Here is a 72,089-nt window from a genome sequence, read left to right on the forward strand (position 1 = left end):
ACCAGTATCAAATAAAATAGAATCCAAATGATGGTTCACCAAAAACATACCGTTCACGACATCGTTTGCCACTTGATCTTGATTAGCGTTCATCATGAAAGCTCGCCCTTGATTGCCATGGTTGACTTGAGGTACTTGTGGTGGAGGTGGAGGTGGTGCTTGTATGGCTTAGATGGGTTTGATGAGTGGTGCATTGAGTTGGGGAAGTTTGGGGTTGGTAAGTTTGAACTTGGTAGGCTTGGGTTTGGTAGTAAGGTATGGTTATGGTTTGGGCTTGGTTAGCAGAGTTAATCGGGGACAATTGTTGCGGAAATGGTTGGGATCACCGCAATTGAAGCATGTTCGGGGTTATTGGGGTTGGTTTGGTGGGTAGGGTGCATATCGGTTTTGGGAGTTTTGGGGAAAGGTTCTTGGTTGGTTTGGTTGGTTAGGTTGGGTTCGTTGGGCGGATCGACAAGTGGTGTTGAGATGGCCAAGTTGGTTACAAATGGTACAATGGCGACAAGGCGTGTTTGATGGGTGGTGAAGTTGACAAGTGTTGCATAGCGGGGCGGTACCGGTATAGGGTTTTCGGTTTTGGGGTGGAGCTTGGGTTTGTTGTTGAGGTTGGGGTTGGGTAACGACATAGTTTCGGTAGTCGGTTTTGGGTTTCTTGTTGTTGTTGTGATTGTGACGGGAAGAGTTGGAGTAGTTAATAGCTTGTGGTGCGGGCTCGGGATTGGCTTTCTCGTTTGGCTTCTTGAGGGTTAAGGTACCCGCTTTCACATGATTCTCCGATAGCGCACCGGCTAGAGTGATGGCATCCTCAAGATTCACGGGTTTGCTACTCATGACTGAGTCCCGGATTTGCATCGGTAGACCCCCAATGTATTTGTCAAGCTCACGCTTAGCCGGGGTAACCAAATGTGGGACAAGAATGCTCAACCCATGGAAACAGAGTGAGTAGGCGGCGTTATCACCACTATCTTGCTTGAGGTTCCAGAATTCCTCCTCAAGTATTTGAAGTTCATGCTTGGGGCAGAACTTCTTCATCATAAGAGCTTTTAGGTCGGACCATGGAAAAACCATAGCCGCTTCCGACCTTAGAGGTGCATAACCCTACCCCACCATGTTAGAGCGGTTTTTTTAAACATGCTTGAAGTGAAGTTTGTTTTTTTTGCTTCGGGGCACTCGCTGTATCGAAACACGTTCTCCATAGACTTGAACCATTGCAACAAGGTAGTCGCACAGTTCGTACCCAAAAATTCGGTTGGGTTGGCACTAGTAAATTGCTTGTATGGGTAGATGCGGGTTTAGGTTCAACGGGTGCAACAACGGGTGGAGGTTGGGTAGCTTGGATTTGGGTCACAAGTTCGGGAATCACATCAGCCATTTTCTTGACGATAAAAGCAGCCATACGTCGGTTGGTGTTCTTGAGCGGTCTTAGTGGAGGCCTGCTAAAAAGATTATAAAGAAATGAAATAAGTTTTGGGTAAAAAGAAATAAATATGAAGGTGTATAAAAATAAAATAAGATGAAGTTTAATTTTTCTTGATTGTGAATCCTAGAGTCAGTAAGGAGAAGATGTTAGTGTTAGATAAATTTTAAATCTTTGTATATAATCAACAAAACCGAAAACAATCGTAAATGGTTTTTTTGAGAGGTTAAAGCTTGAAAATTTGAGATTTTGAGATTTATAGAGTCGGAAAATCGTACATGAACCACCATGATTTGATAATCCAACACTAAAAAAGTTTTATAAAACACCATATTGGAGTCTAAACATGTGTACGAACCACCGCAACTTTTTCATGTTTTCGACTCAAATAACGATAATAACACAATAAATCGATATACAACGTCATGTCAGAACACTAGTCCACGAACCACCGTAGTTCTATTGTTTTGACACCGAAAATTAGGATGGCGACCGGAACGCTCGCATTCGACTACTTAAAGTATTGACATGTATAACACGATTTGTGGCCTAGTAAACGAGCACTATAATCCAACCATCCCAGGTAAGTAAATCACCTTCGATTCTTGGAATCTTTTTGTCAAATGATCGTTTTATAATGTCTCGTTTACTATGATGGCTACAAACCCGATATAAACGCAACCTTTAAGGGATTTGAAACAACGGGATCCAAGTTAATCTTGTAATCCATAAAACACAATGAAAATCTACTTTTTGCGTTTTAAGGTAAGGATACCTTGGAAATACTATGAAAGTGTGTGTATGTGAACATTTAGGATATTGGTGAATTTTAAACAAGTTTGTAAATAACATGCGATATGAACAATCAAAATAGAGTATAACCACCTATAAGCACACGTATAGAACCCTAAGCATAACAATACTAGGTCATTACGTCTAACCACCTATCCTATTGTCATGGCTCTGATACCAATCTGTCACACCAGACCAAAGGCGGCAGAACATGCCGAGGTGTAACGATTGCCTATAAGCACATGACACTAATTAAAGCGACAATATTTAACAAACTCATTTCATTTCACAACATCGAAAATATCACATAACAAACTTGTTCATAAGATAAACATAACATAATATAGCAAATAAATATTGTTCATTTTTGCTAATATCCTAAAGGTCTTGATGACGTTTTTTCCAACTCCATAATCAACCTAAATGCAAACCTGTAACATTTCATAAAATAAAATTTATCAACACAAAGGTTGGTGAGAAATTCATAAGTTTGAGCACATTATATATAGTAAGGAAAAGCCACAAAACTCGTATACGAAACAATAAATAAAAGCAATAATTTGGATAAAATCGTTAATAGAATTACGTTAGGGACACCTAACTATAAGGGGATGCCAAATAGTCTAGGATTTTATAGTTATCGTTAATTGCATTTCGTTAACGACAACTTGCTATAAGGAATGCCAAATAGACTAGGATTTTATAGTTCCACCAACCAAAAGCGATAAACACATAGGCATATAATCATAGAACACCAAATCGAGGAATTATATAAGTAAAACATACAATAACGTTTGTGGTTTAAGATTCAAGTATAAAGCATTTAGTTAAATAAGTATGAAATGTCACCCCAAAATAAAAGATGGAAAACGGGGTATGAAAACCCTCACGTTCAAGAAATAAACTTGAAATATGATAATTTGGAGATTTGCCGGAACGACGGGTTTAACGAACAAAGCCTAAAAGGAAAGAAGTTTCGGATTAAGAAAGGTTGTCTTGAAAGTCTTTAAATAAAATAAATGTTGAGAAATGTAAACAATTAAAGTTTCAAGGTTTAAAATGTAAATATTTGCAATTTATAATAACCCTTTAAAAATGTAAGTTTGCTCGAAACCGGGTTAAAGTATCTAACCTTAATATTTACTCAACCTATGTTAAGTAATAAGGTGGGTAAAATGCAAGAATGCAAGTCCCTTGGGATAAAGATACTAAAACGGGTTTTAACGAGTGTTCGGGTTGTTGGTTCGGGTCTTGACAATTGGTCAACCCCAAAGTCAACTTTCCAAAATATTAAATGTTATGAGATAACTCATAAAAATCCATTAACACTTAAACAAGTATGTAGATCTATTGTTTTAGAACTAACAACGTACGTTAAGCGAGTGTTTGGTTTTGTCGGTCCAAACTTTGTTATGAGATCAAGTCGGATCCAACATTTCCATGTACTTAAGAAAATAATTAAAATCATTTTGTAAACAATTTTTAAAGAAATATACAAGTCTTGATAGCTAAAAACACACTTGTGTGTCTTAAGCGAGTAAAGTCGGTTTAGTTCGGTTTGGTTCGGTTTCCATCTCACAATAAGTTCATATATGGTTCCTACATACCCAAATATCCAAGAACTTGTATAATAATGTAAAAATGGAAATACTTAAGTTTTACAACCAAAAAGTTAACAATAAAGTCTTTAAACAAAGTTCGGTTTTCGGTTCGGATCTAGTTTCGGGTTAAGACCGAGGTTAGAATCCACAAACCCATAACCATGGAACTTATAAAAATGATTTTATAAATTGAGATCTAACATTAAACATGTTTAAACAAGTATTTAACAAAGTCTAGTAAGCAAAGTTCGGTTTACGGTTTAGAGCTATTTACGGTTAAACCGAAGCATAGACCCTTAAACCCATAACCATGGAACTTGTAAATAAACTAAAATGAGCAGAAGTTAAGCATGGTTAGTATGTATAAACAAGTTATATAAGTATATATATATCAAGAACACGAAGTTCTCCATGAAGCCTTGCCTTACAAGGTCCGAAACCTCACCGATCGAAATTGGAGAAGCAACTACCAAAGGTAACAAGGGGCATTATATTACATATATGTTGTGCCACCATAAACAAGTATTATTAAGACTAATAAGTTAATTAGAATGAAAGATTAAACTCAGTTTGACTTTTGGAAGTCAAACCTCCAGGGGAAAATGAAGTGAAATGGTGGTGTGTATATAGGGTAATGTTGGTGGTCATAAATGGGTGTGAGACACAAGAGTTTTCATGCAAAATGGATCAAAACAAAACACAAAACAACAAAAAATCCAAGCTGCTGGTCTGCAGCAGATCGCGATACACGATGCTTGACACCCTCCCCTATCGCGTAGCGCGATGGGGTGCTAGCTGGTGATTTTCCAAGTTTCAAAAATGGCAGATTTGGTCCCCGTAGTTCGTTTTAGGTGATTTTAACGCGTTTTAAAGACCGAAAAGGATGTTTTCAAGACCTAACAAATGTAAAACAATATTGTAACATAAAATCCATCCTTTTGATTATTCCCAAGGTTTTGGTTTACAAAACGGGTCGGTTTAAAAGATAAACAAATACAAAATGGATACAAATCGAGACCCGAATTTGACGAATGTCACATTGACAAATCGAGAAAGGTGATTATGAAGTCGGTTAGATCCAGAAATCGGTTGTACAAGGTTAGACTTCGGGTTGAAACACCGATTTGGGTTGTATCCGGGTTGAAACACCGATGTGTTTGCTATCAATTACTTCAGTTAAAAAGTTTGATGACCGAAGTACCCCTATGTTTAATCTTGGCATCGAACCCGGAAAAAAGGCACACTGGAAGTACAAACCCGTTCAGAACCAAAATACATGTTTCCTAAGATGTAATTCGCTTAAGAGAAGCCCGGGTAAGGCTGCACAGAATGTTACAACTCAAGCTGATGGACATGTTCTTTCTTTGTCTTATATGCAAACTGATCCGGGTCCATCCATCCTGAGCGGAACCACCACTTTTCCAAAGAAAATAAATGATTTTATGCTGGATAGAAAGATTTGTTTCGGGCAAGGAGGATAAAACGATTTTGAAGAACCGGAATTACTTTTAACTCAATATGGTGAACCGACGAGTTATGTCAAGACATCTGGAGTAGAAGAGTGGGAGAATCGAGATAAAAGAGATATACTCGGAGTTGAAGATCCACCTATTTTCGAGTTGAAAATTAAGGGGGTGATGGTTGGACTTAATTCCCGTCCTCGAGTCAATGAGGCGGGTTCGACCGACCCATCGAGCCTATGATGGATTGGTGTCTTGTTAATCAAGTTGAGCACGTGACTTGGTTTACATGGAATAAATTACTTGGTGAACAGGTCGAGTCAATGACTTGGACAACAAGGAATTTATTTATTAATTATTGTTTAAATATGTTTTTACTAAATAGTATTTGAGTATGATAAGGAGTTTGTATTCTAGTCTAATTAGGTTTTCATGTTTAAACTAGTATATATACCCGAGCTTGTGGGTTATATCATTGTGAGTTTAAGTATTTTAATTTTGAGCTAATGAAAATTATATAGATCGAGCTTATGATCTAAATTTGTTTTTTTGTGTTTATTGATCCTGGTCACCAAATCCATTACATCGACTACATATTTTATTTGCATATCGTTGATCATTACTTTCTACCTCTTCCCTTACAATCGTCACCCCTCTTTTTCATCTCTTGTTTGTTCTTCGATCTGTTTATGGAGCCTTCAACAAGACGACAACATGTTTCTTCGTTCGTTTGTGTTGTCGCCGCTAGTGTGTACGAACGGACGGACAACAAGCTTCATACATTCTTTGCTTCAATGGTTTTGTTATCTTGATTAAAGCTTCACATACCTGATTTGGTGAATGTATTAACATATTTTGACATTAATTCTGATTTGTTCTTGATTTGCTGAATATATGAACATAATTTGAATATTTTGGAGTTGACTTTTATTTGGTGTTAGATTTGGTGTTGAATATGTGAACCCATTTGGTGTAAAAAGATTTTATTTTGAATTAATTTTTGCTTTTTTAGAGTTTCGGATATCCGATTAATTATTCGAACGGATATCCGAAATTTCGAATTTGGATTTAGATAGTGAAATCCACTATCCGAAAGGTTTGGATATCCGAAATTCCAGATATCCGACTTTGAGCACCCCTAATATTAATACAATCCTTTTAATTAATTAATATAAATCATATAATTGCACTTTGTAGAATATACATGACAAATAATAAAAATAGGGTTGTTAACACACTAACTGTTTTTGAGATATTTGAAATTATCTACTAAAAATTTGAATTAAGTGAAACTTAAATGAACTCAAGCCTAGATTAAAGCCTCCTTAAATTTACGAGCTCCAACGCAAGTTTCATTTCATATAACGAACTTTATTAGTCTCATGAGTCAAAACCACACTTTAGATATAATAAACTAATTCTCTCTCACCGGACACTAATAGACCGCAAGTTCATGGATTAATTTTACATTTACTAAAAAGATTAGATTGTAGGGTAATTTATGTTTAATGGTGCAACCTAGCTTTCATGGGAGGGTGAATAATAATGACTTCGCTAAGACCCACTGCCGGTCATTATGAAATCCAACCTTTTCATTTGGCATCCTGTCCCTTTCACTCTCTATACTTTCTCTTTTCCCTTTTCTTGTGTGCCCATTTTTATTATTATTTTCTCTCTTTTACTTTTTCTCACTTTTTGTTTGCTTTCCTTGATTTAACTTTTATCAAAGGGAATATCTCATAGAATAGTAACAACTTTCAAAATTGTTTCAATTAGGTTACTCATGCATATTTTTCTTAAATCGGTTCACTAAATCTTCAAATTGAGTCTCATCGATTTTTTTGTATGTTAAGAAAGAAATGAAGGATAAGATGTGGGGGTCGGAATTTGCAATATATGTATTTATATTTTTAAAAAATTAAAAAACGTTAATTATATTAAAATTCAAAAATTAGAAATAAAATCAACGTCGCCACTCAACGTCAACATAAAAAAAAGATAAAAAGATTTCCTATGTGAAACAAAAAATAAAAACGTTAAAAAAACATGTTAAAACCGTTAATTTAATAAAATATGAAAGTTGAGTGACCTAATTAGAACACTTTTTAAAGTTGAGTGACCTAATTAGAACACTTTTGAAACTTGGTTACTATTTTATGAAATTGTCCCTTTATTAAAATATAAGTATGAGAAGAGAAAGATACCACTTATATCAGCAATGAGTTTTTAAACATATATTAATTGGTGAAGGATAGTTAGGGGCGGGCTCCGACCACCTCCGATTTTTTTACGCAATAGTGTAAATTTACTCGTTTTCGTCTGAAAATTTGAACCCACCCCTTATGAAACTTTTTATGTGTATTTTCATATGACACCCTCAATGTTTTCGTTCAAGCTTCGCCACTACAATATAAGGTTGCACAATACGAACTTGGAAGAGAGACCGGTTCGAGCCGGACCGCTAGGAACACCATCCCGACATGCCCCCCTGAACAACTAGGAATTTGTTCCAGCTCAGTGACTCCTCCCTGAGACTCTCAAGATTCTCTTTATGCATTATGTCGCTGCCACTTGTAAATTGTGAATCGGTTGTAATACTTTATAATTCATTCAATTTCAATTCTGGATTTAATATATTGTTTTTCATATTTAAAACTAGGTTACATAATATGTGTAACACGTGTTAGAATAAATAAATTTAATCAAATGATGACATTATATGAAATACAAAAAATGTGTTAAATTATTTATATAAATATGTATCATACGATATATTAAATTACATATTAAAGAATATGAAAAAATATATATACGTGTCGGAAATTCCTAAATCTTTAACTATTTTTTTATATACAATAGATTGATCGGGAATCTGATTCAAATCCAACATAGCACCCATAGGTACATAAGAAATGTATTGAATCGATTCTTTTTAATGAATAGATCCGATCGCAACTTCGAATATGAAATTCAAAGGGATCAAATAAGAAAGGATACTCTGAATCATAGAACTCTAATGAAATATACGATCAACCAACATTTATCGAATTTGAAAAAGAGTCAGAAGAGATGGTTCGATCCTCTTATTTTTTTCTCGAACCGAGAGATCCATGAATCGGGATCCTAGGAGCAATAATTTCCGGGAACATTTGGAACATTTCGTTTCTGAGCAGAAGAGCCGTTTTCAAGTAGTGTTCGATCGATTACGTATCAATCCATATTCGATTGATTGGTCTGAGGTTATCGACAAAAAAGATTTATTTAAGCCACTTCGTTTCTTTTTGTCCAAGTTGCTTCTTTTTTTATCTACCTCACTTCCTTTTTTGTTTGTCAGTTTCGGGAATATCCCCATTCATAGGTCCGAGAACTACATCTATGAATTGAGTTATTTTTGCAATACCTTAAATTACCACACTTATAGTTTTATTTATAACTTTACCGTACCTATCAATACATATATTTTATGTTTATTTTTTGTTCTTTACAACGGATGTAGTGTATCGAACTGTAAAAAATGCATACAAATACTCATTTGGCTTTGCTTTGATTTCTCGCTAGAATAATGTGGTATAGTTTTCTTTTAAATCTGAACGTGCCAAGTGACACAAAGATAGTCAATTTAGGTGTCAAGTGCCAGAACAATTTTTATATGTTATATAAAACATAACGTCAAAATAGTCATTTGGTAATTTAAAAGTATATATGCAGTAAAAGATAGAATTATATAAACATGCAATCAATATAGTCAATTGTTAACTCAAAATGATTCATTCTATATTGTGGTAATTTTGACCCGTTGACTTTTGATGGCTTGATTTGAGTTACGATTAATCAAGATATTAGAAAAATAAATTATATCTGATACTTATAATTTTGAAATGAAATTTTAGACAATTTTTTTTATGGAAAGTATATTAAAATTTTAATTTTGGAGAACAACCCGACCCTAAAATATGTTAAAAGTTTTACAATCGGCAAAGTGACTTAATCAATTAGAAAAGATTATTTAAGATTGTTTTATATACTCACCTTTATTATGCTATATCTATATACTATATATAATATAGGAGTGAGTGACCTCTTAAATTTTAAGAGGTACCACTCTTGTTGCATGAAATACAAGTAAAAACGCATAAAATTTTTAGAATGTAGGGGTAAAATGATCTTTGTTTATTCCAAAATAATATACAATAATGGTCATTCAACTTCAATCAAGTTTTGTTAATATATTAAATAGTTACACATTCCCCCATAATTATAAACCACCTACCCCACGACTTTTTAACTGTTGTAACTTTTTCACACGTTAATATACTTTGTAAAAAATTACACCATAAAAACAAGCATTCTGTTCTCTTTAATTCGAGTATAGTATTACTATAGTTTATTAATTTTTAAAAAACTAACATGTTACGTGATCAGTTATTACCGGCAGCGAGTCGAGCAGGTTCGGCTAATGGTGTTGGAACAAGTTAGGGTTGGAACAGGTTAATACAAAAAGGGTTAATTTAGTTCATGTCGAGATGGTTTAGATCGAGAGGGTTCATGTCAAAATGTTTTCGGGTCGGAACAGGTCCGTTAAAACTGAATGGGTTTTGAAATTAATGTACATTTAATCTTTGCTTCTTACTTGTCGCCATCAGTTACACGCGTTCAAGCATCAGTTACCTGGATGACATTGTTTATACATACTAGATTTCTCGCGTATAGGCATTATGTAGTGTGCTTACTGGCACTGGTTACACGTCCGAAGCCACGTTAAATGCATATCACCTTCGGGTTACGCACATACCGTTGCGATGTTACAAACATACTAACACCGGTTGCGTTTGCGCATACACCGCTGAATCGCGCGAGCAACTGACTAGTCTAGATTAAAGCACACCAATATTAGTAGGTTCTGAAATGGACGGGTCGGGTTGACTTGCAATCATTTTTTTTCTAGTTATTTCATTTATAAATAAATAGCGCACTATTTTGATTTTTGTTACAAATAAAATTCAACTTATTTGACATTTGACCCATGTTAGATAAAAACAATGTTTTAGAAACTGGACAATATTGGCCATCCAACCGAGAAATAAATATAAAAAAAACGGCCGGTTGTTTGCAAACCGGCTTTGAAACGGCAAAAAGAAACAGAAAAAACCAGTCGGGATAATATTAAATATTTTTAAAACTGAGTATATGTACAAATTGTCCATGCACCGCCTAATGATAAGTTTGACGCACTACCTTGTCGTTTATATATGTTTACTTACGTTTTCATTTCTTATTGAAACAATATGGGATGCGATATAGTTTTTCTTTTTTTTTAATTTTGAAGTGACAAGTGGCACTAAGATGATCCAATTAGCCAATTAGATGCCAAATAACACAATCATGTTTTTATTTATTATATTAGGGATTACGTTTGCATGCAGTATTTTTTTTTTTAAATTAAATTAAGAGTTAAGTTAAGTTAAATTAAAATTTAAAATTAGAAAAGAAGGAAAAAGATATTCATATTTCTCTAGAAAGTGAAGTTACACCCAGAACTCTAATTTAATTTAAGATATTCAATTTTCTTTTATCCAAATAATGTTGTTAAGTTCATTTCTTCTGGCATTGAAGGTTTTCTTGTTTTCCATATACACCGAAGAGTAGTAAAAAATCGCACGTATCACCATCTTTTACGTTGTTGCGCCCGAAACTGTCTTTGTTGCCTAACAAGATCCCTAATTGAGTTAAAAGACACATTTGAAATTTTACACCATGAAATCACACAGTCTCACACATGAAACAAGACCCTTTATGACAACAACAAATGATAAGCGGTTTCTTTCCTTTCCCCTCTTAATGTGCACAACGAATTAACATTTAATCCCTTCTTTCAAGTGCCATATTTGTCGACATTTTAACTATAGATAGTGGCGGACACAAGATTTAGTCTAATGGGGTCCTAACTTTTTGGTGTTCAAATTTTTCACAACTAAACATTAGAACTTTCGAATTGGTCTATGTTCGGGTCGGGTCAGAAATATAATAAAATAAAATATTATAATAAAAAAAAATGAACATTGCCTATTAAAAAAAATGTAATAAAAATACGAGGACCTCTACTCACCCAAAGGTCTGCGAACATCTCATTTTGGAAAAATATAACTTTGTGTTTAACTTGAACCTCTTAAGTTCTGGAATTGTTCTTCGTTCATTAACATTGAACCTAAAAACCTACCTGAAGAAACACTAATCGACCCCGGGCAAATTATGGATAATCTGGGGGTTAAATAGATGTTTCCCACGAGGGTTAGGTCCGGTAGAGAAGGATGTTCTTCAGATGACCTGCAAAACAAACACCGTGAGCTCGTCACTGAGAAGGGGGGGGGGGGTTCCTCCTTGTGACCACCCTCCGGCGTGAGAATCAGACTAGATTGCTCTGAATATAAGTGTATATTGAGAGAAATAGCTAGTGAAGGTAAAATACCAGATGATCCTACCGTTCCAAGGTGTTGGAGTATTTATAGCCGAAGGTAGGTTTCCAAGCAGGTACAGCCAGCTGTATAATATTCCTGTTCTACCAACTATGGGCTACGCACGTGCCATGCTGGTTGGTGGGTAGGCAGCGGCTGATAGTGACAAGGCCGGCTGTATACTGTTCCCTTTCCACCAACTGTAGGCTATGTGCGTGCCACGACAAGGGTTGGTGAGTAGGCAGCGGCTAATAGTGACAAACATTACTAGAGCATGCTCCTCCTCGTACTGTTGTCGGTGAACTGTCACCCTGTGATTGGTTCATGGGCTGCTTTGGTCAGATCTTGTCTATTTTGTCCATACCTTGGCAGGTATAGTACAAAAGATCTTCCAGAAACATACGGACTGGCTCATTTGGGCGGGAGTATTCCTGCGTTGCTCATTCCTTCAGGTGACACTGAATTATTGAGTGCCTTGTGCGTGTAGCCTTGCTATTAGTGCGGGTAGCCTTCCCTGATGGCTTGTATCCGCAGCTGCGGGGACAGGCGGGATACTTCACCATTGGGAGGCTTTCCCTGCGGGAACAGCTGGCGTACTGCGCGTAAGGTCTTTATCTCTGAGCATGGTGGGTCCTGCGGAACCAGTTGGTCCTTGCGCAAACGTCCCTCTTCAAGGTGAGTCCTGCGGGTCCAACTGTGCTCTGCTGAGACCTACCTCTTCACTACCTCAATTTTGTATAGAGTAAAAAATCTTTGTTTTTGTTTCATAATCTATGATCGCGAACCTTGAAACTTGCCTTCAAAAAAATCAATTGGAACAAAATGCCAGCTTTGAAATCATATGGAAAAACTTTGAAGTAAACGCTTGGAGTAAAAATTGAATAAACAGATTCGAAAGGGTAATCATTTCGGTAATTTCTTTCAACCAAAGAAAATCACAAAAGCAAATGGATACTACTAATCTAGCTAGTAAAAGAATGAAAACGGAGATGAAGCGTAGAAGCACATGGTATGAATGAATTTTAAGGAGAGTTTTGGAATTTTACATTTGTATATTTTAATTCCTTTGTCAATTATTTCAAAAATGGGATTGGAAAAAACATTGGCGTCTCAGGATCTCGACCCACATAATGTGGGTCCGCCCCTGACTATAGACACTCTCCGCCTACGGAAGTTTACCTTTAGGGGTACTTGGTTATTCCATTTCTTTCATGTAAACATTTTACCCTCTATAAACAATCTAAAGGCATGAACCGAGAAGAAGCCTGGTCCGCCCCTAACCATGACCATTGGTCACTCCTTGGCTTGGATCGTCTAGCTTAACCACATCAGTGGAATAATTCATCAAGCACCGGCATTATACCTCCACCACCATTTCAATAGCAAAGCAATGTAGTCGCTCGAACGCTCACAATTCCAAGTCCGCAAGGTCTTTTGAAGCCACTTTTTAGAAAGTTTTTAATGTTTTGGCCTTAAATGAAAACACATGTGAACTTGCGGAAGATCCTACTAGTCGAGGAGTGAGAGTGTGACCCATGAGTCCGTGACTTGTTGAGTCATGATCATAATTGTTCACTTGGACCCCATAATTTGGGCTTTTTGTAATTCTGTTTAATTTTTAGTTAAATTATTTGACACCAGTACATCACATTTAACAATACAATTATAGTAACTTCAAATTTAAGCATATTTCTTGTCAACCATCTATAAGTTTTGATTTTCTATTATTTATAATAACATAATTGTTCACTTGGACCCCATAGTTTTTGATTTTTTTTATCTATAGTATATTTTATAAAACACAAATTGATTAATTATTGTATTGTTAACGAAACCAAATTCCATTTTTAAAGTTTGGTTAAACGTCGGCCAATAGAACAAAGTATAGATCATTAAAATCCAATATCCATTATATTGTTAACAAGGCGGATGATAGTACATAAAAAGGTTATGTATACCAATTGAATGCTTTATATTCGGTTTGTGTTAACAAAATCTAGAGTTAATTACACAGAGTCACGGATGGTTTATATTATAAGTCGAAACTAATGTTCATTTCTTTTGTGAAATTATACATATGATCACAATTGTTTACTGAATCATAACATATGTGATCAATTTACTAATCTAAGAATTTTTTTTTGTTATTATGAAAAAAGGACAAGATATATTAGAGGCTTGCTACTAGAAAAAAAAGTTATTCTAAAACCTCAAAAATATGTATCCGTTTAGAATTCTTTAATATTTTTTCACAGTAAATATACCTTTGTCTTTGAAAAATACATTTGACATTTTTTCTCTTTTGAAAACTTGAACGTGAACCCTGACTATTTCAAGAAGAAAACCCTTTGAAATAATCTTCTTAACCACCCCACTAGATTGGTGATGGCGGTTTAGAATTGTCTATAGTATATTCGAAATCAATCATTAGTGTTCTCTTATTAAAAATATAAAATGTTTAATTATTTATGTACATAATAGTTAATATGATAAACAACAAATTCATGGTATATAGATATTAAAAAGTTGGATAACCAAACACATCATATATAAAAATAAAGTTAAATGCTAAATGCCAAAATGGTCCCTTAACCACTAGAAGAGAGTAGGAATGGCAATGGGTCAGGTCTGGGACGGGTCTAGGTATTTCCAGACCCGAACCCGATTATAAAAACCCGTCGGGTTTTTATCGGGTAATTACCCATCGGGTATCGGGTAAACCCGCGGGTTTCGGGCATACCCGTCGGGCACACCCAAATTAAACCCGTCGGGTTTCTATCGGGTTTTGACAATATATATATATATATATATATATATATATATATGTATATGTATGTATATATATTAAACTTTTCAAATGTTACGATGACCAGTTATCGGAACTAACAAAAGTAAACACACACACATATATATATATATATATTAATTTTTAATATTATTATATACTAAACATATATATAAATTATGCCGGGTATATTGGGTATATAATCAGGTAAATGGGTCAATTTTATCGGGTAATCGGGTCGGGTAACTGGGTATTTTATAAATCCCAAACTCGTCCTAGACCCGCGAAAAATTTCAAAACTAATCCCAAACCCGTACCAAACCCTAATGGGACGGGTAATCCCCGTCCAAATTATGTCGGGTTTCGGGTATTCCCATCGGGTTCGGGTTTAACTGCTATTCCTAGAAGAGAGTTGGTATAAATTATATCGAGTGCAGGGTTATAACAGGCAGACTCTTGCTTTTTTAATGTATAATAATTCTATGTTGATGAAATTAGGATCTAATCATTCATAAGATAGGATAGGATAGGGTATGGTGGGGGTGGGATATGGTAGTGTAGGGTGCTTATGTGTTTAAGGGAACACTTACAGGACATTTAGCCCTTATGAGGTGTTTTTTTGTCAAATGATAGGTAATGGGGGGTACAAAATAAAAGTTAAAAATAAGACCTAAATTTGGGGCCCATTGCCTTATAATAAGATTAATTTTTAGAATAAATACTTTATTTGAGGTTTTTTTTTATATTTATTATGTTCAAATATTTTATGTAAAAGATATCATAGTTTTTGCTCTTTATTATATTACGTATTAGTTTGAGGCCCGTGTATTACACGGGTAATTGATTAAAATTTTAATCATTAAGTTAAATACAGTCAACAAATTGATCATATATTGTTAATACAATTACAATTTACATTAAAATTACAGAAATTACATATCTAAGATTACACAAATATGTTAGAATAAGTAAAAACCATATTTTACACTACATTTTTGATTGTATTATAGATATGCATTGTTTATCAAAAAATTAAAATTTTTAGTCCGTGTGTACCTGTAACTCTTAATATGATAACATATAGGTCTGTTTATAACTTTTTATATAGTCACGCATAGTTCCCTGTGTGACAAAAATGGTTCTCAAGTACATACCAACTCTAGATAAATAATAATATATCCATGAAACTAATAAAGAAAATATTCATACACATAAAATATCATAGCTTTTAATCAATTAGTATGATGTCATCTGAGAACATCTGCCCATAACCTGAAACCCAACCCAAGAAAACCTGTACCCGAACCCAAACTAACCCGACTCGAGAAACTTGAACCCAAGAAAATACTAACCCGAACCTGAACCGAAGTAATTCGGGTTGGTTCTTGGGTCCGAATAAACTTTTAGTTTTAAAATCATATATATTTTTAGGTATTAAAGGTTAAGCCTTAGCAGCTGGCGTTATCAGGATTTGGTCCAAGTCGATTGTTCTCATACCACATATTATGAATCGATTGTTTATTGTTTTGAATATAAACCATAATAAACACTTTAATTATGTACTAACCAACATATAACACTAACATAACCTCAATTCATTGTATTTGTATAAAAATAAAATTAATAAGTTAATATAATATTAGAATTATATAAATAACTGATGAAAAAGATATTCTAGGTTTCAATATCTTAAATGATTTTTGGAAAATGGAAATAATAGAATGGGATTGAAACAAATTTTTGAATTAAAATATCAAATGCTTTTAATTAAATAATTTATCTTATAAGGGATATAAAAATAAATATATTTAAATGTATAAAAAATTATAAATCAAGTCATAAGACGTATGTTTATGAAGCATTTTGGTCTGAGTTATGAAAGAAAATATTGAAAACTAAATATTGTTCTTTTTATTACTAAAACTCTTTATACTACACAAAAAAGTCATATAAATATATGACAGATAGCTCATATAGTAAATCGTTAAACATATGGATTATAATTATAATATGCAACTTCAATAATCTAATGCTAAACAAAAAGATATATATAATAGGCATTCTTTATGTTTGTAATATTTATACAAAATGTTTGTAGAAAATTAACAAAATACACATTTTCAAATTTCAAATGCATATGAGAAAATTTTAAATCCAAATTTGAAACCAATCTTATATAAAAATTTATGCATTGTTGTTCGAATCCCAGCTTAAATTTTTTTTGTAGTTTACCATACAAATCCAAATTTTTCGACAACGATGCACATTTTTTTTATTTGCAACATGTGGCTTTCAAATTTTATTTTAATAGGCATGCAGCTCCAAGTACATACCAACCCTAGATAAATAACAATATATCCATGAAACTAATAAAAAAATATTCATACACATAAAATATCATAGCTTTTAATCAATTAATATGATTTTATTTGAGAACATTTGCCCGTAACTTGAAACCCAACCAAAGAAAACCCGTACCCGAACTCAAACTAACCCGACCTGAGAAACTTGAACCTAAGAAAATACTAACCCAAACCTGAACCGAAGTAATTCGGGTTGGTTCTTGGGTCCGAATTCTAGGTTTCGGGTTAACCCGAATAAACTTTTAGTTTTAAAATCATATATATTTTTAGGTATTAAAGGTTAAGCCTTAGCAGCTGGCGTTATCAGGATTTAGTCCAAGTCGATTGTTCTCATACCACATATTATGAATCGATTGTTTTTTGTTTTGAATATAAACCATAATAAACACTTTAATTATGTACTAACCAACATGTAACACTAACATAACCTCAATTCATTGTATTTGTATAAAAATAAGTTAATAAGTTAATATAATATTAGAATTATATAAATAACTGATGAAAAAGACATTCTAAGTTTCAATATCCTAAATGATTTTTGGAAAACAAAAATAATATAATGGGATTGAAACAAAATTTTGGTTTAAAATATCAAATCCTTTTAATTAAGTAATTTATCTTATAAGGGATATAAAATTAAATATATTTAAATGTATAAAAAAGTATAAATAAAGTCATAAAACGTATGTTTCTGAAGCATTTTTGTCTGTGTTATGAAAGAAAATATTGAAAACTAAATATTGATATTTTTATTGCTAAAACTCTTTATACTACACAAAAAAGTCATATAAATAGATGACAGATAGTTCATATAGTAAATCGTTATGCATGTGGATTATAATTATAATATTCAACTTCAATGATTTAATGCTAAACACCAAGATATATATAACATGTATTCTTTATGTTTGTAATATTTGTACTAAATGTTTGTAGAAAATTAAGAAAATACACATTTTCAGAGTTCAAATGAGTATGAGAGAATTTTAAGTCAAAATTTTAAACCAATCTTATATACAAAATTATGTACTGCTGTTTGAATCCCACCTTAAAAACAATTTGTAGTTTACCATACAAATTCAAATTTTTCGACAATGACGCACATTTATTTTTTTTATTTGCAACATGTGGCTTTCAAATTTTATTTTTACTGCAACTTCAATTTTGATATTTCCTTATTTTACCATTAATGTTAATGAATGGAGCAATTAGTATTTACATTTAATAAAAATAAACTTGAATTCACATATTGAAATTACTTAAAAGATAAGGACCATATATTGAAATTGGCTGAAAAAAAATGTGAGGAGATGTATGAGATTGACAAGTGGCATAAATTGTAGTCTTTTATTAGAATGTATAGATATTATTTGATTGTAAACGTTTACATAATAATAATAATAATAATAATAATAATAATATCAAATGCACATGATCTGTAAACAGCTAATTAATACACAAATCTCAAATTGAATATATTAAACATAAACCTTCAATCAATCTAATATCAAAATTCAATCAAAAGAGTTAATAATAATAATAATAATAATACCTAGTGAAGATGAGAGAAAGAGATTTAGGAGTTTTGAGGTCCACCGTTGTGTCGTATATGTATATATATAGTAGATATAGTGGAGAGGGGCGGTAGTAATGGCGGTGGTGGTGGTGGCCGTGGAGAGGGTCTATTTCGTTGCCAGCACTTGAGGTGGTGGTGGAGGTCATGGAGAGGGCCGATGCAAAGGCATACGTGATGGAGTTGGGATGGAATCTAGGTTTGATTGGATAAAAGATAAGAGGTTTGAATAACAAATAAAGTGGGTGGGTAATGACCGATGGAGTATCCATATTTAAGAAAATGGGTTAAAAAGTATGAAAATGGATGAGGGTGTGACAAGTGCCATATAGTAGTAGTTATTTATTAGAGTAGTAAGATTGTATAACAGTAATATATACACACTAGAATTATAACATGAAATTTGATATATAAAGCTATTAGTTTTAAAGCCCATGTAAAATACGGGATGATCTAAATAATTAAGTTATAAATAAAACAATACATAATGTATATAGAAAAATGTATTACATCTATACTTGTTTCATTATACATAAATTGATTTTATTTATATCACAAAATGATTTTTCCCAAAAAAAAACTTAAAAATAAAAAAAAATGTGCGTGCAAAAACATACCCAAGAACATTCCATTGATTGAAAATTTAATTTCAGTATCATATATGTATAATTGAAATAAATTCTGTTATGAATCAATTTCAAAGAATACTTCTCATATAATAATAGTTTTGAACTACACCATGAAAAATATTTTGATAAGTTTGAAGGACTTCTCGACTTTGTCAATTGACAAAAAAATAACATGTTAACCCGTTCAATTTTGTGAATGTTTTGCTTCACATGAACATAATTTTGTATGACAAGCTACACATACAATATTCTGATCATTATTTAACGAAATGTCAATGCTGACACAAATGTTTCTAATTAGATAAAAGTTGAATCATTGATAGGACTGGAGGTGGCATGTGGAAGTGTTTGTCATGTTTTTCTGAAATTTTAATAGTCATGGGAAAAATACTCAATATGCAAAATCTCGAATCTTTTGACTATTTCCAAAAATTTCCTTAAATATAAATTCGAAACCTAATCACATTTAAAATTCTAAATTTCATTTGTTTTACATTTTCAAATCAAAACTTTGAACACGTAACAAGTTTGACGAATGACGATACCTATTTGCATTCTCAAAATTTTAAAAATATTCAGAGTACCCATTTTTTACCCGTAACAAATTTGAGTCAAATGTAGTTAATTTGTACCAAATGATCTATTTATCAACTTTTAACTCATAACAATCAAATTTAAGTTCCATATAAAAACCCGAAGCAATCTTAGATAAAAAAACCCAAGAAACTAAATAAGATAAACTTTATTATATTTGAAAGTGATTCGTATATACTATCATTAAATTTAACACATATACGTATAGTTTATTATTAACCGAAAAAATAAATAGATAGATTTAAACCATATATTTACAATTTATAAATTATAAATTTATTTGACAATGTATAAAAAAACAAATAGATAAATGGATTTATATTAAAAATGGATCAATTTTTAAGCATATATTTATAATTAGGGATGAGCAAAATCGGTACCGAATCGGTACCAAAGTTTTAAGTTTCGGGATCGGTAGGGTACCGGTATTTTTTTTTTACAGTCTTCAATAATATACATAGTATAATAAGTTAACGATGACATTTAAAATGATATTCTTTTCAATATTTAACAAACACAATTTGTTGTTAATTTTTGGATTTCACCAAGTATGTTGTGAAATATATTCTAACAATGTACAATATGTAAATATGTATTTTATAACAGTGTATAGATATAATATAAATAGAGTTTAAAGAAAAGTGAATAATTTAATCATGTTATGAATATAATGTAAATATAGTGTAAAATGAAAGTGAATAATTATTGATCTATGACATATATTAGTTTTGGAAGGCAAAAAATTGTGAAGATTAACCACAAGTGTCCATAATTATTTTCTTTATTAGAATATGTAGATTATAAGTTGCAGCAGTCCTCTTACCTATAAAATTATTACCTGCAAAGAAAACTTGGGAAATTTATCTTTTCTTAAATTACAAGAACATTGTTACCGAGAAACTTACGGGACCACATCATAACTAATGAGATTTGGTAAAACATAATTTGCGTAGAGCATGTGGTCTCATAGATTAATTAAACAACTGGAAGTTGAATTCGAACCTAAGATCTGTGCTCGACTCGAGAGAGTCTAGTGCAATAGCACCGACATGAGTCAACTTAGGTACCCGGCTTGCTTACATAATACCAACTTATGCATAATCCAACGTCCAAATGTATTTTTAAAAAAATATAAGGAATTTGTTTTTAAGATTAGGTTGAAAATATTGGATATAATTTTGGGCATCATGACAGATTGGCTGCTGTTTTACAGCATTTAGTATATAGGCCTTTTCTTGCAAACCCAACACAATAAAGCCCATTATCTGCTTCCAATGGTTTTGATACCTTAGCTTTGAAAATAGTCAAATACACATAATTGTTTAAAAAGACAATAAAATGTGTGATGCATACGGAACCAGTTCCTATCATACCTGACCCACAGATACGACCTGGTATAGAATTTCTCCGCCGAGCCGTACCCGGAACCGGGAATAGCCGGTCAAAATCCGACCCGACCCAGCCCAAAACCCGAAAAAAACCCCGTCAAGTATCCGACTATATCCGGAACCAGTTCCTACCCGGCCTGGTTTTGACTTTTGTTGACAATACCCGGTCCCAGTTCCTGAAAATACTCGGTTTGTGCACCTCTATGTGTATGCATAATTTCCTTTATTCAGCTGAGGTTCACAACTGTTTTGGACTCAAAAGGGATCGATTTTGAAACGGTTTATAAGAGAATGATTTGATTAAAGCTGGTTTCTAACCGGTTTCAACGGACTTCTCAAATCGATTACAGATTGTAGATTGGATCAAGACCGAACCGTAACCAGTTTTTGGGTTGGATTGGTTTTGGTTTGCAAACTGGTTTTGGATTCCAAACCGGTTTCAGCATACACCTTTAGTTACAGCCATTAGTATTAGTTAATCCTTTTGTGTTTCAGACATTAATGATAATCAACCAGATTTAAAAAAATATTGAAAACGCATATCTGGTAGTGGTACGGTGTGAAAAGTGAATATGTAATCATGTAAATCTTCATTCACACGCCTGCTTGCGGTGCGCACATATAATGTATATATGTGTGAACCCTTGGGTGGACAAAAGTAAAATTGCACTAATTTTGACGTTATTTTACTAATCACGTGAAAATAACGTTAAAAGTGGCGGAAGGTTAATCAGGTATCATGTGGGTGGCGTTGATAGCCGAAAGACAAGGGCACATGCACCAATCAGCCGGTGTCCGATGATTGAGTGTTATGTGTCTTATGTCCAAGGCTTGATTCAAAACTACTATCGAGCCGGGGGTCTCACCGGAAGCAGCCTCTCTATCCCTATGGGATAGAGGTAAGGCTGTCTACATCTTACCCTCCTCAGACCCTACCATAGCATTGCTATTAATGGGATATACTGAGTACGATGATGATGATGTAAATCTTCATTCAAATATATAACTAAAAAATCATGAAAGATTATGAATCTGCACAAAGAATGCTATCACATAATATAAGTTTTAAAAGAAAATTTGTTATGACAAATAGCGCATCCTTATAAAAATAAATAAATTAAGACCTAATCTCGGATCTACTCTTCCTCTCGCCACCACGACCACCATGATTCAAATCAAAATCTTATCTTGGTTCCAATGCTCACCCACCTAACACATAAAAGGTCGCCAAATGGACGGGTCAGATAATGGGTTCAGGTGAAAAACGTTCACTTTCTAGATAAGAAAAAAAAATAACCCAGGTTGGATTGATGGATTACAGAATAAGTAGAGTAGAAATACCTTTAATCAATCTCTTCCATATTTTCATCATTTTGGCGAGAGGAACTACCAATCTCGAAAACAGAGGGGGTCAACCCTTGACTTCGCAAGCCACCCGCTTGATTATTGCCTGTCACAACTTTTTTTCATCAGAGTATTGCAAAGAACAGAAAATGAAAGTTGGTTTATATAATGAAGAAATATTTTAAATCTTCGTGACAAACCAAAAGAGAAATGCCAACCATTGGTTCTTGCAAACGGAATGTTACAAATGACGGGCTCAAATGGCATTGACCAACCAGCATTAAAACCGAGAGGTTGGATCTCCCACGGAGAAAACCCTGGGAGGAAGCAGATCACTGGATGGTGAGGCATCCCATTTAACCTGCAAGAATTTTAAAAATTAAAATTATATATAGCATGTTCTATCACAAAGATACTTAGAAAATCATATAATAAAAAGATGAAATTTAAAAGTTATGAATGATCCCTCAACAACGGAAGAAACTTATTTAATTAATACCTCAAGGCATCTCCATTCAGAATTTCGCCACCTGACAGGATCACTATCTCCCCTTGCAGTTATGGTCCCCGAAAACCTGATTATGTGTTCAGGGTCTTTTCCATTACAAGCCATTTCAAAACGCATCCCAGGCACATAATTAATTTCAAGTGCTTCCGTGACGACATTGTAAGGAACTATATAAGGAGAAGTACACATCCTGCAACCAGTAAATCCATAAATCGATTTAATAATAATATTTGCTTTTCACTAAAAAGCAAAGAAGGTGATTAATTACCTAGGATGGTAAAGTACGGTGAAGTTGCATCCTGTCGTAGTGGCCACAAAGGCTTCGGATAGAATGCCAAGTCGCATACTTAATCCGGATAAATCTATGCATTCTCTGTGTATCCTGACCGCTCGTTTAACGCCGATGTAAAACTCACTTCGGTGTCTGTCAAAAGAATATAAACATTTTGTAAAATGAAAAGATCTATAAAAACAAAAGGAGAGGAAAGGAAATATACTTACAGTCCTCTGATGAAGATGCAAGTGTCACCTGCTTTAAGGTTTTTTCCCTTCACAAACTCTTTCCAACCTGTCACTAGTGAATGCCTCTTTGGATTGCCTGTACTCGCAAACAGAAATCAATTAACTCTTGTGTAATAAACTCACAAAAAAGATCCAAATAATATTCAGCTTGTGTAGCATTAGCGTTTGATTTCAAAAGTCCCGAAAAATCTTTCACTAAAAAAACTAAAAAGGTACTAAATATTCTAGAACATTACTTGTAGTTAAAAACCACAAAATTTAGCAGCATTACACACAAAACGCTTTTCATTCCAATGAACTTTATAATATCGAAAGGGCAAGCATTACCACGAAAAACATGTTCAAATCCCCATCTAGCTCCATGTATATCCGTCGCCGCTAAAGGTTGGGATACTTGATCCTGGCTCACATCCTGCACAGATGACATTAGTTAAAACAGTGAATAATAATTATCATCTCTAAAACATATGACGGCTTGTACCAAAGGTGGAAGTGCTTTTGCAACATCAGCTTTGGGTAAGCCGCATCCCCCAAGCCCACTTGCGTCTGAAACGGCAAGAATCTTCCGGAAACAATTTAATGAATTTTTTACAGGAATACTTCTGGCGCGTCCTGATCCCCCCTCACCTTCACTCTAGATAAAGATCCATATTACATAATCAATCCCACAATATAAAAATAACAAATAAAAAATAAACGCCCTTACAATCCGTAGCAGCACAAACTGAGCAAACACCTCATCAGTGTCGGGGTTTGCCTGCAAAAAAAGTACAACTGAAAATAAGAAGACTGCAAAATATATACAAGATTAAAACACCTAAAGTTAAACAATAGTCAAATACAATGCATTGGTCAAAGTCAAAAGTCAAAACATACCTTTAATGTAACATCAACAACCTTGAAAGGAACTTTTGCCGGTAACCCAAAGGTTAGCAGAGTTGGATCATCCCTGTCCGCAACGAATGCATTTACCTAGCAGGGTTATAACAGTGACAGGTTTAGACAAAATGAAACTAAAAAATAAAAAGTATCAAAAAAAACTTTGTGGAATTTCAATACAGCTGGATTTCTCAGTGTTGCAATTTTCAAAGAAATTAAAAATCATAAGTAATAATTATTTTTTTAACCAATTAGTGAAGCATGTACATAACTACATATCAGTGGCGGCTTCAAAAATCTACATTAAAACTGCGCCAGGTAAAACAATGAGCTGGGTCAAAATGATTAGCAAATGATATACAAAATAACATAAACGTCTATGATAACAAGTGTAGATGTATTCAACTTTTCTTTACCAAAAAAAATTCGTAACTCCTTATAGAACTATAATAAATTAATAATAAATAATTAATTAGCATTAACAAAAATGTTATTTCAACAATTTCAGTGCAATTCCAATACCCATTCCAACTTGTTTAAACAAACATAAAATAAAAATAATAATAATAATAATAATAATAATAATAATAATAATAATTATGGAGTTATTTTAAAGTGTATTAAATGTGGTCGAACAATAAGATTACAAAAATAATACTCAATTCAACTATTGTGCAGATGAACAAAGAAAAATAAACCTGCTCGATGTGGCCCTGCGGGAAGTAAAATACCCTGTCACCAACTTGAGGAATTTTAACATCAAGGCCAGCACATTCATGCCATAGTTGCTCATAAACATTAACATCACCATTACCTAAAACTAAAATCAATATAGCAAACGAATTATTTATTTTTGTGTTTATGATGAGAGAAAAAAATAAGAATATAATAAAACTTTAATAAAAAATTGTGGTTGTGGACGGAAATATCCAAGACAATATTAATTTCTGTGTTTATGTTGTGAGAAAAATATAACGGAAACCAAACTTTAATCATAAAAAGAAGATATTTCATAGTTTTTCGGGATCTATATGCATTGCTTGAGAGTTACGCATCAATAAAAACATGAATTTAACTTCAAACACATTAAATGTATGAACACCCTGATTACTTAAAGGAATTCACTTTTGAGAACTCAATTTGTTATGAATTAATGTCCTTTTTGGATTAAAACTGGTTACGGATGTTCATAGAAATGTCCTTTCTTGTTACAGATGTATATAGAAATATATATATATACACATATATAAACAATCTGAATGAAAATTTTCATCAGATCATCATACAAAAAATAGATTCTTGAGATCCTGAAACTTAAAACCATAAAACAAACAAAACTAATCAAACAAAAACACAAAGGACCATTGTGCCTCCCAAAAGCTTCAAACCAACAAATTTAATCAAAGCCCCAAAGAACATACCACGCCATTTCAAGAAATCAGCAAAATGAAATAAGATTATAAAAAAATATCGATAAGAAAAAACGATTCACCTATGTTTTGACTTGAAGAACCCATCTTTCTTTCTGATCTTAGGAAAATGAAAAGCACAAATAATATGAACAAACAGACTAAAAGAAACTTGCTATTCGCCTTTTCTACCACTATACGCCTTATATAGCCAACTCTTTACAATGAGGTTAAGTTATTATGTAGGGTAGGGTTCCAGGCAGATAGTGCCTCAAATCACGGATTAAATTTTCGAAAGATCATGCTTTACACACTAGTATAAAATTACATATTTATCACATTCAATTACTCAAATACAAAAAATTGATAACATCTTTTAACTTTAACATTACATCCATACCTCTTTTACACACACACACACACATATGTATGTGTGTGTGTATATGGGAGGGTTCGAGGCAAAAACACAGTTTTTTGCAAGAACATGAAACATAAAAAAATGATTTACTTTTTCAATTTTTCATTTGTTAAATATATAATGAAATTATTGATATAAAGACAAAGTTAAAACATGCTCTTATTAATTTTAGATTAAAGTAATATGATGTGCGATGTAAAATGTGAAAAAGGTTTTAAACTAATGGTATAAAGCATGTATCATTTCGGAAATGAAAAGCGTAATTTGAGGCACTATCAACTATTATTTATATTACACAGTGGTAATATATGTGGTATTTTCTTAATTGATGTAAAACATGTGCTTTTCGGTGAATACAAGTAAATACCGAAGCAAATACATACACTCACGGTAATACACTATGTTAGTAGTTTCATAATTAATGTAAAGTCGTAAAGCATGTATTCATTGGATGTAGCGTATTCACATGTGTGTACAAGTAACCACCAGTGACTATATTACATAAAGCCATAGTGTATTCACCCATGAATACACTATGTATATACCATAGTGTATTCACTTGGAAAAACAAGATCTAAACATGAGGCTTGAGGAGTGGCGAACAACCTTAGAGACAAAAGGTTTAAAGATTAGCCGATCTAAGACGGAGTACCTCCACTGTGATTTTGGTGGGATAAACGACAATGAAGACGCACAGATCACAATTAAAGGGCAGGTGGTCCCGCAGGTAACGAAGTTCAAGTATTTAGGATCATTTGTACAGAGCGATGGGGAATTAGACAGTGATGTGACCCACCGAGTTCAGGTAGGATGGTGTAGATGGAAAGCAGCCACAGGTATATTGTGCGACAAGAGTTTCCCGATTAAACTAAAGGGAAAATTCTATAGGGTGGCAGTTAGACCTGCAATGCTATATGGAACAGATTGTTGGGCCATCAAGAAGGCACAAGTGCGGAAGATGGAGGTAGCAGAAATGAGAATGCTACGTTGGATGTGTGGGCACACAAGGCTAGACCGAATAAGAAACGTTGTGTTTCGCGAGAGATTAGGGGTGGCGAACATAGCAGACAAGATAAGAGAGTGGAGATTGAGATGGTTTGGACATGTATAGAGAAGACAGACGACGAATCCTGTTAGATCCGTAGAAAACATTACTATAGAGGGGAGGAGGGGTAGAGGACGACCGAAATTGACTTGGGATGAGAGGATTAGGCATGATTTGATAGACCTAAACCTCTCCGAGGACATGGTTGAGGATAGGAATTTGTGGAGAAGTAGAATTAAAGTTAAGGATTTTTAGAGAGAATTGAATACCTTAGGGTTTAGACTTAACTTATTTAGGTCACATACCATAATGGTATTTCCCTTACATATATTATTATTAGCTTTTATATAGCTGTTAAACTGTGATCTTATTATTAATATTATTATAATTAGTAGTAGTTTTTATATAACTGTTAAACTTTGTTTTCCTTTATTTTGCTTCATACACATGTACTTAGAGCCGAGGGTCTCTCTGGAAGCCACCTCTTTATTCCTTTGGATAGAGGTACGGTTTGCCTACATCCCACCCTCCCCAGACCCTACTTATAGCTTTGCTGTCGGTGGGATTTTACTGGGCATGATTGATTGATATATATATATTCACTTGGAAATATGCTACTAGAAGCTATATTTATCTGTGATACACTATTAGAAATATTATTTGGCATTGAATACAATTATTGAATGGTGAAATGGTGAATACACTTATGTAAAACATGTGTTTTCACATTAATTACGAAATAGCCATGGCCAAACGAAATATTCATGTAGTGGTTCTCAATTTTCAAGTGGTTTTTTGAATTTTTAGTGGTTCATATTTTTACGCATTATACTTCCCTATAAATGTGCCCTGGTTGCGGTGCACGCATATAATGTATTTATTTGTGGGCCCTCGGGTGGGAAAAAGTGAGATTGCACTAATTTTGACGTTATTTTACTAATTTTGTGAAAATAACGTTAAACGTGGCGGAACGTTAATCAAGCATCATGTGGTGGCGTTGATGGCCGAAAAACAAGGGCACATGCACTGATCAGCCGGTATCCCAATGGTTAAGTGTTATGTGCCTTATGCCCAAGGCTTGATGCAAAACTACTATCAAGCTGGGGTCTCACCAGATCAGCCTTTCTATTCCTACGGGGTAGAGGTAAGGTTGTCTATATCTTACCCTCCTCAGACCCTACCATATCTTTGCTATTGGTGGGATTTACTGAGTACGATGATGATGACGACTTTCCTATAAATACCCTTTATTTAATACAGAAAGCATTTATATATTCTCGATTTTATCACAAGGTGGAGTTAGGCTGAAAAGGCTAGGAAGCAACCATTAGATAGTACTCAAATCATATCTTTCATTTTTGAAATTTTACACCACCAGTTTAAAAACATTTCATCACATATTTATCAAATTCATATTACTCAAATCCAAAAGTAATAACACCTTTTAACTTCGTCGTTGCATCAATAAACTCTATTATACACACAAATGTGTGTATTATGTTGGAGATATGTTGTCTTCAGCCACACAAATGTGTGTATTATGTTGGAGATATGTTGTCTTCAGCCCAGCCCATAATGGGATAGTTGAGCATTATAGAAAAAGGCAGAAACGGGCCAGGCCAGCTCTAATAGCCAAAGCCCAGTTTGTTAGGTTTCTTGTTTAGCAAGATTAGCAAAGGGTTAAACCCTAATTAGCTTACCTATAAATAGATCTCTTGTACCTGTATATTATTATCACTCAATAAAATAAACCCTAGTTGCCCCCGTGGACGTAGGTTACACGCTGTAACCGAACCACGTAAATCTCTCGTGTCTCTTTGTTCTTTGATTACTGTTTTCTGTGTGTGCTTCGATTCCTAACAACTGCTCAAAGCCGGGTTCGGCTCTTGATCATCGAAGAACACCAACCCAGCCGTAACCCATCCCAAGACCGATCCTAGCCAACTGCTAGGGTTTTGCCGGAACCCAAATCTGTCGCAGATGATCACAGCCATCCCTTACCCACCGAACGCAGCTGTTGCTGCTCAGTCTGAAAACTGAACTGCTGTTGCTATTGGTTCTTTTCTGTCCAGAAAACAGAAGTAATGGCTGAAGACGGGAAGACCAAAGTTGTGGTATTTTATGGGCAGAAATTTGGATGGCGGAAAATGCAAATCACGGATTTGCTAGTACAAAAGGATTTGGACTCCTCTCTAGGAACTCCAACTACACCGATAACACCAGATTGGACAGCTTTTGACAAGAAGGCTATGTCAACAATCCGGCTTACTCTATCTATGAATGTTGCATACAACATCCTAGAACAAACCACATCGCGTGGGATTATGGAAGCATTGTCAAACATGTACGAGAAGCCATCTGCTGCCAATAAAGTGTTCCTAATATGGGAGTTAGTTAACACGCGCATGAAAGAGGGAAGTTCAGTTACTGCTCATATCAACCTGTTTAATTCTCACTTGTCTCGTTTGTCTTCTGTTAAATTCAAGTTAGATGATGAACTGCAAGCGTGCCTACTTTTATCCTCGTTACCTGACAGCTGGTCAGGAACAATCACTGCAGTTACCTGGTCAGTTGGATCCGAAGCTCTCACGTTCAGTAAGTTTCGTGATTTGATACTAAGTGAGGATTCGAGAAGAAATAGCACTGGAGAGACAAGTTCGTTATTCAGTACAGAGGGTAGAGGATGAAACAATAGCAGGGGAGGAAAAAGAGGAAGATCAAAGTCTAAACGAAGAAGTAAGTCGAGATCAGCAAAACCAAGGAAAGACATAGTTTTGCTGGAATTGTGAAGAAAACGGGCACTCTAGAAGTTATGCACCAACCCACCCTTAGAAAAGAAAGAGGTGAACGCTGCCACATCAGCATCAGATGATGCCCTTATATGTTGTGTCGAGAATCCTGCTGAATCAGGAGCATCTTTTCATGCTATTTCTAGCACAAAGATGATGAAGAAACTACGAACAAGTAACTTTGGTAAAGTTCGTTTGGCTAATAATCAATGTCTTGATATAACAAGAATGGGAGACATAGATTTAAAGACTCCATTAGGAAACACTTGGACCTTGAAAAATGTTCGGGTCATTCCAAGTTTAAGGAAGATGTTAATATCCATCGGTAAGCTTGATAATGAGGAATATTGGTAGAGACCAAAATATAAACAAGAAATTAAAGGATAGTTGGCCCGATTCGAGATGGGCTATTCTCCAATTAATCCTATTCAAGAAGGATTAGATCTCCATTACAAGAATTTTAACCAAGTAAATTCATAAACATAAACATTGACCTCGTGAAACCTAGAACAAATAATATAAATAACCATCAACAGAGTAATAACCGACCCTAAAATTAAGCTAATAGAATAATAACCGGCCCTAATCTTCAGCATATTATTTACTCACTTTCCCCCTTTTTCAATAGCATCTTTGACCAAGATTTGGGATCTTATCAGGTATGATGTCACTTTTGGTAGAGGACAATGGAGAGTAGTGAAAGGCAGTATGGTGATTATTGCTAGAGGTAAAAAGAGAGGTACTTTATATATGGTTGAAGTACCATATGAAGGGGTTAATGCAGTGACTAGTGGGCTGAGGCAATCAAAGTTATGGCATCAACGACTCGGTCACATGAATGAAAAGGGGTTGAAAATGCTTGTCGCCAGTTGAAAAAGGTCAAATTTGAGTTCTGTGAACTGTGCGTCTTCGGCAAGAAAAAAAAGCTAACTTTTGCGAGGACAGGTAGAGCACCAAAAGCTCATAAATTAGAGCTAGTTCACTCAGATGTATATGGACCGACATCGGTTGCTTCAATTAGAGGATCTTGCTACTATGTTACCTTCATCAATGATTCAACACGCAAGGTATGGGTTTACTTTCTTAAACATAAATATGAAGTTTCTGGCATTTTTAAGAAATGGAAATCTATTGTTGAACTGGAAACTGATTTGAAGGTTAAGTGCTTGAAGTCCGATAACGGTGGAGAATACATCAGCAAAGAATTTATTGAGTATTGTGCTGAAAGAGGGATCAATATGATAAATACAGTTTCAGGAACTCCACAACAAAATGGGGTTGCAGAGAGGATTTACAGAACATCATGTGAGAGAGCCAGAAGTATGAGATTGAATGCAGGGCTCCCAAAGATGTTCTGGGCTGATGTTATTAACACTGCAGCTTATCTTTATCAACCGTGGGCCCTCAGTACCGTTGGGATTCAAGATTCCTCGGGAAGAATGGAAGGGTAAAGGTGTAAAGAATGATCACCTAAGAATATTCGGGTGTAGTGCTTATGACATTAATCCAGAAGGTGACAAGTTAGATGCTAAAGCAAAGTACACACTCATTGGTTTTGGGTCAGAAAAGATGGGCTATAGGCTTTGGGATTTTAAAAGGCAGAAAGGTAGTCAAAAGCAAGCACGTCGAATTCAATGAAGCAGAGTTGTATAAAGACAAAAAGTCAGTCAATTCAGAGGTTCAGACATAAGAGGTTGAGTTCGAAACCACAAGTCAGAGAAAAGAACCAGTTACAGAATCAGTAACATGTCCTGAGTTTGATGATAATGACTTCAGATAGGGGGAGTTCAGAGTCTGAAGATGAGCAGCCTCCACAACAGTCACAACAACCTGACAAGTGGGTCACGAGATCCACTAGAGCTACTAAACAGCCGGATAGGTTTAGTCCCGGTCGTACAAGTCCTTCGGTTAATTATCTTTCCTTCGGTTAATTATCTTCCAACTGATAATGGTGAACCCGATTGCTACTCTGAGGCAGTTAAGGTAAAAGAATTGTTCCAGTGGGAGCAAACAATGAAAGAAGAAATGGGCTCTTTAGACAAGAACAAGACTTGGGTTCTTGTAAAGCTTCCGCCAAACAAGAAAGCTCTTCAAAATAAGTGGGTGTACAGGATCAAAGATGAGAACGATGAAGCCAAGAAGTATAAAGCTCGTTTAGTGGTTAAGGGTTTCAACAAAATGAGGGAGATTGTTGGAGATATGTTGTCTTCAGCCCAACCCATAATGGGATAGCTGAGAACTAGAGAAAAAGGCAAAAACAGGTCTGGCCAGCTCTAATAGCCAAAGCCCAATTTGTTAGGTTTCTTGTTTAGCAAGATTAGCAAAGGGTTAAACCCTAATTAGCTAACCTATAAATAGATCTCTTGTACCTGTATATTATTATCACTCAATAAAATAAACCCTGGCTGCCCCCGTGGACGTAGGTTACACGCTATAACTGAACCACGTAAATCTCTCGTATCTCTTTGTTCTTTGATTACTGTTTTTTGTGTGCGCTTCGATTCCTAACATATTAGAGAGGGTTCGAGGCAAGACACGATTTTTTACAAGAACATTCATCACAAAATAAATGATTTAATTTTTCAATTTTCATTTATATATACTAGGGTTATTGATATAAAGTCAAACTTAAAAAAGATGCTCTTATTTATTTTAGATTAGAGTAACATGATGTAGAGTTCTGTGAAAATGTGAACAAAAGTTTTAAACTAATGGTGTAAAGCATGTATCTTTTTAGAAATGAAATGCACAGTTTGAGACACTATTGACTAATGAATATTTATATTACACAGTGGTATTTTTCTTAGTCAAGTTAAAAACATGTGTTATTTGGTTAGTACAGGTAAATACCAGAGTATATACATATATTAACGATAATACACTATGTTAGTATTTCATAACTAAACATGTAAAGCATGTATTCATTGGATATGGTGTATTCACCTGTGAGTACAAGTAAACACCGGTGAATACACTATGTATATGCTATAGTGTATTCACATGTAAGTATGCCATTAGAAGCTATATCTATCGGTAATACACTGAATTCGCCTGTTATTGTGTTAATTACGAAATTGCCACGACAAAATAAAATCTTCATGTAGATTCAATGGCTAAAAGTGGTTCTCATTTTTCTAAAGGTTTTTCAAATTTTTTGGTTGTTCTCAATTTTGTGCATTATACTTTTCAAAAAATAACCTCTTTTTAAAAAAATATAAAACAATATTATACTCTTATTAAAATAATAAAAATTCTCAATTTTATCACAGAGTGGATTTAGGTGAAAAAGGCTAGGAAAAAACCAGGGTACGACACGAATCATGGGGGTAATGGTAATTGGTAAATGGGTAAAAAAAATTCAAGGTGTAAAAACACGTTTGGCACCTAGTTGTAGAATAGCATTTGTAAAGTCTAAAACACCATCTGTAAATTAACACCCAGCTGTAGGATGGCATGTGTAAAGTGTAAAACATAGTTACCTAATTCGCTCACCTTGCCGCGAATTTCGTCTTGGATCGGTTCGTACCGAATAGGAATTCGAAAGCGAATTCAATCGCTTTGGATCGGCGTTCCGATTAAGCCAGATTCGGCGTTCCGATTAAGCCCGATTCGGCGAACCTATGCATTTAAAATCGCCGTTCCAAATCTAAATGGTACATACGTAAATGGATCGGCGGTAATTCTTTGGCGGTATTTTCTTGGGCGCTATACTTTTGGCGGTAATTTCTTGTGCAATAATTACATTACATATACATATACGATTCCAATTTCCTAAAATTCCTAAAACCCAATTCCAATCTTTTAGCAATCTGAATTCCAATTGTAAGGTTTTGGGATGGTGTTTGGAAAACAACGGCCTAATACTCAGGGAGAGAATGAAACATACGTAAGTGAGACGGAAGGGGTCGATGATGTTCAAGAAATTGATGAAGTAGTGTTCAATGGAAGCCAAAATTCTGTTGCTACCGGAAGTCAAGGAATCAAAGATGCTAGTAAACCACTCATTGATGAAGTGGTCTTCCTTGGTGCAGGTAATCTTCCATCCTCCACATCTCTTTATCACTTTATGAATTTGTGTTTATCATATTTATAGAAAATGTCTACTGTTATGGTTGACACTATGAAATATGTTTATTAGTCTTTATTATTTTCAATGCATGAATACAGTAGGTTATTTTGAATGTATGAAATATGTTTATTAGTCTGTATACAATAATCTTCCATCTACTGTTATTTCACTTGTATGAATGTATTATTTTGAATATATGTTTTCTACTAGTTTCACTTCAAGTTGTTTGTTATCACTAAAATAATTGTTATGTGTTGAATGTATCAGGAAATAGTAAGAATCCGGGAGGTTCGAAAAAATGGACCCGCAATCATTGCAAAGAGCAGTTTACTAGCACTTATACCCGCATCCATGCTCATTTTTTCGGGCCTATGGTAGGTAAAAAGGCCGATATTAGGAGATGTTCAGCCGTGTGTAGAGATCGTGAGTTGTTTGAAAGGCTATCGAAAAAAGTAAGAGAAGCTGAAAATTCGGGAGGAATTTCAAAGAGCTTAAAGAACTCCATGATGTCAAAAAATGCACAATCTAAGAAAAAATTTGAAGAAACCTTTGGGATGTTGGAGAGAAATGCGGTTGATATGAAGATTACCCGGAGTTTGTGTGCAAACGGTATCTCCTTCAACGTATTACGCAACCCCCATTTTATAGAAATGCTAAATGCTACGAAAAAAGCACCTGCCTCATACATACCCCCGTCATATGAAAAGACAAGAACTACATTACTTGATGAGTGTGTTCGTGATGTCGAGAAAGAGTTAGCACCGATGAAAGACACGTGGTACACACAAGGAGTTTCTATTGTCTTGGATGGGTGGTTAAATGTGAAACATAAACCACTCATAAATGTCTTAGCCGTAAATTCTCGTGGTGCTATGTTTATGGAAGCACACGACTTTTCGGTGGTGGAGAAAAAAGGGGAGGAGATTGCTAAATATCTCATTGGAGCCATCGAGACGGTAGGACCAAATAATGTGTTGCAAGTTGTTACCGATAATGCGGCAAATTGCAAAAAGGCGGGGGAAGAGATTGCACCGGTTTTCAAGCATATTTTTTGGTCCCCTTGTGTTGTGCACACATTAAATCTTATCTTTAAAGATATGGCGAGTTCATTTTATTGGTTGTCCGAAACGTATAAAAATGGGAAGGCTATTGTTAAATTTTTCCTTAATCACACCTATGCTTTGTCGTTTTTTAAAGAAAACTCCAAGTTGGAGTTATTAAAAGTTGCAAAAACTCGTTTCGCCTCTCATTATATTCTATTAAGGAGGTTAATGGATTGTCGGGAAGCACTAGAAACAACCATTGTCCTTAATTCTTTTAAGGAATGGTTTAAAAAGGGGAATGATACGATTCGAAATGGTGGGTTACCGGTTATTGAAACAATTAAAGATGAAGTGTTTTGGGATAAAGTTGAGCATATTTTAGCAATTACAAAACCAATTTTTTTGGTGCTCAAGTTTAGTGATGGTGATGGTCCCAAAATGGGAGAGATTTATGAGAAAATGGATAATATGTTGGGAGAAATCAAGGATGCAATGGAAGAAAATATGTTCTCAATGTACTACGAGCAAATTAGAAGTATTATTTCGGAAAGGTGGGACAAAATGTCAATCCCACTTCATTGTTTAGGTTTTGCTTTGACTCGAAAGTTTTATGATAAACATTATTTAGAAAAGTTGGCACCCGGTGGGTTGAAAAGAAGAGCTCCCAACAAAGATCTTGAGGTTACAAACGACGTCATGGACGCATTCCATAAAATCGCCGAAAATGAAGAAGAAAGAAAGGTTTTGACAATATGCAACCTTTTGTATAAAGAAAGGGATTTTTGGGAGGATTCCAACGCAAGTCGATGCCTTTACGATGGATCCAATTGAGTGGTGGACAAATTATGGAGCGCAAACTCCCGAATTGGCGGAGGTAGCACAAAGGGTACTCTCCCAACCAATTAGTAGCTCGTCGGCGGAGAGAAATTGGAGTACATACTCTTACATTCACAATGTTAAACGGAATCGTTTAAACGTTAAAAGAGCAGATAAACTAGTTTTTATTCACTCAAATGTTAGACTTCTATCTCGTTTTTCGGAATCATACAAATCCGGCCCCCACAAAAAATGGGACATTAATCCGGAAAACTCGTACATTGAAGGTTCAAGTACTCGACTAAAAGAAATGTTTTGGGAGGATCTTGATGATGTGGACCTTAACAAAGGAAATGAAAAAAGACAACGAGTCGATTAGATGTGGATCTTAGAATTTTTATGGTCAACTTTTTTGAACTTATGTTTTGAAGTTTTATCTTGAATGTCTAGACTCTAGTATTATGTATTTTTGAACTTATATTTGAAGTTTGAACATTAAATTGCAAGTATTAATAAATATATGAAAGACATTATATTTTGAACTTTAGTATAAAACGAATACATCGAATTGAAATACATGGTACATCGTACCGGTTTGTACCGAAATGAACCTACACCCCGCGAACCGAAAACGTAAGCATCTACGAATTGCGTACCCGATTCGCGAACCCGTACCGAGGCGTACCACGAATTAGGTAACTATGGTGTAAAACACATGTAAATAAAGGCCCAATTGTAGAACGCCATGTGTAAATTGGCGTCCAGGTCTAACGCCATGTGTAAATTGGCAACTGTATGCAAAACACCATGTGTAAATTGAGGCCCAGGAGTATAACACCATGCATAAATTGACGCTTAGTTGTAAAACACAATATGTAAATTGGCGCCCAAATGTAAAACACCGTTTAAAAAACCCAGAACACCATTTAAATGTTAAAACCAAACCAATGTTTAAACAAACCCAGTTCAAGAAACTTTACTTAAAACACATTTTTTTAAAGTATAGTATGTTCATACTCATTAAAGATAAAGCTAGATTTTATGAAGTAATTTAAAAAAAATTACAAAGGCGTATAACAAAGTTATTAGTATTTCAAAAAGTTGGTGAAGGTTGATAAAAAGCCATCTCCCCATTCATGCTCTTTAATCAATGGTTTCGGATCCCTCCTAACCTTTTTAGGATTTTGTGTCTTTTTACCCAAACCTCAATCTATACATATAGTATATACAGATATGATATAGTATGTACATCTAGACTTGGGTTCTAGTAATAAGGCTATTCATTTCAGATCCAAGAATACGTTGAGAACTGCGAGTACCGCACAATGAACATGTATATTTGCTTTAAGTGTGATATAGTAGACGGTTATACCCCACTATCTTATTAATTCATTAACGGGCTAAGTACAGGTTCTTGATGTGATTCTCAAGGTGCTCAACATAAATTGGGTTCTGAAAAGAACTTCTCTATATATGTAGATACAATGTATTTACTTGTGACTACATTATAATTTTTAATAGTTTATTCACATAACAACTATAGTGTAATTCGCATAGCTTCTTGTAATGTATTAGCTACAACCACGTAAAATAAATATTCACCAAGCAGATGTGAAGGCTAAAAAGTGGTTCTCATTTGAACCCGATACTATATATGCATTCATATATTTGTGCATACACTCACACACATAAAAGGATTGGTTTAAGTAAAAAAGTCTTTTAACGTAAAAGGGATAGAAGGATAAGACAACACATGTCCAATAATGTAAAAGAAAACAACACGAATTTCTAAATTGTAAGATGTTATAGCACACAAACAGGATGTCAAAGCCTAATATGTAAACAAGCATAACTGCATAAGGTATCTACTGTTAAGTAATTACTGTTTGGCACGTTTTCTTTTTACAGCACAGAGACACGGTTGTAGAGATAGATAATGAATGAAGTTTATAATCATAATGGCACGGGATAATATAGGCACTAAAGCTACTAAACATTAAAATTGCATGGTGACTCAAGAATCAAGTTTATCATTATGTGCAAGTAACAAGTTAACTAATTATAAAAAGCAGTAGTTCTTTCTTACATTAGGGAGGCAGCCAGAGGATCCATTTCTTCATTCCAGCAGCAGCATGCTATTGACCACTTCTGTAAAACACAATACATATACACATTATAAACGCATACTCAATAAACAATCTCATATTTCAGTTCAACCAAGCAAACCTGAGAAACAATCTCATATTCCATGGCCCTAACCACCTAAAAACCAATAACACACATGCAGAAAGGGTTGTTACTTAAATCACAACAATATTATCAATAAAGTTAAGTTATTATGTAAGGGAGGGTTCCAGGCAGATAGTGCCTCAAATCACGCATTACATTCTCGAAATGATCATGCTTTACACCCTTAGTTTAAAATCACCCGTTTACCACATTCATAGGGGTGTTCCTCGGATCGGATAACGGTTTATTCAATTTATTTGGTTCAGGTTATTCGAATTTGAAAATTTTAGGACCCTATCTGGAATCCGATTCGATCCGAATTAGGAAAATTCCTATCCGATCCGAATCTATCCGAATTTAATTCGGATTGGATTCGAATAATATCCGAAATTATCCGAATAATCCAAAATAAACCTAGAAAGGTTTCCTAATATTTTGTTCCTAACATTTATCATCATCATCATCATCGTACTCAGTATATCCCACCAATAGCAAAGCTATAGTAGGGTCTGAGGAGGGTAAGATGTAGACAGCCTTACCTCTACCCCATAAGGATAGAGAGGCTGCTTCCAGTGAGACCCCCGGCTCGATAGTAGTTTTGCATCAAGCCTTGGACATAAGGCACATAGCACTCAATCATCGGGACACCGGCTGATCGGTGCATGTACCCTTGTCTTTCGGCTATCAACGCCACTACATGATGCCTGATTAACCGTCCGTCACTTTTAACGTTATTTTCACGAGATTAGTAAAATAACGTCAAAATTAGTGCAATTTCACTTTTGCCCACCCGAGGGTTCACACATATATACATCATATGTGCGCACCGCAAGCAGGGCTATTGTTCCTAACATTTAATAGTTTAGAATCACAATAAACATACAAACCGTAAAATACGAATTAGTCTTTAACACAAATTTAAAGTTGAAACTTCAAATAATAGTCTAATAAGTATACCAAACCGAAAAATACCACTAAAAGCATGCTATTTATTCGGTTTAAATGGATATCCGAATAATCCAAGTTTTTTAAAATTCCATATCCGAATTAGTTATTTGGATCGGTCTAATGGTATAAAGGTTTAAACTAATGGTATAAAGCATGTATCATTTTGGAAATGAAGCACGTAATTTGAGGCACTATCAACTATTGGATATTTATATTACGCGGTGGTATTTTCTAAATTGATGTAAACATGTGTGCTATTCGGTGAATACAAGTAAATACCGGAGTAAATACATTCATGGTAATATGCTATGTGAGTGTTTTCATGATTAAGTAAACACATGAGTACAAGTAAACACCGGTGACTATATTACTTAGATCCATGGTGCATTCACCCGTGAATACACTACGTATATATCACAGTGTATTCACGTGTAAATATGCTACTAGAAGCTGCATTTATTGGTGAGACACTATTAAAAATAATATTTAGCATTGAATACATTTATTGGCAGGTGAAATGGTGAAAACAGTTATGAAAAACACGCGTTTTCAGTCACGTTAATTACAGAATAGTCATCGCATGTAGATCTAATGGCTAAAAAGTGGTTGTCATTTTTCAAGTGGGTTTTTGGAATTTCTAGTGATTCTTAGTTTTACACATTATACTTTCCTATAAATACCGCTTTCATTAAAACAGAAAGCAATATTATACTTTTATAACGAGATTATATATTCTCGAAAGGTGGAGTTAGGCTAAAAAGGCTAGGAAGAAACCAACAGATAGTGCTCAAATCACGCTTTATATTACAGACAGGTTCAGTTATTAATACAAGTATATAGCAGAGTATATAGTGATATATTAATTAATGATAATGATAATAGACTATGTTAGTATCTTATAACAAATGTGAAGCAAGTAATCACTGGATATGAAAGGCTAAACTGAAAAGAAGCATAAGGTATATTATTAATAAAGTTGATCAATTAATTAATAAGTGATTGGCAATTACAGAGCAGAGAGAGACACAGTTGTAAAGAGATAGATAATAGATAATGAATGAAGTTTATATAGTGATAATGGCAAGGGATAATAAGTAAGTAATAATTAATAAAAAGAAGAAGAAGAAGAAGCAGTAGTTAGTTAGTAAGTTGTTTCTTACATTAGGCGAATAGAATAGGATCCAGTGGTAGTTGATTCCAGCAACTAAGTAAGTAAGTAAGTAATGAAGAGTATTGGCAGGCAAGTGATTCCAAAAGATAAATTGTTTCAGTTTTGATCCTACCATTTCAATTGATTTGAAAAGAAACAAGTAAGCTTTTATGATGGAAATTGGTGGTTAACTTACCTAACCTTCTCCTTGTCCATGTCGTTGTGATTGATAAGCATCAAATGAATGATTATTATTATTATTATTAGCAGCAAATCCATGGTCTATCATATCAATTCGCCCTTCCACGCAAGTCCAATTAGGGTTCTTCTTTCTTTCTGGGCACCTTCAAATCAAGACTACGCTGGGGGTGACTTTAGGATTCCTTACTTTTATTATTATTATTATTATTATTATTATTATTATAACTTACAAAATTTTCTTTTCTTTTTATAATTACTATTTATAACAAAACAAAACACGTATATTTCATAGTTTTTAGGGGTAAAATAGTAATTTTATACAGTTTCCAAAGTACAACCAAACAAACTATATTCTCTAGTTCAAGTCATTTAATCATTCACACTAACCCATTTAAGGGGCTATTTGGTAACCTCTTTATGATTACTAAGAGATCACCACTTAATGTTTCAAAACCTCTTAGTGGTTAAGAAGTAAACTTAAGGGGTTGTCTGTTTACATCTGAATGGAACCATTCAGATGTAAACATCTGATTCATTCAGACTTCAGACTGTTTGGTTCCAAACAGAAAAACATCTTAATGGTTAAAATTATGTATGAATCATTCAGACTTATGGTTGTTGCTGAATGAGACAGAGGCTCATTCAGATCTGACTCATTCATATCTGAATCAACCAAATAGCCCCTAAGTCATAATAGTTAAGATGTTACCTCTTAATGGTTACCTTTTAACCATTCAGAGAGCTAAGGCTACCTCTTAACTATGAGAAAGTTATTAACCATTAAGATGTAGTCGCTTAATAACCATTAGTCATGTGCAACACATGTGAGAATGACTTATAGCTTTACTCAATTATTTAAAAATTAAAACTGAAAAAACTAAATAGTTTTTAAAAATAAATAATCTCTCTCTCTCTCTCTCAAACACCCTCTTTCTTATACAATTCTCTCTCTGTCTCTCTCTCTCACACCCTCTTTCTTCTACAATTCACCCAAAATCACCACTCATTCCCGTCTTCCGCATCTCTTAAACATTGGCGTAGCTTACTTGGGGCCAGGGGTAGCCCCGGCCCCCTCCGTTTTTCGCTCGGTGGTGTAAATTTATCCTTTTCCCGCCGAAAATTTTTATACATAATGTAAATTTACCCGTTTTCGACCGAAATTTGAGCCCGCCCCCCTCTGTTTTTCGCTCGGTAGGGTAAATTTATCCTTTTTTAGGCCGAAAATTTGTATACATAGTGTAAATTTACCCGTTTCCGACCGAAATTTTGAGTTCGGCCCCTCCGTGTTTATGCTCTGTAGTGTATATATATCCTTTTTTGGCTGAAAATTTTTATGCATAATGTAAATTTACCCGTTTTCGACCGAAATTATGAGCTTGCCCCCCTCTAGTTTATGAATTTTTAATACATATCGAGTCCGGCCCCCTCGACTAGTATTTCCAAGCTTCTCCACTGCTCTTGAACATCAAAAATCATCACCATCATCAACAAACAACCACCACCACCATCACTTTTGTAACATCTCAAAAATACCCCATTTAAGTTTAGGCCAAAAATACCAATTTTGAAAGTTTGAAGGACTAAAAATGAAAATTCTGAGTTTCTAGACCCATCGCGATACACGATAGAAGTTCAACAAAATCGAGAAATTGACGGTGTCGCGCTACGCGATGGCCAAACCAACTAGACCATCGTGATACGCAAAGTCCATGTTAAGTGCACATGTCCAACCACATGTCAACACGTGGCGCGATTATACGAATTGCGGCGTCACGATACGCGACGACCACAGCCCAAGCTATGCAGTCGATATCACCAATATTTCAGTGACATATAGGTTATCGGTCCCTTGGCGATATATAAATCAAAATATCGGTTTAGAATATCGGTACCGATAATATCAACGATATTGACCAATATTTGACCGATATTGGACTAATATTTGGTCGATATATCACCGATACTCCCGATATCAGTGTTTTAAGTCTTAATTTTTAACTTTTAGTGTTCAATGCTAGTGTTTTAAGTCTAAATCAACTTTTACTTTGCTACGATTGTTAGTGTTTTGCAATTTTCAAAAGGTTAATTTGTTAATGGTAGTAGACTATACTGAATTATTAGTGTTAAGTTGCAATATATATGAATTTTACATGATATTAAAATTAACGATATCCCACCGATATCTCACTGCGATAACCGATATCTCGGATATCGGTCCTTGACCGATATCCGATATTTTTCCGCATTAACTGCTTAGAGCCCAAACTTCGTCTCATTACGCGATGGGAGCCTGAACATGCCTATAAAAGGGGGACTACGGGCTTGAACCCATTTCATCCCAAAACACCTTCACAAACACACACATAACCTAGGAATTTGTGCCCCAACCATTCAGGCGAACCGACGACCCTTTTTTCTCGAAGTACGTTCAAGTTACGAAGCCCTGCTACGTCCAACCGTCTCTATTATCAAAGCCCTACGACGAATTGCTTTTTTTTCTTATTATTGATCTTATTCTCGAGTGATCGTATCAAGGTAGGAATTACGTTTAAGTTATTTCAGTATATGGTTACGATAGCTAAGACCTAGTCGAGATTATAGTCTTCAACCTTGAAATGATTACTATGTTCAAAATGAGGTTTTACAAAATAAATGACGTTACTTCTATAAGAAGTAATGTTAGCAAAAATATATATATTGACGGGCATGTAGTAACTGGAAGAGGGATATCACTAGTAGTGAGTTTCTTGCCTAAGAAAAGTAATTCGTACAAATCACAATCAACCGAGGGATCGCTTTACTTACCTGGAGAAACTCACAAACGTGTTAGAACCTATTAGGCCAAAGCATGCTATTTCAAATGTCATATAAATACAAGTATATTTTTACAAACAAGCGTAATTTTATCAAGGTTAAACCAAACTTAAGGTTTGCAGCTTAATCAAGAAACACAATCCAGGTACTTATACAAACCTATTTTTACTATAGGTTAACATCACACAAACATGAAAGGTTTCCAAACATCACCGAACCGACAATCAAAGGTGAATGCGTTAAACCTTTTACAGTTAGACAATTTTTACTCTTGTAGTAAACAGATTGTTTATTACAAAGAGTCAGATAAACACTTGCATGAGATTACATGATCACTAAAATCGTTATAATACAAAATAGAAAATAAAAGCAACTTAGACCGATTACACATGTATCTTGATCCAAACATAACTGACTAAGCAGGCATGCACATAAAGTCAATCTTTACCGGTTCGCCAAATGTATAAAGCAGGCTTGGAGAACTCTTCAATTTTGTGTGTAATGAAGTGGTACAAATCTCGGAAGTGACCGACATTTACGCTAAGTTTGTAACAGAAAACTATATTTGTATTTAATGACTATTATATAAACCTTTTAAAAGTCAATCAACATTTAACCAGCTCATCGCTGACGTATTTTTCCCCCACATTGCAGGTAATTAACTTCAGTAAGTAATAGCAAGGATTACGTTCATCATGAAGATAGATGCTCACTTACAAGATGGCTCAATTTTGATAATTAAATCCTTGTAATCTGAAGAAACAATATTTTGTAAATCGTATACTCGGGTATTTAATTCCCGAGTAATTTTCAATGTAAATTAATATTTTAAAAGTTTTTCGCTAAAATAAACTCGTAACTCCGATATATTTACTAAACATGTACCAACTGATGGTCACACGCCCGGGCCCTAAGTCAGGGTGTGACAACTTTGTCGTCACCGCCTCCACCCACCCTCATATTCGTCTCTTCTAACGACCACCACGACCATCGCTCCACTCTTATGCAACACAAATATCACCAGCTTCCGCCAAGCACCATACCTCTCTCTAAATTGTTTCTCTCTCAACACAAACTTCAATAACATGGTTTAAATTCTGGCCACAAACAGTAGTAGGAGACTGAATCGAACAACCATCAATTTTGTATGAAATCGTGAGATATAATTTGGGGAAAGTCAAAACTTAGGGTTTTCTTGTGTTAAGGTTTGTTGGATAGGGGAAGAGGGAGAGAGCGGTGGTGGTGGAAACATTCGGTGATGACGACGACCGATGGGGATTGGTGGTCGCCGGATTTGAGCAGTCACCAAAGATTTGGGGATGGGTAGTGATGGTGCTTGGTGGTGATCAGTGATGTTTGGCATAGGTTAATAAAGAGAAATAGGGAGCATACAGAGATTGGAGATGTGGCGGTGGTGGTTTATGGGGGCCTAAATGAGTTTGTTGAAGGTGGAGATAGATAAAGAGTGACTAAGTTTTTGAGGTTTAGTTGAGCATTTGATTTATTAATTTAGATATTTAATAAAAAGGAATATTGGATTTTAATAATCCATATTAAATGGTATTGGCCGATAATAATCCTTATTCATTTTATCGCCACTAACGGTCCCAAATTCAAAAAAGTTGGCACTCAATGGTCCCCCGTTAAATATGACTTAACGGCGTTATAGTTTTTTCTGAATTTCAAACTAATGTTTTAGGGCTTTTGATCGTTAGGAGGATACAAGTCGATTGGTGTAAAACTTAGTTTGAAACAGTGCTTCAAAGTGACGAAGCAATGCTTCAATTCAGGTGTTTGAACTTACAATTAACCAAAATCAAGTCGTTTAGATCATTGTTTGGAGCTAAGTTTTATATCATTCGACTTGTATCTTTCTTCCGATTAATAGCCCTAAAAAGTTAGTTTGAAATTCGGAAAAAAGTATAACGCCGTTAAGTCCTTTTTAACGGGGGACCATTAGGGGCCAACTTTTTTGAATTTGGGACCGCCAGTGGCGATAAAATGAATATGGATTATTATCGGCCAATACCATTCAATAAGGATTATTAAAATCCAATATTCCTAATAAAAACAAGTCAAATATGATAAAATGTCCAAACTACCCTCACGTGTAGTGCACATGCCTGGATTTAACTAAAAAATTTACCCCCCGGTTAGTGAATAAAGAGAAGCCATGTTTTTTCAAGATAAAGGAGTTTTTTGAGATTTATCTTTGTAAATGACAACCACTAATTAAACAAACATAAAGGATGAGTTTTCCTACTCTGTCTTAAAACTTATTAGAGGTAAGTGCAATTTGCATATGTGTGGTCGACATCAAAATGTAGGATGCAAATTCAGTTCTATTCTTTCGCTCCTAACCCTATGACGTCTACAATATCGAGAACTTTGAGTGCCAACGTTAAGTTACGTGTGTTTGGATTCATGAGAATTGACCATCATACACCTGCACTTTGCAACCCTTTGGTTGATGTTATTAACATTTGCAACCCTTTTTTTTATTCTTTTATTAGCATATAATAAGAAAAAACCATTTGTCACCATGCAACTAAACTCTAAAACCGGAGAGCTCTGCACTTGAGACTTGAACATCCCCAAATTACCATCTTGTGTCATCTCAATCGAAACAATATTACACCAAATATGAAACCAATCACCAAAACCATCATAACTAAAACACCCCCAATTCAATCAACAATAACTTGTTTCTGATACTGTGAAAAGATGATTTCGCCCCTAGACATACCATTTTTTTATGGTAAGAAAAACGTTAACTTGACGGAGGGCTTAAACTGTATCACATTGCAAATGTCGGGGGTAGAAGCGAAAAATGGAACTTGGGGTCACATCCTGCGTTTTGGTGTTGACCACACAGGTGCAATGCACTTCCTCAAATTTTAATGTGGCTAATTGCGAATGGAAAGATTGTGGACTGATTTGTAAATGGCCTAATCAAGTCATAAACAAGCAAGTTGTAATAAACATATTACACACATTGCAAAGGGGTTTAGGGGCGGACCAATGGCTTGGTTTTGGGTTGGGCATACTCCAAGAAAAAATAATTTAATGTTATATAAATTGTTGGGAAAACAATGGTTTGAACTTTAATCAACACTATTAGTTTTGATAATGACTAATACGTAACTTGAATATTACTATTTCTTCATTATATGTTACATACCATACATGTCCCTAAACACTTGATTAGGCATCTTAAGTTATATCACAAATGTGATTACGTATAAGAATATGTTGAAGACATGGATGAAGAATGATTCAAGAAGAATTAAAGAGCTATAACATAAACATGTTGTGAATAAAGAGAGGTTTAACTATATAACATAAAACTAACATGTCATAAGTTTTATATGATAGAATAATTTTATAAAACTTGAAAATTTTTTATAAAAACGATTTTAAAAAGGTTTAATTCAGATAATCTTAAAAAATATTATTTGTTAGGGCATGTGTTACATGTTGATCAACATAATAGTTAATTAAACAAAGATGACATGCATAGTAATTTTAAACGAAGAAAACATATAATACATAGCTCATTTCGGTGAAATACTTGAATAGTAAAGCTAAAAGTCAAATGATATTGATAGGGAATTATTGGAGGACTAAAAAACCTGCATATGTGGTGGATAAAAGTGACACCATACATCTGACCACGTTCATATCACAAGAAAATGTGACTGGCCATCCACGGTCGATGGAAGAAACCGCTCAATCGAAATCTTTTGTTTATGTTTGAACTATAAATAGATGTCTTAGGTAATCATTATCGTCATCCATTTTGCTCTAATTATAATATACTTAACATTCATATGTCTCCTAAACATTATCCAAGCCTCATTTAAAAAAGAGAGATCAAGATCATCAAAGAGCACCAACATTATTCTATCATTCTTGTAGTACCGAGGAGACAAAAGATAAATGGTTCAATGTAAATAAGGAATGAGTGAACAAACATCTCAACCCAAAAGAAATAAATGAAAATCCAACAAGACTGAAACTTAAACCCTAACGTTTAACAACTAAATAACAAATTACTGGCAATAAAATATTGTATCTGTTTGTTACGTTATTTGGATATTACATATAAAACATTTTAGAAATGGTAATTTAACCATTTCAAACGTGGTTAAAGGAGACGCCGTAAAATTCAATTGTACCGTCCACATGCATTCGGTTAACTCAATTGATTGCCCAATTATTTTCTCCATTAATCGTCAATTAAATGTCGTAAAATTATTATTTCACGCGATTGCTCCTCTTCATGACACTCGTTTGCTCTCCCTATCATTCTCTCAATAAATTGAAACACGCCATTGAAAATGCTAATTGAAGCCAACATCGATTAAACCCATTCTCTCATCCGATGCTAGGTAATCAATTGATTTCTGTATTGAACATACTCAAGGTTAGTATATAAAATTTGCAGTTTGGAATCAATTGATTGGAATTTTTGTGGGTGGTCATCAAATATAATGTTCATATTGCTACAGCATTTGGGGTAGTGATACTACGGTTGGGATACATGCAATTGTTGGTGTTTTTGCTTCAAAACAGTTCCCATTTCCACCACTTTCATTTGGCATGGTACATAGTGCATGGGATGGTGTTGAATAGGATAAAAAGGTATATATTTTCATCTTTTTTATAGATAAAATTTGGGTACCGACTTTTGATTTTGCTCGAATGGACACAAGCGAATTTTCACATGTGTTGGTTTGTTTAACTAAACGAACAACAAATTTTGTACGTTTACGTTCGTTTATCTGTTCATGTTTGTCCATGATTTATAAAAATAAAACATAAAAGAAAGTTTAGATTCTGTGCAGCTAACTTAAACTCTATTTGATCTCAATCTTCCTACTAACTCTTGTAAACAAAAGCACAAAATTCTTATTTTACACATATGCAGGAAATTGAGCTAGAAGCATTGTAACTACTTGGTACCGGTTTTAAATGTTTTATTAAAGGTTGTATTGTTGCAATACATTTAGGGCGAACATGAACAAGGTATGTTCATGTTCGCTTATCTATCTTAAATGGATCAAGCGATTAAACACAAACAGTTAACGTATAAGGTTTTCTTGTTCATGTTCATTGATTAAGAAAACAAATGTGTTCATATTTATTTTTGCATGTTCGTTAATTGTACAAACGAGCAACTCGCCAACGTAAACGAACATACGTAAGGATATAGCTCTAGATGAACGAATTTAAACGTAACTTAGTTAAAACCAAATGAATTTAAAAATGAATTTTAATTTGTTGGGCCCAGAATTTAACAGAGAAAGTGATATATAAAATTAACAAAACTAGATGAATGCACACTGATGAGCATTAATGGATGTAAACGAACAAACATAAACGAATGGACATAAGAGAACTTTCACAAACAAGACACGTGTTGGTTTGTTAACTTGTTTAACTAAACTCCATACCGACGGAATTAGTAAATTACTTTTAAAAGTATAAATTGCTGGTGAAATTTACATTAGCTTATGTGTCAATTGATTTCCTTACTACTTAGCTTTAAAGCATCTTTGTTTCTTTGGTCACTTTGTAATGCATTAAAGATTAAATGACTGCTCTCAGTCTCTAATAATAGATATGAAAATCAACAACCGAAGTGTTAAAATCTTTAAGTAACATGCTATTAATCTTTTTTTTCACAAATGCATGTGACTGAAACTTGATAACATATTAAAATTGTTGTGTACACAAGTTTCCTAAATACTCATTTGGTTGTTCTGATTGTAGGAAAAGGTGGTGTATTGAGTTTGACCATTCAGAGAGGTGGCTTTTAGGACAACAAGGACTAGAAGTTCTTGCAAATTATATTTGTCATTTGTTAACAAACTTTGCAGGTTTGTATTTTTCTTTGTTAGCAATTCAGATTTCAAACGTTATTATGGCATGTGAAGTTAGGAGTTAGTCCGACCCGTTTAATACATATAATTTTAAACCTGGAGTTTGAAGTAAAAAACTGAAGTTATAGATTAGTGTAAAATGGTAAAATCAATTTGACTTTTGAAAGTCAACATTGCAAGTTTTGTTGACAGTATTGGACCAGGTAATTTAGGGATACACGAGAATTTGTTAATTTTAAATGTATAAACTATTATAGTTATCATGAGTCAAGTTTTAGCTTATAAGTTTTGATTATGGGACAAGTTTTGATGGGTATACAGGTCAATAATTTGTGAACTGGTCAAACTTATAAAAATAAACTTTTTTTCATTTTGATATGGTTCAGATAATTGGTTATAATCATTTAGGCTGGTTTAAAGAAATAATAAATAAAAATGAATGGGTCACTTTTAACTTCAATGTAAGGATTAAATTTTTTATGGGTCAGTTTTAGGTTTCGAGTATCAGTCAAAATATAAATATTACGGCTAAGGGCAATTTTCCTTTGCATATAGTACCTATTTTTTTTTTTGTTTCAGACATAAGGAAAATTAGTTTACCTTTCACTGTGTGCAAGACAAACTTAGTGTATTTAGGACTAAGTATCATATTTATGTAACTATTCATTTTGTGTTGCATTTTTGTACTCGCCAGCCATGATGGAAATTTTTGTTTTCTTAGTAATGAATGTGCTTAAGTACTACTTGGTCATAAAAACCATATACGCAATGATCTGTTATAAAGAAAACTTATTAATATTTATTTCTCCAGTGAACTTCGGATTGAAGAATTGGAGACAATCGATTATCTTGACAACTTAAAGATTAGGGGTGACATATACAAAACTAAGAGATGCTATAACCTTTGAAACATATGTATTTTATGCCTAGGCTTATGTAGTTTCACCTATTACTGCTTTTATGGCATTATTTAATTTTTTTACTTAGATGAATTTCAATTTCAATGGAAGTATTTTGGTTGTGTTAGAATAACATCAGTAGAAGCAGAAATATTTGAAGATAATATCAGTGGCGCTTCATCATTCACCATTTATACCTGTTGGGTACGGGTTTAAACCAGGTCAATGAAAACAAGTCAAAAAAGTGGTGGGTCAGCTCCTAGCTATAGGAAGGGCACATGGAGTATGTTAGTTCCTTTTTTTTAGGTTCAAGTTTGTTTATTTCTCTATTAAATGTATGCATCAAATAATGAATATTTAAAGTGTAGCTCTTAGCCTCTTAGCAGTAAACCTTCGTTCTGCTAATCTATTTCCAATCATTAAACACACTTTAAATTCAGTCCTGAACCACCTATATCCTCTTAGAACTTACACAAAATACAAGAGTTGAGAGTGTAACGACAAAGAGATGCCTAAATGACCAGTTTTAATGTATGTCTTGGTGTTTATTTTTTGGTGTAACATAAATACAGGTTATGTTATTTAACCTGCTTATGATATGCATATTGCATCATTTAACCAAATTAGCCATATAACAGCGCGTTTATTAATTCAAGTTTACATCATTAGCTTTATGACTAAATGGTGGTTTTTTATTGATAATTTACATAACATTTAATAGGATGTAAAAACTCTTTGTGCAGTTTGCTTGCGAAAACAAATGTACACCATTTGGTATAGCAAACCAAATAAATGTACACCATTTTATGTGCCGTAACGAACAGATGAGCTACAGACATGCGTTCCGCAGCAACGCGCGGGCTCTCATACTAGTTTGGATAAATGTGAATGGAGTGGGAATGGTTCCAAGAGATGAATATCAGGCCGATAAAGAAAATTGAAGTGCTTTTGCGCAAATTAACCATTGTTAGCTTTTTAACAATATCTTCTTGCAAATCTGAAGGTTATAGCTTGTGATCGAAGAGACATTTGAGAGTAAGAAGGTAATTAGGGTTGAAATGAATTTTTAAAACGAGCCAAATGAAAGGTTTCTAATCCTTTAAACGGGTTAACCTATTTATTTAACCAAGTATGCGTGGGTTAACCGGATTGTTAAAGAAATGTTGTTAGGGTCAACCCACTTGTCTAACAAGTCGTGCTTAGTTGACATTTTTGAAATAGTAGGTCAGGGCCATCTTTGAGAATGATAAAAAAAAATTATGCCTCGTGCGGAAATTTTTTTGGGCCTTCCCCTTATAGTATAAACTCATTAATTATACATTAAAAAACTACAATACATATATAAATGTTATAAAATAAACAAAAGTAGTGTATCAAAATGAACGAAACGTAAGCGAATTTTGAGGCTCTCCTAGCATTTTAGGAAGCGAAGCTCTCAATCAAGTCTTTAAATTCCATAATCTTATCTGAATTTTCAAATGTAGAATGAGGTTGTTGGTGTAAGTATAATATTTATTTTGTGATGTAAGTTGAACTAATTGTACTATGTCAGATTCTTCGACTGCTTGTTGGAGTGTTCGTTTTTCGTTAACATATACAACCGTTAAAAAAACAAAAAGAAAACTCACTAACTACAATAAAACTATAACTACCTTTTCTCTGGTCATAATTTGAGAAATTTAATCCATTTAAGTTATAACCCTGTTCAAAGGAAAATTAAATTTCTTCGTTTAAAATAAATATTAAATATATATACTCCCTAATTTTAATAAACCAATCAGGACACCTATATTTGACTCTAGTTGAACATGTTTAAATCATTTTTTATTAGTCAACATTCTTCAATACAACCCACTTAGTTTAGTTTGTCTATGTGTAGTAAAGTGGCTATAAAATGAGATGACTTGTGCCATGTAGTAAAGAGTGGGGTTTTGTTTTAGAGCATTCTCATCCAACACCCCATATTATGTGAGGAGGTGTTTTTATAATTTAGAGAGTGATTTAAGGTGTTGTGAGTGAAGAGTTTTTATATTTTAGAAAACGTAGTGATTTTCTGTATATTTGAAAAGCTACTGTTCACCTCCTATAATTTGTTAATATATTTTGAAAGTGGTTGTGGGTGAGGGAAAGAGAAATTGTAATGATAAAGGTATAAAGAATATTATTTAATTGAAAAAGAGAGAAAATATAATGTTATTTAGTGTATTTTTGTATTTAGGGATAAGGGTAGGGATGTAATGGTATTGTAGAACCATATATATATATATATATACATATATATATATATATATATATATATGATTGATTTCTTTTTAGAACCGCTTTGAGTTTTAAGAACTCGAAAGAACTCAACGTAACAATTTTTTTTGAATTTTTTTATACATGTGATACGTAAGTATAAGTAATGTACAAAAAATTACAGTATTTTTTTACACACCGAATCGACTTATTACACATGTGTAACTAACATTTAAACTTGTGTAATCATCAAAAATACTTATTCTCTCTCCTGATTCATTTTTTTAATAAAATTTAATCTCAACCACATATTTCATATCATTTAATTAAAGGTGTGTTTGGGATTCCTTATTTCCCTTTCTTATGACTTATGAATGTTAATAAGTATTTTTTATGTTTATAAAGTGTTTGGGAACACATAAGGACTTTTACTTTTCTCTTTATCAAAAAGGCTAAAAAAGGGGGTTTCAATAAGTTGAGATTTGATAACTTATCAACTTATCCATTCCACCATTTCATTCCACCCATCCCTCTTTAACCATTACACCCTTACATCAATAAGCTAAACCAAACACTTTTTAAAAAACAACTTATTAACTTATTGGCTTTTAAGTTAATCCAAACACTTTTTAAAAACTCCTTCTTAGAAAGTCATAAGTCCTTTTCAACTTATCACAAAAAGGCCTTTTCAACTTAAATAAGGAATCCCAAACACACCCATAAATGTGTGGTCTAAAATTGAGTTCTTAAAGTTCTTACAACTCATCAAGTTCTCAAAATATCCCTCATATATATATATATATATATATATATATATATATATATAAGGGAGGGATAATTTGAGAACCTCTTGAGTTGTTAGAAATTTGATAACTCAATATGAACCACACATTTAATTAAATGAGTATGAAATATGTGGCTGAGAATAAATCTGATTAAAAAATTAGCCAGGAGAGAGAATAAGTATTTTTGATGATTACACAAGTTTAAATGTTAGTTACACATGTGTAACAAGTCGATTCGGTGTGTAAAAAATTACGGCAATTTTTTGTACATTACTTACACTTACGTATTACACATGTGTAAAAAAAAATTCAAAAAAGAAAGTTGTTAAGTTGAGTTCTTTCGAGTTCTTAAAGCTTAAAGCAGTTCTCAAAAGAAATCAATCATATATATATATATATATATATATAAGGGTTCAAATAAAAAACACTTGTTTTGTGAGAAGTGTGAGAAGGCTTTAAAATAAAGCACACCACCTAAATAGGATACTATACCATGTAAATAGGAAACTATACGGTTTTTAAAAATTATCAATCTCAACTACTAGATCCTAGATCAAAGGGCTTAGATTTATTCTTATGTTTCTCACAAAACTATTGTTTTTTACGTTAACCCTACCATATATATATATATATATCACCCAAACAATATAATAATAAACATTAGAGTAATTTTTAGGGAGTTTTCAATCTGGGCCATACGTATCTATAATAGAACAATTTAAAATCTTTTGGGCCCTTTGAAAATTTGGGCCTCGTGCCACTGCACGGGCTACACGGCCCAAAAACCAGTCTTGTTAGCAGGTCATGCTAATTGAGCCAACACGTTTTATTTTCTTTCCTTAGTAGTGTTCACCCAAAATGATGAAAAGGCACGATAAAATATGTATTCATATGATCATGATAGGACAATTGAGAAATTAAAAATGAATCATTGTAAGGCTAAAATGCCTTTAGCTCAAACCCGAGCTTACGAAAGTGATCCATTCCCCAATTTTTAATTTTGAGTTAAATGCCAATTTTAGCACATGTGGTTTGTTTAATTACGTAATTTTAGTATGGGTTTTAAATTTAGTTCAAATGGCTACTACATTTTTCTAGAACTTGCCATTTTAGTACTTTTTATAACCTCGTCTATTTTTTTGTTAAGTCAAGGGTAAATTGGTAATTCTCTTTATTTTATATATTTTCTCTTTGAGCTAAGTGTCATTTTCATACATGTGTTTGTTCAATTACGCAATTTTATTACATTTTTTGAATTTATTGCAACTAGGTACTTGGATTGGTTTTGGATGCATAGACAAACCAAAAGAGACATTACATATTACATGTTATAATTAAATGGTTACTAAAATACATGACAAAGGATGAAAAACAACCATGAAATGCATAACATAATTTTTAGCATTTTATTTAGAATTGCCAATTTTCTTCTAGTAGCTTCAAGATCCTAGCCATTATTCTTGCATTTTCTTCATGTGCGTTAATTTTGTTTAAAAGTATGAGTATGCTAAAAGTAGCTTTACACATCGGAGGATCAAGCCAAATAACAATCCCACAACTTTGCACCTTTCAGCATAACATCGATTAGGTCAGAAATTGGACCAACATCGATTAATTAGGTTAGAAGTAAACAAAATTAGTATTTTAATATACCTTTCTACCACAATGTACAATACAAATATCGACCATGGTTAAATGATGTTCAAGATGTTCGAATGATGGCTGACGAACCACATGGGCAAAGAACCATATTGTAATTCATTGAACTTGATGACGAACAATGGTTTTGAAGGGGGGCGGGGGTCATCTGTTCATTTAGGGTTAGATATGACCTTTGCAATATATAATGTCTCTTTTGGTTTATGTGATTCAAAACTTATCCAATTATCTAGTTGTAATAAATTAGAAAAAATGTATTAAAGTTACATAATTAAACAAACCACATGTATGAAAGTGACACTTAACTCAAAAGAGAAAATACAAAATAAAAAAGTTTACCAATTTATCCCTGACTTAACGGACAAAAGAACGGAATTAGAAAAAAGTACGAAAATGACAAGCTTTAAAAAAGTGAAGTGGACATTTGCAATAAATTCAAAAATGGTACTAAAGTTGCATAATTGGACAAACCACATATATTAAAATGACACTTGACTATTTAATTTCCAATTTATGACTATATGTATATATTTAATCTATGAGTAAACTGCGGTTTTCGTCCATGTGCTTTGTCCAAAACTGCGATTTTAGTCAAATAGTTTCAAATTTGCGATTTTCGTCCCTGTGGTTTCATTTCACTTGCAATTAAACCCGATCCAACTAACCCCGCTAAGTCTGGTCGATAATGTAAGGCCCCGTTCCCGGTAGCCCTACTTTAGCGTCGGATTTACTCTTAAACATAGTTCTACAAATCAGAGTTTATTAATACTTTTCGCGGAATATAAAACATCAATCATTTGCTACAAAACACTAAATCCTTTCTTTTAAAACCAACTTGAAACATCATATTTTTAACACCATTTCTTCCGTCTTTAGATGCCAGCCGTTCAATCCATGCCATGTGTCCACCTCATGCTCTCTCAATAAACATGTATACGTGTGTGCATACTAAAAGTCAGCTACGCTGAGTGAGTTCTAGTTAATCAGGCGACATACAACACATACACATATCTTGCATACATACATATCTTAACCCTATATAAATATCCAAAAGAGGGCATCACATAATATCTATTAAAAGAACTATTACTATTACCCTACTACTTATATTCTCCATAGAAGGACACTCTATATATATTCCCCATAGAAGGAACACCTTATATACTTCCATAGAAGGAACACTATACTTTCCATTAAAGGAACACTATGCTTTCCATTAAAGGAACACTACGCTTTTCATCAAAGGAACACTGGGCTTTCCATTAAAGAAACACTATGATTTCCATCAAAGGAACACTCTATGTACTATCTGTAGAGGGAACTCTATATATATGTTATCATTTAATACCCATATAAGGAGACAATCATCACTATTCTTGGCAATACATGCAATATTCGAAGATCGTTCACGTATCGACAAGTAATTATCTCTGCATTTCATACAATATCCATATCTTTATTTATAACCTAACGGTACATGCAATATCCGAAGATTGTTCACGTACTGATAAGCAATCAATCGTATCTAAGACATATATCATACATGGCATACACTTACCATTTAAGTTAAGTGTATTAACTGTCACATCGAGTATGCACACAGCCCCGAAAACATAACAAGGAAGTGGGGCTAGAAACTCACCTGAATGCGGTTACGTTCACCGTTAATAGTTATTCCCTTTTTGAGCTGTGCACGGCTAACTGTATAATATTTACATGTATCAAATAACTATTATTGTATCAAATAACTATTACTACTCATATCGTATTCCTATCTTTATATAACCCACAACGAACGGGGGTCCGGGGGCAGCGCCCCTGGCAGCGGGGTTCTAGGGGCGGCAGCCCCTAGCGGGGTCCAAGGGGCAGAGCCCCTGGCTGGGGTTAAGCTGCCAGGTCAGCTTGAAAAAATTTTATTTTCATAAACTGTCTTAACACATTTTCCATTAACATTTTAAGTTATTTTCTAAGTTGGGCTTATTTACTAAGCCTAAGATAATGGGCTTAACACTTATGGATTTAGTTAATTCAGGCCCACTGTTCACCATCTGGGCCCAACTGTCCATCTGGGCCCAACTGGATTCAGGCCCAAAACCCAACCGAGAACTGGCCAGCCGAGAACCCAGCTCATGACCGAGAACCCATCCTGACCGAGAACTCATGTTTCGGCCGAGAACCTGACCGAGAACACAAGGTGGCCGAGAACACATATTCTTGACCGAGAACACATGATCACCGATGTAAGGCCCCGTTACCGGTAACCCTACTTTCGTGTTGGATTTACTCATAAACACAGTTCTAAATATCAGAGTTAATTAAAACTTTACGCGGAATATAAAACTTTCATAAAACATTACATATCAATTCATAATCATGTCTTAAAACATTCCTCTTGTCTTTCAAAATCAAAACATAACTTATAAAACATATCAGATCTTCAGATGCCAGGCTTTAGTCTTCTGCCATGTGTCCTCCACTCAAGCCAGCTGTCTCATCCTACTCACCTGCGTGCATACTAAAAGTCAGCTACGCTGAGTGAGTTCTAGTTAATCATACAATACTATACAACACCTTCTTACATACATACGTACTTAACCTCATAACTTTCTTTTATACACACATAAGTACTCATACCTTCATTCTTACTTACATACTTTCTTTACATTCATAATCATACGTTTTAAAGAGCCTTTCGCCCTATAACCTCACAGATATTATAAGGGTCTGGTCCCTAACATCACAGATATTATAAGGGTCTGGTCCCTAACATCACAGATATTGTAAGGGTCTGGTCCCTAACATCACAGATATTATAAGGGTCTGGTCCCTAACATCACAGATATTGTAAGGGTCTGGTCCCTAACATCACAGATATTATAAGGGTCTGGTCCCTAACATCACAGATATTATAAGGGTCTGGTCCCTTGCTTTCGAATATTAGTAGGGTTCAGTTTCCCCTTCGTTACCATACAACCATGCAACATACCTCGAGTATTATTAGGGCTTGGTACCCTTTTCGTAACCATACAACCATACAACCGTCATTTCCTTCTTTTATTAACTTTATTACGTTCATACACGTAAACATACATATCATACTTGCCATATTTATAACGTTACAACCTGACAGTACGTGCAATATCCGAAGATCGTTCACGTACCATCAAGCAATCATTCATACATATCACATATATCACATATGGCATACACTTATCACTTAGGATAAGTGTATTAACAACACATCAAGTATGCACACAGCCCCGAAAACATAACAAGGAATGGGGCTAGAAACTCACCTGGATCCTGTTACGCTCGCCGTTGATCGTAATTCCTTTCTTTAACTGGGCTCGGCTAACTGTATAATATTTACACATATCAATTAACTACTACTACACGCTTTGTATTCTATCTATAAATGACCCACAACGAACGGGGGTCCGGGGGCAGCGCCCCTGGCAGCGGGGTTCTAGGGGCGGCAGCCCCTAGCGGGGTCCAAGGGGCAGAGCCCCTGGCTGGGGTTAAGCTGCCAGGTCAGCTTGGAAAAATTTTATTTTCGATAACTGCCTTAACACATTTTCCATTAGGTTTTTAATTTATTTTCTGAGCGAACTTCACTTTAGGCGAAGTTAAACCTTAGGCGAACTTGGCTTCAGGCGAAGTTAAACCTTAGGCGAACTTGGCTTCAGGCGAAGTTAAACCTTAGGCGAACTTGGCTTTTAGGCGAAGTTAAACCTCAGGCGAACTTGGCTTTTAGGCGAAGTTAAACCTTAGGCGAACTTGGCTTTTAGGCGAAGTTAAACCTCAGGCGAACTTGGCTTTTAGGCGAAGTTAAACCTCAGGCGAACTTGGCTTTTAGGCGAAGTTAAACCTTAGGCGAAGTTACCATTTCAGCGAAGTTGCCATCAGGCGAACTTGGCTTCAGGCGAACTTATCATCAGGCGAACTTGGCTTGCAGGCGAAGTTCATCAGGCGAACTTAGCTTGCAGGCGAAGTTGCCCAGATGAAGGCGAAGTTGTCGCGCTGCAGATCTGATTGCCCATAACTCCTTCGTTTCTTAGCCAAATAACTCGATTTTGGTACCCACGGAATCGTATGATCGGCGCCTACAAATCCCAACCATCAAATCGGCCTAAAATCGACGTTTTAGGGGTCCGATTTGGGCAGTTGTGTTTCGGGTCCGATTAACCCGTCAAATCCTAACCATTTTCAGTAATATTAGCTTTGCGGGATTAGTTCTTACCTTTCCAACTCAGATCTACCAGCAAAATCTCGGGTCTCGACTTCGGATCTCGGTCGGTTATGAGTGTGTTTTTGAGTGTGTAAAAGAGAAAGATGGAAATAAAATGATATCTTGGGCTTGGGATGGGTATTTATATCTCTCAAGCCCACGGACCCAAGGCCCATTCTCATTTAACCCATCTTACGTAATCTAAGCCCATGACCCGTTCCTTACTCGACATTAAATAACTAAAACGTGAAATCACTAAACATAACTTTCTTTTATTTAACATTATAAAAATTTTAGGATGTTACAAGTCTTCCCCCCTTAAGGAGGTTTCGTCCCCGAAACCTAACTATTACATAAACAAACTAGGGTAAAACTTGCGCATCTCATCCTCGGCTTCCCAAGTAGCATCTGATCCCTTGCGGTGTTTCCATATTACTTTTACCAAAGGTATAGTTTTGTGACGAAGCTGCTTCTCCTTGCGATCAACGATCTTTATCGGTTGCTCGATGTAGTTCAATTGTTCATCAACCTCAATGTCCATTAATGGCACGTGAGACGTGTCATCAGCTAGACACTTCCTCAGATGAGAAACATGGAAGGTTGAATGAATTCCTTCTAACTCATCGGGTAAATCCAGCTTATAAGCTACTTCCCCCACACGATACAAAATTTAAAATGGTCCAATGTACCTCGGACTTAGCTTCCCTCTCTTTCTAAAACGGATAATTCCTTTCCAAGGTGAGACCTTAAGCATCACATAGTCGCCAACGTTAAACTCAATTGGTCGTCGCCGCTTATCCGCGTAAGACTTTTGTCTGTCTTGAGCGGCTTTCATTCTTGCTTTGATCTGATCGAACTTTGAAGACGTTTCTTGAACCACTTCTATACTTCCCATTTCCTTCTGACCAATCTCACCCCAACACACCGGGGTTCTACATCGCCTACCGTACAGCATCTCAAACGGTGGCATACCAATACTCGAATGGTAACTGTTGTTATAGGAGAACTCTGCCAGATGCAGATGATCATCCCAACTTCCACCAAAATCTAAAACGCAAGCACGTAGCATATCCTCAAGGGTTTGGATCGTCCTTTCAGACTGTCCATCGGTTTGAGGATGATACGCCGTACTGATGTTCAACCTCGTCCCCATAGCTTCATGAAATTTCTTCCAGAACCTCGAAGTAAACCGTGTATCCCTATCAGACACGATCGATAACGGTACTCCATGCTTGGTTACCACTTCCTTGATGAACAAGCTTGCTAACGTTTCTGACGAGATGGCCTCTCGTATGGGCAGAAAGTGAGCACTCTTGGTCAAACGGTCCACAATCACCCAGATGGTATCATGATGCTTAGCTGTACGAGGTAGCTTAGTTATGAAATCCATGGTGATGTGTTCCCATTTCCACTCAGGTATCTCTAGCGGTTGCATCTTCCCATAAGGCTTTTGGTGCTCGGCCTTGACTTGTAAGCAAGTTAAGCACTTACTAACATAATCCACTACATCATTCTTCATTCCTGGCCACCAGTAATCTCTTTTCAAGTCTTGGTACATCTTTGTAGCTCCAGGATGGATTGAGTACCTTGACTTATGAGCTTCATCTAAGATTCGACTTCTAAGATCACCATGGCGTGGAATCCACATACGGTCAAATCTAGTTTTAACTCCATGAGTGTTTTCCATCAACTCATCTTGCTGGCCATAAATCCTTTCTTTCTTTATTAACCCTTCGTCTACTAACACTTCTGACTGCACTTTGATGATTTCTTCAAAAAGACTTGAGTTCATGATCAACTTATATGACTTCACGGTTACAAGGACTTCCTCATTCTTACGACTTAACGCATCAGCGACCACGTTAGCCTTACCGGGGTAATACTTAATCTCACAGTCGTAATCCTTTATCAATTCTAACCATCTTCTCTGTCTCATGTTCAGTTCTTTCTGCTCGAAGAAGTACTTTAAACTCTTATGATCGGTATAGATAGTACACTTAGTGCCGTACAGATAATGCCTCCATATCTTAAGAGCATGCACTATAGCTGCTAACTCCAAATCATGCGTCGGATAAGTACTCTCATGGACCTCAACTGTCTAGACGCGTAGGCTATCACCTTCCCTCGTTGCATCAACACGCAACCTAACCCTTGATGCGAGGCATCAGCACAAACAACAAAATCCTCATCACCATCGGGTAAAGTAAGGATTGGAGCTTGCGTGAGTCTCTTCTTCAATTCTTCAAAGGCTTCCTCCTGAAACTTTCCCAATTGAATACTATCGTCTTTCGGGTCATACCGGTCAGCGGTGCGGCTATCTTGGAGAAACCTTCGATGAATCTCCTATAGTAGCCAGCTAACCCTAGGAAGCTTCGTATATCAGTCGGATTCTGCGGAGTCTTCCAATTCGTTATCGCTTCAATCTTAGCTGGGTCCACGGTAATCCCCTCCGGATTAACCACATGACCTAAAATTGCACTTCTCTTAACCAGAACGCGCACTTCGAAAACTTGGCGTACAACCTTTCTTTCTTCAGAACTTCCAATACCTCTCTCAGATGCTCGGCATGGTCAGACTCACTCTTTGAATAAATCAATATATCATCGATGAAGACGATAACCGACTTATCCAACATCGGTCGACACACCCCTATTCATCATGTCCATAAATGCTGCAGGAGCATTTGTTAGACCGAATGACATTACAAGGAACTCGTAGTGTCCATACCGCGTTCGGAACGCTGTTTTAGGATGTCTACCTCTTTCACCTTCAGCTGATGGTAGCCTGATCTGAGATCTATTCGTGAGAACCAACTTGCACCTTGCAGTTGGTCAAACAGATCGTCAATCCTAGGCAAAGGATATCTATTCTTTACCGTAAGCTTATTCAACTCACGATAGTCTATGCACATTCTCATACTTCCATCCTTCTTTTTCACAAACAAAACCGGTGCGCCCCACGGAGAAACACTCGGTCTGATAAAACCCTTGTCGACGAGTTCTTGCAGTTGGGACATCAATTCCTTCATCTCGGACGGTGCTAGACGGTAAGGCGCTTTCGCGACGGGCTGGGCTCCTGGTACTAGATCTATCTGAAATTCTATCTCTCGCTCAGGTGGCAACCCCGGAAGATCCTCAGGAATACTTCTGGGTAGTCGCGCACAATAGGAACATTCTTCATTTCTTCGTCTCGGCCGTAGCGTTGACAACATACGCCAGGTAGGCACCGCACCCTCGCCTTAACAAACCCTCGGCTTTTATCATCGAAATGACATTAAGCCCATAACTCTCCTTATCACCATAAACCGTCACCGCACTACCATCCAATGACTTTAACCTTATCATTTTACTTTTACATACTATCTGAGCCTCAAACTCAGACAACCAATCCATACCCAAGACTACATCGAACCCTCCTAAGGCCATAACATACAAAGTAACAGGGAACTCATGTCCCTCTAACTCTATCTTACAATTCTTAACCATTTTGTTATTTTCACCGAAGTGTCACTTGCGGTTTCTACTACAAAAGTTTCCGACACTCGGCAGCCTTTCATTTTAGCTAGTTTACTAAATGCCGTAGCTACAAAACTTCTATTCGCACCAGAATCAAATAATACAGAAGCGGAAACATCGTTCACTAGAAACGTACCTGTGACGACATCCGGAATCTGCCTGGCTTGTTCCTGGGTCAGCATGTAGGCTCTAGTTTTGGGCCTAGCTTGATCGGCATCCTTCTTTCCACTACCTCGCAGCTACACCTTCAGTGCACTCCCTTGACATATGGCCTGTCTTGCCACATTTGTAACAGCTGGCTTCGCACTGCACTCATTGGCATAATGCCCTACCTTCCCGCACTTATAACAGGCATTCGACCCCATTCTGCATTCCCCACCATGAGCCTTTCCACATTTGAGACAAACATTAGAACTTTTACCCCACTTGCACTCACCACCATGCCTCTTTCCGCAGGTCTTACACGATCTCTTCTCCCACACTTTCTGTTTCTTATCCTTGGAGTTCCATAACTGAGTACCCGGGTCGTTTAGCAGGAGTGACCCCTTTCTTCTCTTTCTCTTCGTCCCTTCCACCCTATCATCCGCGGCCACGTCAGCATAGACCATTTCCGCGAGTCCAACAGTCCGAATCAAAAGTAGCAGGTTGAATCGCCCTGACTAACATGCGGACCTTTTGTGGCAACCCCCCTCACATAACATTTGATTCTCTTGACCTCGGTGTCAACCATGTTAGGCACCAACCTAGATAGTCGGTTGAACTCCGTGGTATACTCACGATGCGTCATCATACCGGCTTTTAAATTCTGGAACTTCATCTCCGTTCTTTCAACCTCGGCATCTGCACAGAACTTCTTCATTACCAACTCTTTCAAATCTTCCCACTTCATTGCTCTGATCTCATCCTTAGTCTTTCTCTGCTCCACACTTTCCCACCAATACATAGCCTCATCTACGAATGACTGAGTAGCATAACCCACAAGCTTGGTCGGGACGGCATTCGCTAATGCGGATAACCTTGTCCATAGCGTTATCCACTGGAGAGTGGCGATTGCGTCTCCTAAACCAGTCAGCTTAGGCGGGTCACAACCTTTGAAGGACTTATAGCTGCACCCACCTTGTCCTCCTCTCCTATCATCGACTTTCACAGACTTACTCCCCACTCGAGCCCCTCTTTCACCTTCCCCATCCTTTCTACCATCACCACCCGCCCCTTCAGCAGTTCGCTCACGGCTTCCAGCAGATCCTTCGGGATTCAGGTTCTTCACAGCAGCAACTACAGCCTGAACGATGGCTGCTTGAACTGCAGGGCTAAGTTGAACTTCCTCGTTGTTGTTCTGGTCTCCTCCAGCTGCGCTTCCTTCATCTTCGGTGTGGGAAGCTTCTTCACCGAGGGTTGCCGGACAAGACGAGGCCTGCCACGACGCCCAGTGCGACCCCCAGTTTCAACAATTCTCCAGCTCCAGCCATTAGTATTCTAAAGGGGAAAACACAAACATCATCACTCAAGGAACTATCTAGTACAAGGATAGTAAGGCTAACAGGTAATAACAGTGGCCAGTTGTGATTAGCTGATCACGTTACTTTCCGTGTCCTATACACTTCCTTTTATGAGTCTATTTGTGCTGGTTCTACTTAAGGTAGTTAGTCAATTCAAACAATCAATTATTCCTATCCGTACCATTCTCATATCTTTTCTTTCTCATTAACGTATATCATTTAATCATACCTTTCACCTTTACTGATCTTGCTTGAGTGACACATGGCATTCTTGAACTGGCATCTTCTTCTTTTCTTACTTAAATCCCATTCTCTGTTCGAGTCTAAGCATGTAGGATGCTTAAATCTCTCGAACTTTGCTCTGATACCAACTGGTAAGCCCCGTCACCGGTAACCCTACTTTCGTGTTGGATTACTCATAAACACAGTTCTAAATATCAGAGTTAATTAAAACTTTACGCGGAATATAAAACTTTCATAAAACATTACATATCAATTCATAATCAGTCTTAAAACATTCCTCTTGTCTTTCAAAATCAAAACATAACTTATAAAACATATCAGATTTTCAGATGCCAGCTTTAGTCTTCTGCCATGTGTCCTCCACTCAAGCAGCTGTCTCAACCTACTCACCTGCGTGCATACTAAAAGTCAGCTACGCTGAGTGAGTTCTAGTTAATCATACAATACCATACAATACCTTATTACATACATACGTACTTAACCTCATAACTTTCTTTCATACACACACAAGTACTCATGCCTTCATTCTTACTTACATACTTTCTTTCTTACTTACATACTTTCTTTACATTCATAATCATACGTTTTAAAGAGCCTTTCGCCCTATAACCTCACAGATATTATAAGGGTCTGGTCCCTAACATCACAGATATTATAGGGTCTGGTCCCTAACATCACAGATATTATTAGGGTCTGGTCCCTAACATCACAGATATTATTAGGGTCTGTCCCTAACATCACAGATATTATTAGGGTCTGGTCCCTAACATCACAGATATTATTAGGGTCTGGTCCCTAACATCACAGCTATTATAAGGGTCTGGTCCCCTAGCATCACAGATATTATTAGGGTCTGGTCCCTTGTTTTCGAATATTAGTAGGGTTCGATTCCCTCTTCGTTACCATACAACCATACATCATACCTCGAGTATTATTAGGGCTCGGTACCCTTTTCGTAACCATACAACCATACAACCGTCCATTTCCTTCTTTTATTAACTTTATTACGTTCATACACATAAACATACATATCATACTTGCCATATTTATAACGTTACAAACCTGACAGTACGTGCAATATCCGAAGATCGTTCACGAACCATCAAGCAATCATTCATACATATCACATATATCACATATGGCTTTATAACGTTACAACCTGACAGTACGTGCAATATCGAAGATCGTTCACGACCATCAAGCAATCATTCATACATATCACATATATCACATATGGCATACACTTATCACTTAGGATAAATGTATTAACAACACATCAAGTATGCATACAGCCCCGAAAACATAACAAGGAATGGGGCTAGAAACTCACCTGGATCCTGTTACGCTCGCCATTGATCGTAATTCCTTTCTTTAACTGGGCTCGGCTAACTGTATAATATTTACACATATCAATTAACTACTACTACTCGTTTTGTATTTCTATCTATATATGACCCACACGAACGGGGGTCCGGGGGCAGCGCCCCTGGCAGCGGGGTTCTAGGGGCGGCAGCCCCTAGCGGGGTCCAAGGGGCAGAGCCCCTGGCGTGGGTTAAGCTGCCAGGTCAGCTTGGAAAAATTTTATTTTCGATAACTGCCTTAACACATTTTCCATTAGGTTTTTAATTTATTTTCTAAGCGAACTTCACTTTAGGCGAAGTTAAACCTTAGGCGAACTTGGCTTCAGGCGAAGTTAAACCTTAGGCGAACTTGGCTTTTAGGCGAAGTTAAACCTCAGGCGAACTTGCTTTTAGGCGAAGTTAAACCTTAGGCGAAGTTACCATTTCAGCGAAGTTGCCATCAGGCGAACTTATCATCAGGCGAACTTGGCTTGCAGCGAAGTTCATCAGGCGAACTTAGCTTGCAGGCGAAGTTCATCGCTTGAAGGCGAAGTTGCCCAGATGAAGGCGAAGTTGTCGCGCTGTAGATCTGTTTGCCCATAACTCTTCGTTTCTTAGCCAAATAACTCGATTTTGGTACCCACAGGAATCGTATGATCGGCGCCTACAAATCCCAACCATCAAATCGGCCTAAATCGACGTTTTAGGGGTCCGATTTGGGCAGTTGTGTTTCGGGTCCGATTAACCGCTCAAATCCTAACCATTTTCAGTAATATTAGCTTTGCGGGATTAGTTCTTACCTTTCCAACTCAGATCTACCAGCAAAATCTCGGGTCTCGACTTCGGATCTCGGTCGGTTATGTGTGTGTTTTTGAGTGTGTAAAAGAGAAAGATGGAAATAAAATGATATCTTGGGCTTGGGATGGGTATTTATATCTCTCAAGCCCACGGACCCAAGGCCCATTCTCATTTAACCCATCTTACGTAATCTAAGCCCATGACCCGTTCCCTTACTCGACATTAAATAACTAAACGTGAAATCACTAAACATAACTTTCTTTTATTTAACATTATAAAATTTTAGGATGTTACAAAAGTGGGGGTAAACACTCCTTATATAGGTGCCGGTTGAAAACAAGTTTTTCGATTGCGTTTTGGTTTCTCGTTCCAACGAACCCGCTACTTCGAGTGACGTTGTATTTTCCAAATACATTTAGTCAAAAATACTTATTCTTATTCCGTTCTCGACTAATAAATTTGTCTCATTAACTTATTATTTCTGTTAATAAGTTATTGACGATTGTTACCTAATGTTGGTTTCGTGTTATTCCGAACTTAATAAACCTAGTGTTATTTTTCCCCAAAAACAACTCATCCACACTTATGGTGTCTATTTAACTTACTTTATCTAAATAATAAACTCAAATACGAAGATAATATCAACTTTTACAAGCTCATCGGTACTTGTGCTTTAACGATCGTGTCAAAACTACTAATTTGTATTTTCCCGCTTCGTTATAACTCCTAATTGAGCCACGTTTTCGCCTGCGTTCTCGGTTTCGATCTTCTAAAATATTCAAATGGATTCACTCCTGGACACTTCTCGAATGCCGGGTTGAATTATCACACGTTTAACAAAAAACGTTTTTCTCTCGTCATTTATCACGGAATTTCATTATTACGTCTCACTTCTCACATGTTTTATTATATATATTGCCTTCATTCTTATCTTAAAATATTATATTTAACTTATGGGTCTTAATCTTCACTTAATCCGGCCTAAACATGTCTTAATCTCGTTTATGGAATATAATAATACTTTTTATTCTGCCGGGTATCACATTATCCCCATCTTATTGGAATCTCGTCCTCGAGATTTGACTGAGCATAGACGCTATAACATTCTAATGCTTGGCTTCAACTGCTATCTTGTAAGTAACTTACCGTTATATACATTTTCAAATTCTTTATCGCACTAGGTGTACGTTTCTGATTTGAATAAAATCTTTAGTCGGTATTAACGAAAATATCTATTCTTGATCGAATGGTTATCTTCCCTGAGATGACAGCGTTAGCTAGTTATCATGGTATGGGGTTTTCTATCAATATCCTTAATTAACTCCAGATCATAAGTCAAGTAGTTGATTTATGAGTGCAACTTTGCTGTGCATAAGCACACACTCTACTTCATTATGTAAGGACACACACAAACTTTGATAAGTCTATCAAAGTAAACCATCATATCTTGGCTCTAGTTTAAGCACTGGTTCTTTGATGTTAATCTTTTCTCTGACATGAGGAGTAATTTATCTTGTCGATATCCACATCCATATTTACCATCCTTTAAAGTTATTCTTTTCCGAAATGATAATATCCAGTCATCAGAAGGACTACTATAGTTCTGTGCATTTCGCGTCTTGAAAAGAGATTAAAGCAAACACCTTTTCTTTATATTACTTCTCTTTAGGAAGAGTCATAAAGAATTTTGTCCTAAGATTATCTCTTAGAGTCTAAGGGATCTGTTACACTTTAAGCACAAACACTCATTCAGTATTAAATAAATGCTAAATGTCATTATATAAAGGACCTAAACGTTAAATATTTATGTACCATAAAAGGTTGGGAAATATTGTACACTGGAGTCAAATAGATTATGAAAACATTGATGTCACAATAGGTTCAAAGAATTTGTAGACGTAGCTACAATGATACTTAAGAATCTTAGAATATTCCGGTTGCAAACGTTGCACGGTATTCGAAGAATATGAAGTTGATGAATATACAAAGGATAACACCTTAACACTATCTTTGTTTGACAAGGAGTTGTTACTCCTTAACGTTTTTAAAGAATGCAATCAGAAACGATTAGGGTGGCACGTAAGTATTACACACAGTTCGACATCGTTATATATACAGTTTGGCGTTACTATATATAATTTGGTGAAACTGTGTTTAGTAAGATGAATCGTATATACAGATATACGTGATATTCGGATTTCATGGACTTGTGTGTGAAGTATTATCACAATTTTCTATAACGAAAGTACTTGGTATAACTTAATATGACTTCACTGTACAAGCATCCAACTAAGGTTTAAGGTTTAATTTCTAGTGCCAAAAGTATTATATAATACTTTTTAACATATGATTGGATGTGCTTAAATAACTTTCATTAATTATACGCTTTATGACAAAACTCACTAGTTTATATAAGCTAGTGCCCGAAAAACTCAAAATAGGATAACATGACAATTTATGTGTATAACACACACTTTCGATGAAATCTTTATAATCATTTAATATTTTCTATCTAAGCATAACCACACGAATTTTCATTAAAATGCTTAAATTTTCACAGTGACGATTCGTTAATACAAAATACTTTAATGTCTGGTTCTTCGATTATGTAACGTCCTAAGAAGTTGTAGTCGATAAATTTATTTCTGAGCATTATACCGATAACGCATTCGTGTCAGATTACTTAGCAATTCTCTAGCTAAGGAATAGTTCGACCTATCATAGAACGTTAATAAAATCACACTTGTTCTTGTGTTCGGCCAAAGTCTTATAAGACTATACTCATCTATAATTGCAAGTAAGCGTAAACGAATTAAGGTGTTGATCCGCTACTGTCAACAACAACCATCATTATTTGTTGAAGTGGCAACACTATGATGTTATATGAGGGAATGACAAAATTAGTGTATATACGCAATACAACTAAAAGGTAAATTCAATGGTGGTTAATAGGAACAAGGGTGGGGTCCCTTTACATTAGACCAACTTATTCATTGAAAGATACCAGATTGGAAGACTAAGAGATTCAAGTAAAGTAAAGACAAAGAGCACGAGACGAGGGGTGTTTGTACGGTATAAGCCCTAGTACGTGACATAGAGTAGAAGTGCTGCTCGTACAAGCTTAGGCATAACAACTGCGAATATCCGCATAAGGTAGGAGTTCTGCTCGTCAAATTATTTTCGCCTATGACCCATGGGCAGCATAGATTAAAGAGAAGAGAGATTAGAAGATTCGAAAGGAATTTTATGTTATGATTAAATGTGATTAGGATAAGTAAACTTCATTATTTTTGTTTATTAGTATAGTAAGATTATTACCGTAGTATACATCTATTATTATTTATTATTTAATTAACATTCAATCAATCAATCAATCATACCCAGTAAAGTCCCACCAATAGCATAGCTATAAGTAGGGTCTGGGGAGGGTGGGATGTAGGCACACCGTACCTCTATCCACATGGATAAAGAGGTGGTTTCCAGAGAGACCCTCAGCTCTAAAGTACATATGTATGAAACAATACAAAGGAGATCAGAGTTCAACAGTAATAATAATAATAATAATAATAATAATAATAATAATAATAATAGTAATAAAAATAATAATAACAATAATAATAATATTAATACTATTTATGTAGAGAAAATATTATTATGGTGTGTGACTAAAATAAGGTAAATAAAAGTCCTAAGGTATTCCTTTCTCCCTAAAAATCCTTAACTTTAATTCTACTTCTCCAAGCATTCCTATCCTCAACCATGTCCTCGGAGATGTTTAGATCTATCAAATCATGCTTAATCCTCTCATCCCAAGTCAATTTAGGTTTTCCTCTACCTCTTCTCCCCTCTATAGTAATGTTTTCTATGTATCTAACAAGATTCGTCGTTTGTCTTCTCTTCACATGTCCAAACCATCTCAATCTCCACTCTCTTATCTTGTCTGTTCGCCACCCCTAATCTCTCCCGAAACACGACGTTTCTTATTCGGTCTAACCTTGTGTGCCCATACATCCAACGTAGCATTCTCATTTCTGTCACCTCCAGCTTAATGGCCCAACAATCTGTTCCATATTAATTAACATTATATAGCATTAAACTCTAAAATATTTATTTAAGTAACAAGTCTATAGGAATTGAATCTGAACATCAAATCAAATTCATTTTTTAAATGAAAAGAATGTCAATTGGATGATTTAGAAGGAGAAACATGCAAAACCACACATAACACCACTTTATAATTGTATCCATTTTATTTCCTTCACAAAACACACAACTCCTAGAGTGTCCTTTCCTTTACTAATACCCACCGAAGCTATATAGTAAATGGGATTAAAGTGGAGGCTACTTTTGTCATTTGGAATATACTTATGTTGCTCCATAATTTGTGGTGGAATGGAGGACACGTCAACATCAAGAAGCAACCCTTTGAATAAGACTACGACAACCACAAAAACAACATATTCCATATATCATAAAGCGAAAAGTATTTTGGTAGTTCTAAACCTTTTGTACCAACTTTTTTTTTCAGGAAAATTGCATTGTTTTAATTCTCAATTCATTTCCAATCCAAATCCATTAATCAATATATTATACTAAAATCAATATATTATTTTCTTATTTTTAATTAAATAATACACTTCTATATTTAGTTATTATTTTCTCTTTTGTCTTACTCACAACCACTTTAAAAAATATTATAAAATAATACAGTATAAAAATTGAAATCCCAAATTTAACTTTCTCGATAACATTTTCTCTATTATATACTCACAATAACTCTCTACCACACTCTATAATTTACAAAACATCCTGACAATTTTAGGGTACAAGTTGCAAATGCTCTAATCCTATTATTTTTTCATAGGTCGGTTAATAATTATCATATCTCAGTTACTCTTGTTGGTCTCACCTTTATGCTATTTTTGTTTCATTGGACTCCTGTAAAAAAAGCCTTAACTCTGTTATGTGAAGCTTATCTTCAAATGATGCTCCAAACCACAAAAGGGTGCTTCAATTCATGTGTTTAAACTTTCAATTAACAAAAATTAAGCCGTTTGAAAGACCGTTTTAAGATAAGTTTTATATCAATACTTGTATCCTTCTTTCAATAAAAAACCCTAAAACATTGATTTGAAATGATTCCAATAAAAAAAATAAAATGAAAGATGAGACCGGTAACAGTAATTTTCTGAAATATGGTTATTATTGGTCAACCTCATAAAGGTGAGATTAATAAATCTAATTTTCCTTTTAACAGAGAATACTTGAAACTGCATTTGGTAAAAGTTAATGATTAGATGATCTATTTTAAAATTGAAATACCATATGTTTTATAGATTGTTAGTGTTTATATTATATGTATGTATTAGAAGTATTGAAAGTATAATATAATGTTATCTTAAAAGTGTTTGTTTTAGCATTATTTTGAAGAAAACTAAAATAAACGCAGCGTGTATACATATAGAGTGAAGATGGAGACGTAATTGATTGTGTTGACATCTACAAGCAATCATGTTTTGACCATCCGGCTCTAAAGACTCATAAAATCCAGGTTTGTATACTTACGAATTCTCTATAACGAATTTTTTTTATTCGCTCATTAAAAGTTACAAAACGAAACCAAAAATAGTTAACGTATAAGTAAATAGATAAGAAGAAGATAACATAAATAATCTAAAAAGACGTCATGAATAATTATAATGGACATATATAATGTACTATAATTCTTCTATTCATAATTCTACGTCAGTTACAACTAGTAA

The 72,089-nt window shown here is 35.1% G+C and overlaps 2 protein-coding genes and 1 long non-coding RNA gene across 3 annotated transcripts; 2 read left to right on the plus strand and 1 right to left on the minus strand.

The window, feature by feature from the left end:
* Nucleotides 1-22,385: 22,385 nt before the first annotated feature.
* LOC143615326 (auxin response factor 23-like) lies at nt 22,386-25,736 on the minus strand. The gene is made up of 11 exons (XM_077088477.1): nt 25,729-25,736; nt 25,006-25,201; nt 24,305-24,400; nt 24,135-24,185; nt 23,910-24,062; nt 23,756-23,840; nt 23,408-23,504; nt 23,175-23,330; nt 22,898-23,096; nt 22,617-22,759; nt 22,386-22,504 (listed from the first exon to the last, which is right to left on the minus strand). Exons 1-10 carry the CDS (start codon nt 25,734-25,736, stop codon nt 22,679-22,681), a joined length of 1,122 nt encoding a protein of 373 aa, XP_076944592.1. The 3' UTR covers nt 22,386-22,504; nt 22,617-22,678.
* Nucleotides 25,737-33,803: 8,067 nt separating this feature from the next.
* On the plus strand, nt 33,804-35,911 carry LOC143615327 (uncharacterized). Its single transcript, XM_077088478.1, has 2 exons — nt 33,804-33,999; nt 34,305-35,911. The coding sequence occupies exons 1-2, from the start codon at nt 33,804-33,806 to the stop codon at nt 35,909-35,911; spliced, it is 1,803 nt and encodes a 600-aa protein (XP_076944593.1).
* An 11,732-nt stretch (nt 35,912-47,643) lies between these two features.
* Nucleotides 47,644-48,301, plus strand: LOC143615325 (uncharacterized). The gene is made up of 3 exons (XR_013150453.1): nt 47,644-47,664; nt 47,750-47,882; nt 48,169-48,301. It is a non-coding gene; the product is annotated as an uncharacterized LOC143615325 (long non-coding RNA).
* The last annotated feature ends 23,788 nt before the right edge of the window (nt 48,302-72,089 follow it).

This window comes from Bidens hawaiensis, unplaced genomic scaffold, assembly GCF_021521415.1.
Source record: "Bidens hawaiensis isolate Kalapana, Puna unplaced genomic scaffold, B.hawaiensis_p1.1 tig00042465_1, whole genome shotgun sequence".
Taxonomy (NCBI): Eukaryota; Viridiplantae; Streptophyta; class Magnoliopsida; order Asterales; family Asteraceae; genus Bidens; species Bidens hawaiensis.

Coding starts and splice junctions, on each gene's coding strand:
- LOC143615327 (XM_077088478.1), top strand. CDS start 33,804: ATGGTGTTTGGAAAACAACGGCCTAATACTCAGGGAGAGAATGAAACA. Junction 34,000..34,304: donor AGTGGTCTTCCTTGGTGCAG/GTAATCTTCCAT, acceptor TGAATGTATCAG/GAAATAGTAAGAATCCGGGA.
- LOC143615326 (XM_077088477.1), bottom strand. Junction 24,401..25,005: donor CGCAGGGCCACATCGAGCAG/GTTTATTTTTCT, acceptor TAACCCTGCTAG/GTAAATGCATTCGTTGCGGA. Junction 23,331..23,407: donor TGCATCTTCATCAGAGGACT/GTAAGTATATTT, acceptor TTCTTTTGACAG/ACACCGAAGTGAGTTTTACA.